At 40.4% G+C, this 60,948-nt stretch overlaps 1 protein-coding gene across 4 annotated transcripts; it reads left to right on the top strand.

Moving 5' to 3' along the window:
* The first annotated feature begins 228 nt into the window (after positions 1-228).
* On the top strand, positions 229-49,849 carry abcc3 (ATP-binding cassette, sub-family C (CFTR/MRP), member 3). 4 transcript variants are annotated; one of them, XM_053510980.1, is made up of 31 exons: positions 229-377; positions 19,024-19,200; positions 19,696-19,821; positions 21,349-21,486; positions 22,041-22,166; positions 22,270-22,331; positions 22,995-23,126; positions 24,742-24,975; positions 26,958-27,135; positions 28,994-29,155; positions 29,388-29,480; positions 29,820-30,023; positions 31,677-31,823; positions 32,098-32,185; positions 32,270-32,336; positions 34,615-34,741; positions 34,854-35,030; positions 35,225-35,392; positions 36,764-36,947; positions 37,152-37,260; positions 37,532-37,688; positions 37,872-38,079; positions 40,752-41,065; positions 42,472-42,671; positions 42,879-43,005; positions 43,589-43,690; positions 44,929-45,075; positions 45,206-45,364; positions 46,823-46,989; positions 47,097-47,291; positions 48,598-49,849. In XM_053510980.1, the coding sequence occupies exons 1-31, from the start codon at positions 342-344 to the stop codon at positions 48,704-48,706; spliced, it is 4,620 nt and encodes a 1,539-aa protein (XP_053366955.1). In that variant the 5' UTR covers positions 229-341; the 3' UTR covers positions 48,707-49,849. The 4 variants fall into 4 exon arrangements, with proteins under 4 accessions (XP_053366955.1, XP_053366956.1, XP_053366957.1 ...); XM_053510981.1 differs by lacking the exon at positions 40,752-41,065 and adding an exon at positions 39,488-39,798 and having other exon boundaries at positions 48,598-49,848; XM_053510982.1 differs by lacking the exons at positions 42,879-43,005; positions 43,589-43,690; positions 44,929-45,075; ... (2 more) ...; positions 47,097-47,291; positions 48,598-49,849 and having other exon boundaries at positions 42,472-42,675.
* The last annotated feature ends 11,099 nt before the right edge of the window (positions 49,850-60,948 follow it).

The following is a 60,948-nucleotide window of genomic DNA, read 5'->3' as shown; positions in this document are numbered from 1 at the left end:
CTCTTTGTTGTTTTCATGTTATTACAGTAAGTCAAGATCAGCAGTAGTAAGACAAACAAGTGTGCGTGTTTACACAAAGAGGCGGGGCAGTGGGCGGAGCCTTATGTGTCATGACAACCTCCGGATGACTTCCCCTCCGCCGGGGGGCCAAGACTTTCCCTCACCCTGGCCATCTCTCAGCCGGATTACACACTGCTGGTCACTCGCGCGCGTGCGAATGTATGTGAGAGTGTGTGAGTGTGTGTGTGTGAGTGTGTGAGTGATATATGTTTGACCAGAAGACGCTGATCAGACACGAAGTCGCGTCCGAGGAAGAGAGGAGTTGAGGAGCAGCAGCCCAGATGCAGCCTTTGTGCGGATCTCAACTTCCCTTCTGGGTGAGTAGAGTAGAGACACTTCTCATGACCAGGTAGTTAGTGCTCGTGGTCCTCACCGCTCCGTCACTACAGCAGGCTACAGCTTGTAACACGACTCCACTTTCCCATAACACGTCACGCAATCGCATTTGCTCTGAAAAGCCGAGCTGAGCTCCAGCAGTGCCGTGTTGCACTAATAACCCTCTGATGGATGTTGACCGGTGGGAATTAAGATGTTGTTACTACAACAGAAGGAAAAAAAAGATACAAATGTATCGCTATAGAAATATGTATACACAAAGTAGCAACATCAATGAAAACATTTTTAACTTTGAAGTTTACCAGAACGTGACATGGCTGTCTTTTTTTTTTTTTTTTTTTGCATTGACTTTAAACTGTATTTGTCAATGAGGTTATTCAAGCTTTATCTATCCCCATGAATGCCTTATTTATTTATCTCAGTAAGTTCAAGTCCTCATATATCGGCTTTCAATCCTCCAGGTTTGGTAGTAACTAAAAAACATGTAGTGGTAAGAGTAAGGAATGATGGATGGAATGGATTTACTGTATGTTGTATGGACCGTAATTAGTTTTTCAGATTAAAGCTTTAATTTTACACTACGTGATGCTTTCTAGGGAAAATATACTTCTACAAACCACATGTACTAAGGTGTCAAGTTGAGGGAACCACCTTGACACCTAATATGAAAATGTGGCTTAGTGGTTAGCAGGGTCACCTTACACCTACAGTAAAAGGGTGCAGGTTTGACTCCCACCTCTGGGTACATGCAGTTTGCTTGGTGAGTTTCCAGGTACTCCGGTTTCCTCCCACGGTGCAAAGACATGCAGATTAGGCTAACCGGAGTTCCCAAATTGCCTGTGTGCATGGTCACAAAATGACAATAAATATAATGGTAATCACTGTTGGCCTCCCCGGTCCCCAGTTGTACTACAGAAGTTCCTAGATCGATGGACGGCACACACCAAAACATATGTGTTAGATTTTTAAGCAAGTAAGTTTTAGTTATTAATACTTTGTTCTGCGATGGACTGTCCAGGGTGTACTCCGCATTATACCCAAAGTTTCTCCAGGATATATTCCTGGCTTCCTGTGACCTTGTACTGAACAAGAGGTATAGGAAATAAGTGAATGAGTGAGAAATACTTTGTTGACACTCCCTGAGTGGCTTTAAAATAAATGACTGACATAGGAATACAATGAGTTAGTTGTTCTTAACAGATCTCCGAACAGCACATATACTGTATATTTTTCAGAAGGCCTGTGTCCACCAGGTTGTGACAGGTCATAATGGTTGACCTTTGTTTTTTTTATTTAAAATTTTTTTTTATTCTTTTAATGAATTATATTTGTGTTAATGGTAGAAATTCCTAGCTGTTTGTCTCTGGGATATTGCACCCTCTGTTTAATCAACAATGCAGGGTCGTTTAAAGTAGTTATCATAATAATGCAACACATTTTGGTGCATACATGTCATAATACATGTCGTAATTTTTTGCATGTCTTTAAATGTACACATTCACTATATATTTGGCTTGCCTTGGAATTCCTTAACTTTCATTGCTGCAACCCCATTGTGTTTTTAAAGTAAAATGAATGTAAAGCCTTTTAATACCCAGAAAGCTGGAAATCATATCATTTATCTCATATAATCTTTGAGAATACAGTCTGTAGTTTAAAATGTGATCTTCAAATCAGTTAAACGTTAACATTCTTGACATTTCAATTAAACAGGCCTCTGCAAGGCCAAGTAGGTTGTGACCTGTTGGAAACTGGTTATTCTTAAAATCTGTTTTAAGTGTTTTTTACTTTTTCGATGTGACGGCTAACCTTCATCAGGATGTTAAAACCACATAATTTTTAAATATTGCTCATTAAGGGGAAATTCCTCGTATTTATGGCAATGTTGTACTTTTTTATAAGTTCTTACAGTAGTTCAGTTGAATTTTGTGGAACGTCTAGAGAAAAAAATAGGTAGTTCCTGTTTTAAGGATATACAGTCATCAGTCTGTCTTTATTAATAAGACAAAAATGCAGATTTTCTTATTCCTGAGAAAGTACTACACCAAACATCTTAAAAACTTTACCAATGTAAGAACAGTACAATTACAAAGCAATGTTTGTAGATACTGTACAGTATATGTATATGGATTGCATATGCTTATTTTATAGAAACATATTAAAATGATATTATGATTTGTCTTGTATCCAGAACTATAGATTTGTCCCATGAAACAGACAATGGGCACCATCTGAACTGGTTTGTTGTTTATATATACACTACATGGACCAAAAAAGTTAGCATTTTAGAGCGATCAAATTATAGGGCTCATCAAGCAATGAAAACAACTAAGAAGCTTTGAAATTCCTGGAACAGGGTTAAGAAGCATTCATTACTGGAGATCACTTTGTAAAGTTGCAAGGTTAAAAAAGAAACAACAAAAAAAAAAAAACAACAGCAACAGTAAAAACCAAAGCTATGATTAATAATGAAAAGAGGAGCATTTCCCTTCACACACAGTGTAATGAGAACTCACAGAATTAGGACTAAACAGCTGCGTGGCCATAAGAAAAACACTTGTTAGTGAAACTATTTAGAAAAAAGGAATCAGTTAGCTAGAGAGCAAAAAGATTGGACAATGGAAAAATTGAAAACAATTGAAAAAATTACAGAAATGGAAAAAGTTCATGTGATCAAATGAGCTCAGTTGGACTCTATTCCAGAGCCATGTGTGTGTCACATAAAGTGAAGCACATGAAACGATATCACCTATCATGCATAGTGGCCACTGTAGAAACCTCTGGAGACCTGAATGGACTGAATAACCAGAATATCACATCTATGGAGTGTTTCTTCAGTGAAGGTATGGCCATAAGGACTTAAATTGTTGAGAGCATGAGGAATCATTTTCACACATAAACTGGACACCACATTGTGTGCCGTAATTAAAGCTAAGGGTTATTACTTTTCTGGGCAGATGATGTTGTTGGAAGCGAGATCAATTAAAGTGAAATGTTAGTGTGTTGATGTGAAAGAAATGAATGAATGAATGAATAACTGTTGCACTAGTAACCCTTGTCCTCCAGAAATTGAATCAATCATCAAATCCATAGTTAGCATATTAGTCCTGGAACAAATTGATTTAGACTTAGCAAGAGCTCGCACATATTGCTATTGGATTTATTTATTGCATGCAACCACTTGTGTTTCCCCAGTAGTCTTAGCTAATCAGTGAAGATAAGACTTGTGAGTCATAAGATGCCAGTCTCAGTGTCAATGTCACTGCTCATACTGTATGAGGTCTGTTCAAGTTAAACCGGTATTTGTGATGCAATTTCTCGGGAATGAAGACGTACAAACTTCACTTCTTATAGATAATGGACTCATCAAAATTTTGGAAAGGTTTTAGCAAAGTCTGTGAGTCAGCATGCTCAAGGGTTTTTAATAACTTTGTAATTACTTCTTTACATATGATGGAAATTCATCCATTTTTGTGCTTTTGCTACTTTAAAACATTTTTAATCATTTGAATCAGTAGCTGGTATCCAATGGACTGCTCTTTGGTGATGCTATTTGAATAACAGCCATTATTCAATTAAAAATCTATGCATGTTCAGCAGCATCTGCACAGCTTATTTGTGGGGCCACACAGGTCTCGATACTAGGTCCAACTTTTTTTCCCCCAATTCTTAGAAAGTATGGTTTTTGTTTTGACTGCTGCATCTTCAAGGCTATCTCCCAATTACATTGGATAGTTTTTTTCTGTTCAAACCCTGCTGAAGGACTTTGTAGAAATCAAATCTTGGATGACTTCTAACTCTCTCCACTTAAATTAATACAGTATAAGACAGAAATGATCGTTTTTCTCTCTCTAGTTCTGCTGATGGTATAAATATTAAACTTGATTATATGAAAATGAATAATTTAGCTCCATAAATATAAAGTTAGTACAAAATGTGGATATTTTATTTGACAACAAGCTTACCTGTGATAAGCTATCAATACAATTATTAAGAATAGCTTTATTCAACTCAGAGCTCTTGCTAAATTTTGTAAGCCTTTTCTCTCCATGCTATATTTTGAACTGCAATAAATGCTATTGCAATTGGTACAACCAATTCAATGTTTATCCATGAGTGACGATTAATGGCCGAGGTGGGAACTGTACACGTACACTTACACGTTACAGAATCTCGGCAGGGAGTTATTACCACATCACCTGTACAGTCCTGACCTCAGCCCAAGCCATGTCAGAATGTTTGGGCTATTAGAGGATAGCCCAGGAGGCAAGCAGGAAGTCTGATCATGGCTCCAGCGGACTGAGAAACGTTTTACCTTGATGGTATCCGAGCGCTAGTGAAAGTGTATTAGTGTAGAATGGGATTATATTTGTTACTCGCATAGCTGTTTTGATTTATTCCGCACAAATCAAATTCCTGGATTGACTTGAATGCCCCTTGTATATTAAATCCATTTTCAGTAAGTGACAAGACGGTCCAAGAGTGGTGGACCATTAAGGATCTTGCTTAAGGCACAAAGCACAATCTCACAAAGGCTTAAGCTAGCATGTAACTTCTTTATATTGTCTGTGATTATTCTGGAATGTTGCATGTCCTTTGTTAGCTAACGGACAATGCTTTGTGTTGGGGGACAAGAAAAACTTGTCTGGTTTTCAGAGGCTGCTGTTCTTCTAGTTTTTATTTTATTTTACAGGGATAGCTGTAGATTTTAAATTCCTAGGTGTTAGATTTCTTCCCCACACTCTGCAAGCCAACATATGCAAACCTGAGTCCTATATCAACAGGCTGAATAAAAGAGAATGGAGGAGGGGAAGACAGATGTGCACTCAACAATGTGGTCGGTCCGGTTCACTGCGACTTCAGGGCGCTTCTAATCACATCAGCTGCATCCATGCAAGCTTGTGCTCGTGGAGAAAAGTGAGCTGTAAAACCAAAAGTATTTCTGTATCATAGGCAGGTTGCTTTGTCCTTTTTACAAACTTGTTTTGGGGTATGGAGATTCAAAGTTTAAGAGAGTTTGTCAAGAGCTCTCGAGTCATGCTCGGATCACACGTGAGAACTAGTCTTGTTGCGTTTTACCCCCAGGTCAAACTTTTTATCCTTCGTTTTTATCTGTTAAAACATGATTCTTTGAACGTTGTTTGTTTTTCCATTAGAGCAAAAGAAAAAAAATTGCTAAGTGAAACTAATCTCTGTAATGCACTGGATTGAGGTTTGCAGAAATGAATCAGCATTCTGAACTGATTGGTACTGATACTGCCATCAAACAGACCCTGCATGTGAAAGCTGCACACGTTATCTCACATCTGACAGCATCCCGGCCCACAAAACTCAGAAACAGAATGTTTGCATGGAGTTTACAGCTTTCTATAATATTTAGATTAGCTACATTTTCCAGATGTGTTTCTCTTAAGGGCAGCTGTAGTAACTATGACTGATTTGTCATCTCAGTACACGGTTTATTACTGATGTGTGTATGCTTTATGGTTTCAGTGCATGATGATTGATTTGATGATTTTCACTCCTGAATATTTTTTAGGTGGTTTAGCTATCCAAGTTACATTTAATCCGTGGTAGGTCACATGGCCATAGCAGGTATGTGGGCTATAGATAGATGTCAATAACCTACCTAAAACCCCCGGAAGAGTTGCTCGAACATTTCCATTTAAAGAGCATGTCAGTATGAAACGAGGTAAGGAAACGTCTTTTCTTCCTACTGTATTGCTGTATTACTACTGCATGAAGTGTTTAGTATAATGTAACACCCCTTTCTCACTTTATACCCTGCCTTTTCAAGAACCAGCCTGTTCATTTCACACCTCATCAAGCAGATTCATGCACTTCCGTTGGTTGTATCGAGTTAATACAGGGTACATTATGCTTAAAAGATTGCACCGAACACGAAACTTCATTTTAGAAATATGTACAAATCTGATACAAGCTATTAATGTAGAATTATTGGATTCAGTATTGTTTAGGCATTTGAGATATCTGCACAAATGGGTCATCTGCTCATATTTGGACTGGTGCCATACTTAGTCCAAGATGAACAGGCATAGAATTAGACATAGTGATGTGCTGCCCTAATTTTAAATGAGTGCAAGCAGATTTAGCCGCTTAACCTAGAAGAGATTAGACATTACGTCTTACGTATTGATCATCAGAGTACACACAACTGCAACGACTAATGCAAAGCGGAAAAAAAAATATGGACAATTAATATGTTGTAGTCCTTTGGCTGTGTTACGTTGCCACCTTTGCTGACATTCCTAGCATTCTCTGTGTTGCTAACTGATGATGCCATGTCAGTTAACAACAACACGATGCCATGATAATAATAATAAATGCTATAATAATAGGTTATTATACGTTGCATAGCATATCCTGCACAGCTTCTCTCTCAGAGGGCTGGATATACAATATCTGCTCATCTCATATTCTGAGACAGCCAGCGTGCACGTAAACAAAACCGAAAGCCAGTGAGAACTTGCCACAGCTTTATGCTTAGCAGCAAAAATACAACTAGTCATTTTCAAGCTAAGATTCAACTTTTACTGATTTCCAGAACTGTTGTCTAGTTCTAAACACGCTATTTGGTACATATTAACCTATTATAACTATTTGGTAATTTTTCAGTATCTATAGTGAAATATAATGTGGACGTATAGCTTGTTGGTCTTTTGGCTTGTGTCGGCAGGGGGACGTACAAGCTTGGCACGGGTTTTACACCGGATGCCCTTCCTGACACAACCCTCCCATTCTATCCGGGCTTGGGACCGGCACTGTATCCAGTGGCTGGGGTTCGGGCACTGGCTGGCAACCGAACCCAGGCCTTTCGCATGGCAGACAAAACACCTGCCACTGAGCCATCGATATCTGTGGGTGAATAGCCTGCAATATGGTAAATTACAACCCCAATTCCAAAAACGTTAGGACAGTATGGACATTGGCAATACAACCCAGAAGGAGTCATCGGTAAAGTCTGTTCACATTGCAGTACTGTATATTGATGTGTACTCTGTAGGTAATATGCACTTCTTTCGAATCTGGTGTCTGCAACATCCTCCAAAAAAAGTTGGGACAGTTAACTGTTCACCCACGTGCAACATCACCATTTCTTACTATATTTTGCACTTCATAATACACCACTTATTCTCAATTGGGGTAGGGAGGCCAGTCTACAAGCCATGCATGTGTAATCTGAACAGAACGTAGACAGTATTGACGCAGGCGTCCTTAAGCCTTCCTTAGCCGTTCCCAAGCCCACGTCATGGTTTCTACTGCAGAAGCATAACAGTGATATCTAAGGGATCGGAGATCACGCTCAATCAGAAGTGGTTATACGCATTGAGATTTGAATTGCTTAACGATATTGTGTACTAACATTTCGGAATGTTTTCCTAAAAGTATTGGATGATTTGCTGGTGCATCAGTTGGCAAATCGGCGAGTAATTTGGAGGATAGTGAAGCTACCAGAGTTGGAATTGGGGTTGTACTGTGTATTGAAATCACGACACATGATTTGGAATGAGAATGACCCATGCTTGACAGCGTTGATTATGGTATATGTCTTTATGTCTATCAACAGCGTTAACAGCACAGCTGGTTGATTACTATATCAAAATAGAAAATAATTGTAGTTGTTTAGAGACGGTTACATGAATACATCAAGCCAAGCAGATATACGTAAAGAGGTTCAATTAATGTTAACATCAGACTATGACTTTGCCCAAGGGTCCAGCCAGGCTGGAAGATTCTGCTATTTTAGAATCTGCTGATCTCCCGGGATTTTAATTCACAACAGGCTCTATAATTTACACACAATAGTGTGGGAAAAAAAAAAAACATTTAATGAGCAACAGCTCTTCAAGTGAAAATACTTTTTTAACGAGAAAGGCTTGAGACTCAAAAAAACTGCTCCTGAACACCACTATGGGCAGAGAAGCATCCCAGATACAGTATACAGTATAACACATGCAGGTAGGTTACAAACGTGCTCAAGTGAACAGTGCAAAAAAGAAATCTGTGAATAACGATGAATTCATCTATCACAGGAGACTTTGGGCCCAAGGTGGGGTACACCCCCTGGACAGCTGTACCCCACAACCCATGTACAATCCATCGCATGGCACACACATGCAATTTGGGAACGCAGATTGCCACCAAGCACATGGAGGACATGCAAAACTCTCACACACAGACACAAGGTGGAAATCGAACCCTCGACCCTGGAGGTGCAATGTGACAGTGTTAACCACTATATCAGCCTGTGAAGACAGGTGGCAAAGTGGCTTAGTGGTTAGTGGACTCGCTCCTCCAGGTACAAGGGTTTCCAGTAAATCTTGCTTCTGGTCTGTGTGCATGGGGTGTGCAGGTTCTCCCCATGCCTGGTGCATGTACTCTGTTTTTTTTCTTTTCGCTCACAGTCCAAAGATGTGCATTAAGGGCTGAGTTCTGTTATCGCACTGCTTGTGGTGTGTTACGTGTGTGTGAGCCTACGGACTGACAGAGGTTGGGGTCAACAGTATTGTAACTTCGCTACAACAATGGCTGTCGTATGTCATTGTGGCCAACCACAGATTAGCAACGTTGACCTGAACGGATGAATCGACATGTGTATTAAATGTATTATTATTATAATTGTATATAATATGTATGATAAAAACAAAATATATTATTATCCTTATTATATTATATAACTATATATTATAGTTTACTGGTACATGTTGTCATTAAACAGCTTTCTAACCCGTACACTATATGTTTTTTTACAGTGTAGATTTAATGTCCTATGTCTAGCTATTTCATCTTATATAAAAAGCATGATCCAGGGCCACATGAGTCTCAATATCGCAGCAAAATAATGCACGAAATACACTTGCCTCGTGGTTGGCTTTTATACACGAGAGTATGAGTTTCACTTCTTCATCTTGCTTCACTTATATGATTGTCAGTCTGATGAACAGAAGTAACAAGGAACCTGCGTAGAAAAGCAAACCTCACATATAATAATGCTTTAATATGACTAAATAGCTGTAGATTTATGTTAATGAAGGGTAATATAGAAGGGCCCTAACATATTCTAAAATCCACCTTGCTTAGTCACCAAATGACTTGCTTTGATATTGCATCATAGCTAGCAAAATGCAATATTACTTCCTTGTCTTGTGGACCGTCATTATTGTTTTATTGCTGCACACTCATGCTTGAACGGATTTATATTAAATGTCCCATGTTTTACTGTTTCTGTAATGAGTGTGTGTTAATGCTCCAGCCGAACCACTCTTCAGATAATGCATTTTTCATAGCTCATACTATACCGTTTGTTTCATTCCTTTGAGCCACAAGCCATGAGACTCCAAGTCTCCTTTATATGAGGTCACATTAGGGGGTAAATCCCACTCATCAGCTATAACGCTTAATCCTGTATTCAGGGTTGCGGGGGGCCTGGAGCCCATCCCAGGAGACTTACACCCTGGACACACACACTCATTCACACAATACAGGTAATTTGGGAACACCGATTAGCCTAACCTACATGGCTTTGGACTGTGGGAGGAAACCCACCAAGCACGGGGAGAACATACACACAAACACAGGGTTGGAAATCGAACCCGGACCCTGGAGGTGCAAGACCACAGTGCTAACCACTACACCACCCAGAGGGAAAAGCTTATTGGCTTATAGACTTTATATACAGTATGTCACAGCAAATAACAAATAGACAAAGAAAAAAAATTAAGAAACACTTTCTTGTCGTACATGAGACCCAAAATGACCAAAAAGTGATTTTTGCATAATAGGTGCCCTTTAAAGTAAGTTCTGAGTGTGTAGTGAAATAGAACTTCCACCCACAGTAGGAACTTGTGAGATATTTATTCATTCACATCTCACAACTGCATAAGCATTACATAAAAAAAAAAAAAAAAATCCCTAATTTTAGCCATAGCTATTTCCCACCTATTACTGTTAGTGCCCTCTCGCATCAAGACGACAATTAACAACCAGGCAGGGCGATGACCAACATGCGCTTCCTCCGAGACACACGACGCCAGCCAATCACATACAACACACTCGGAGTAAAGCGCTATCCGTCCCTTTACCCATTACATAAGCACACAGATGTAAGACTGCATGTATGCCCTCCCTCCTCCCAAGAGATCTTGGCCAATCCACTTCCTAGACCCCGGTCTGCGGATGGCCGCAGCATCACCCGGGAATTGAATTTGTGATCACTGGATGATAGTGGACGGGAATGAAATTTTTATCGCAATGAATCAATTAAGTGGACAATCGAATTGGCTATATCATGGTTAGTCTTACCAATTCGATCATAATTACATTTTCTCAGTGGCTCAGTGGAAACAATGTATGCTCTTGTTACAGGGATCAGACAGGAAATCCATATGAGAGCAGGCCTTTGTTTGTACAGTGTTATAGAGTGCAGTTTCTTTTTTTCTTTCTTGTGATTGCTGTGGAGCTTCTAGGAATTCAAACATACACAGTGAGGTCTGACGTTAGATTAGCTATAGCTTATATAAACATTAAGATTGTTTCTAAGGAGCTTACTGTACATATCAGTCCGTTGCTGGGATAAAAAAAAAAAAAACCTACCTAGAGGTGCAAATGCACTGGACCAGTGATGTACAGTATACTGTAGGTCACAGCATGTGAAATAACTGGGAAAAAGCTGGCAGGCAAATGCTGTGTCATGCGTCTACACATGCTGTATTCTCTGCCTCAGCCACCGGTTTAGCTATTACCTCGCCATCGCCCGGCTGTTCCGGCTGGATTAGATTACACAAGGGCACAGCAGTCTGTTTCCCTCCCACTCTCGTTCACTCAGCAGACATACACAAGCATGCACATGAACACAAAGCCTGCTGGGAGTTTGGATAGCATTGAGCTATCTCAGCAGGAGCGGTTTGTGATCATCGTCAGAAGCAGTTGCACACACACACACACACACACGCACACACTGCGTAGGTGGGCGTAAGGTTGATTGGGATGCGTGAGCCGTGATGACTCAGTGCTTGTGTGTACCTTGTAAAAAAAAAAAAAGCTGAATATTTACTTTGTGTATATTGTAGTCATCTCTGATGTTGCGTTTTAAAGTAAATTAGACGGAAATAAATGACTAAAGGATGATGTCATATAAACCGTGGGCTTGTTTCATTTTATTTCATCATCTCTGCATGATTTAACTCTTTCCTGATATCCTGTCCTATTATGTTGTATTATTCGACCTGCCAGGCTTTATACATTTCGCATAGGGGGAAAATCAGGGAATGCTAGAAGTGCAGTGTTTAGTTAATGTAGTTAAATCATTAAGGGATTCATCAATCATAATTTAATTAGCAAGCTGAAAGAGAACAAAGAGATGATTTTGAAATGAAGAGATAAAATATACCTCCGTCAACACGTCCGATCTAACGTTTTTCAAAGGATGTTAATGGTGATGATAAATCCAAAGGCCGTTCAAGTCAAACCGGGACTTTTAAAAAATATAAATTGCAACTATTATTTCTCTTTATAATCCCTTCAGTGTTTCTTAAGTGCTTGGAAACCATCTAGGTAGGAAGTTATCTCAGTCCACCCGACCCATGAACAGACCGCCTCCTTCACGTCCAAAACACTGGCCTCCCAGGAACTCCTTTAATGGCACAAAAAAATATGGAGATGGCATGAAGAGATGTCAGGACTTGAAGCGTGTTCCTGTTATGTGCATGTGGTGATTGTGATGATGATAATTGTGTGTATAGTTCCCACAGAACAGATGCATCTCTAATGTAGATCGGTGCCAAGTTATAAGTTATCGATTTTTCAAGAATGAGGTGAACTTCTCGGGAACAACTGCGGCTTGGATAGTCATCCAAGGATGTTTGGCCTTCTTTAAAATGTTGCACCATTCAAATGTTTTTATCACTTTACTGTGTTTGAAGTATTCTGTAAATGTCAGACAGATTTATGACTTCATTCACAATAAAAAATTTTCCCAAGTCATGGTTTGGCCTAAACAGCTCTTGTAGAAGATGATTAAATATGCTTTCTTTCCTCCTCTTTGCTCAGATCCATTTAGTTACTGTGATCTATTTGTAAAATGTCAGCCATGTAGACATCATACACCAGATTTGTAAATGGATTGTCCTAAAAATGTTAAACAAACGGCATGAACTTTCCACCAAACATCCAGTCTAAACGTGTTTGGCGTTCACACTTGATTTGCTAAGGGTGTTTTCACACTTGGTCCGCACCCAGGACTGATTCTGTGTTCATTTTTTGGGGAGTGGTTTGCATATACAAATAATTTCTTCTGACACTGAGACAATTGTGCAATTTCATACCTGACGCAATACCTCACCTGTCTTCCTGTCTTGTGAGTTTAGATTAGCAGGACACTCCTGGAGAGTGGTATTGTATGCAGGCAGGGTGTGAGGGACGGATGCACAGATGGAGAAGCTCAGAAGCTGCAAAACTCTCAGAGATATAAACCAGACCATAACAATAGTGCAGAAATGTTATTCACTTCATTGTTTTTTTTTACGTACAAAACTGTTTGATGTCACATTTCGCATTGAAAACGTGTAGCACTATAAATTTTTTCATTTCATCTTCTATAACAGTTAGACCTTTCCTCTGGCTTAACCTTTGGCTTCATATGTAAATGTTATGCCGTAAAATATTCCTGCTTTGAATGTCGAAATGCAAGTCACAGAGATGTTGAGATAGTATTCACTGCATGATGGAATGGAAACTTGATATATAACACTTTTACATCACGACTGCATCATTGGTTATTCGATTGCCATCTCTCATAGATATAAAAAAAGCATATAATGTATGCTTCTGTCTTTTCAGAATTATTTGCACTATTACATGGATTAGTTTATTGGCATTATGATGGAATGTGACGGCACGCTGGCTTAGTGGTTTAGCACCTCCAGGGTCGGGTTTGATTCCTGCCTCAAGGTCTGTAGGCTTGCTTATTCTCCCTGGGTACTAGAGTTTCCCCCCACAGTCCAAAGACATGCAGATTATGCTAAGTGTCGTTTCCAAATTGCCCGTAGTGCGTGGAAGCACGTGTGAATGTTAACCGGAGGTCCTACCACAGTGGTAAAATGTCAATCCAATGGTAATCACCACTGGCCTCCGCAGTCCCTAGTTAGACTTCAGAGATTCCTAGATGCATGGATTGATGGATGGATGATGGAATATGTAGCATGGGATTATGATGTAAGGAACTAAAACCATGCCTAAAGCTCCACATTCTCAAGTTCTCCCCATTTTCAACAGTTCCACAAACCCTCTTCCTGTCATTACATCAGGGTGTGGTCTGCATTTGCGAGCTGTCACTATGCAAAGCAATAACTGTGCTGTACTTCCTCAATCCGGCTTATAATATCATGATTTTATGTTGTCTGGTTAATGACTGACATGGGATGCATATGTTATATACCATACCATTTGCAAATCAGAAGATAACATGAGTGAATCCTTTACTGTATCCAGAGGAGATGTTAGCATATAGCGCTCCTATTTAAAGTACTAGTCAGAATTATTGGAACTCTTGATAGAAATGACATCATCTAGAGTAATTTGAACTTCCGTTGACGTTGTGTGTTTGCTCCGGGGCTGCTTTGTAGCTTTTGGTTCAGGGGTTTTCGTGAACGTTGCTGGCATCATAAATTTTATTGCACACTGGGATATTTCAGCCGTAAACCTGGTTGCTTCTGCCAGGGGGTTCCAACTTACCACAGCTAGTCCTTTTAACAAAGTGATGGAGCAAATAAACCTAAACACACACACAGTCAATGTTTTCCAATGAACATCTCAGTCTCTAAGTATGAATCCTACCGAAAGGGTACTGATCTTTTTTTTCTTCTTCTTTATGTAACCAAATGAATGCGTAAAACCGCCCACAGTGGTGCAGTAATTGCTCCTGTCCCTCATCACATCCAGCTTTGAAGACAGTTATTGGGTCATCTGGCTGCCTGATTAAAGATGCCTTGTTAAACAGATGTGGTGTACAGTAGCACATGGACCCATGAGACGTACTGTAGCGTAGTTGTCTTTAACCCTGGGATCCAAACATTGGCGCAGCAGCAGTCAGCCTCTTATTTACTCCAGGGTTTCTGCTTTGCAGATGGGAGAGGAAGATACAGCTTCATGCAGTCTAAACTGTCAGAGAAATCTTCTGTCTCCTATGTAAATGTTTACATGCTTGTCTAAATTGTTGCTTCTTTCGATGCGATGCATTTCTCCTGATTTCCTCCGTGCACTTAGAAGGACTCTTATCTCAGAAGGTCAGATGAATCGTACACTGAGTCACTGATGCAGGCCTGAAAACATCCAGGGAAAATTCAGGCGTTAATGAAATGTCATGCAGGTTAATAGGAGCGTTATGTGCTTACGCACATATGTTCACACTTAGTGCTGCACTGATGGACTGAGAGTAAGCCAGGCAGCTGTGTTTATCTTCCGACAGGAAGATGAAACTGCCTCTGTTTTATTCTTACGGGATTGCTTCATAACATTCTTGGGACCCATGGTGCCATGTCTCCAATATATCTTGCACAAACTGCAAAGAAAAACAATGTATGCGCGACTGGAAGTACCGATAACCGGATGTACAGTACAGTACGTGCAACCGGAAGTAGCGTGACTGGCTCGGTCGCTTGTATGCTGAAAATGTGAATTTTTTCAAACATCCTTTTTTTAAAATCCCGTTTTTCCTGATGGCCTATTTATTTCATAATGCGACTTTTTGGCAGAATGACTTTGTCTGTCAATCAAAAGTGAAAGGCCGGAGCCAGCTGTGTGATTGGTTGCTCCATTATTCAGACGTAAGTATTAGCGCATGATGGTTATCCTGGACAGCACTAAAGTCCTGAGTTCTGCAGCGGGGGTTTCAAGACATGGACAACCAACATTTGAAGACAGTTCTTCCTCGTTATTCCAAACAATCATGGTGCTGAATTGATCTTAAACCTTCGACAATGTTGTCGTCGATGCTAACATCTTAAAGAGCAATTATCATCCCAAGCATTTCAGTAACATCATCTAAATGACTCAGAGCAGTGTCAACTGGTAAATTAGCCCTCTCTATCTGAACTGCTAAAATGAGCAGAACTGATTAAAGTTCACACCAGTCTGCTATCTTCCGTAACTTTTGACCTAGCACGTTGTTGCTAGCTGTAGTTGTTGTTGCTAGCTGTCCGCGGAGCAGGTATCATGGGAAAATAATCGATGTTAAAGGATCAGCCAATAGGCACGCAGGTCCAACCCACTGGCGCTGATTGACAGAACGACTCATTCCGCTGAAAAGTCGCATTATGAAATAAATAGGCCATCGTGAAAAACGGGAGTTTTGAAAAAATGACATTTTGGAATAAAAACAGCTGGAATTAAATAAAATGCCTCTGCAATAATCTCTGTTATTGGGAAAAATAATGACCATGAAATATTATTTCATAATAATAAGTACATTTATATTATTATTTGACAATATCATTCTCATATTACATGTCTTATTTATTCATAGAGTGATTTATTTCATCATGTCCTATTTATTTATTTAATTTTGAACACTTTGAAGTTCCATAGGTTTATGCATTAAGTTAGATATTTTTTTATGCTTGAATGATTTATAAGTCACTGTGTGGCTTAACAAACAAAGCACTGTACTGTAGGTATGATTACTTTATTCCAAAAAGGTATTTTTATGCTTAAAATAGTGTCATATTTAAATAGAAAATGTAAATGAAAATTTTTGGATTGCCAGCCAGATGTTTGTAATTGTGACAGGTCAGCCATCACATCTTTTTAAGCAAGCAGTCATACTTCATTTGATTATACAAGGAAGAAATGAAGAGGCTTGCGAGAGAGTGATAATTAGACTGTTTACACCAACAGACAGATGCCTGGGATTGCACTAATCAACAAAAGAATGATGGGAACAAGGCTGTTCTTATGCACAAAGCATCGTCTGTTATGTTCTTCTACATTCCTGGCTGTTTAAGGATGTGGCTTGGTCTTAGTACAAGACTTAAAGTTTCTATGGTTATGTAAAATTCAACAAAAAGCATTATAGTTTCATGTACATTATTTTAATGGTAGCAATATTGGTCTTAATATAAAATTACAGATATTATACACATGCTTATTTCTTATCACTTAGGGTCGATCTGACCATTTTGATTCATACACATTTTTTCACATTTCATACACATATTCCCATAATTGCCTTCTGTAAAGGAGTGATAAAATTATCAGCGAGCCAAGAGAAAAAGAAACCAGCAAGAGAAAATGACAGAAATTGTCAGTAAAGGCTTATGTTATACCTGAGCTGTAGATTTTAAAACTTTCAGTTTTGGAAGTTAAGTTGCACAACGTTGTGTTTTTGTATAATTATTTATTTTCATGTCTGTGTTATGCGCTAAAATGCCCCTCTGCCACGGATTGCCCCCCCCCCCCCCCACACACACACAAACACACACATAATCTCTATCAAATATATTAGGACACCACAATCAAAAATTCATATTATAATTATCAATTATAATATTACTATTATAATTAACCCAAGGCACGTGACAAATTAATACAAAATTATTTATTAGAAAATTAGGACATGTAATAAGAATTCTCATATATTGTTTATTTTGTGGCATGTAATACAAAAATGTTTACACTAAATAAATAAATTAACTAAATTACATGAAAAGATTTTTCTTATAAAATAAGGAATATAAAAAAATGTATATGAAAAAAACATAATTTATATAATTTTTCCCTTTGTACAATTGTGTTACCACCCCCCGGTCAACATTCACACACTGCGCGCAATTTTTGGACCGCCAGTTAGCATAACCCGCATGTCTTTAGCCTGTTAGAGGAAACACACCAAGCAAACATGCCACCTCAGTGCGTACAGACCCCGAGCTGGGAATCACACCCGGACCCTGGAGGTGCAAGGTGACAGTGATAACCACTAACCCGCACCCGCACCCATGCTGCCTATATATAATATAATGTTGGTTAATACAGTAGATTTATGCCTAATCTAAAAGCAAATATAAAAGAAGAAGAAGACTTATCTTTCTTACTGACTTTAATAGGTTTCTTACTTGCAAAAAAAAAAGAGAAAAGTAGCAGTTAAAGATATTATACTCTTTAGGCAGCCATGCAGTGGTAGAAGTGAACTCTGCTCCTGGATTTGACTAGTAAATTCCTCGACAGCACTACACTCCAGGAATAACACAGAAAGCAGAGTAAAGCCTGACACCAAATATTTCTAAGATTTCGCAGAAATGCCACTGAGAAAAGCATGACTATAGGATCATACATGGTACTACAGTACATAGCAATAGCATCATCAACCTGTGATTTGCACTTTTATTTTCAGTTGTTCCTCTTAATGGCTGTCCAAAAGTACTTCCCCATTTTTCAATAAAGACAATGCAGTATTTGTATGTGCTAACTTGACCTGCATTCTCATTCCATTATACAACAGAATATGTGTTTTTCACATAGCATGGCAGGTTGGTATGGAAATCCATATCTTGCCTCAGGTTACGGACCTTCGATCTTTTGATCCAAGCCAAAAATATGTTGCTGTAAGCTTGGGAAAAATCCCTAAGCTGAAACCGAGAGGAATGAGGAACGGAGAAATACTCATGGTCTCCCTGTCTTCATTTTTAGACATGTATAATAAAACCATAAATACTGTAGTAAAATATTAAATTAAACTATCAAATGTTAATATTCCATTGCTTATGAAACACAAGAACGACTATGTGGGTTTATTACGAAAATCTCAGCTTAGACCTGTGTATACTGTAAGCTTGATTTTGAATTGTGGACACATTAACATCAAGACATGATGATATATGAAAAAGAATTGTAATTATAAAATACTGTGGCCTGTCCAGTATTGTCTTCAAATTAAACTCAAGACAAAATGTGACACATCTTAATTTATTATTATTTATTTTTTCATCGGAAATGGCGGTACGGTTGATTAGTGGTTAGTATTGTCACCCTTGCACCTCCAGGGTCTGGGTTCGATTCCCACCTCGGGTTTGTGTGCATGAAGTTGCATGTTCTCCCCGTGCTTGGTTGATTTCCTCCGGTACTCCGGTTTCCTCTCACAGTCTGAAGACATGCAGATTAGGTTCACTGGTATGCCCAAAATTGCTGGTAGTGTGTGAATGAGCATGTGTACGGTGCCCTTATGACTCCAGGCCTTATGGAGCACATGATAAAGTAGTATAGACAAGTGCGTGAGAGTGAGTGGTAATTTATTACTCTGAAAACCTGCAACAAAGAAAGTGAATTCAAGCACTTTTGTAACCAGACTTTCTGTGCATAAATATTGGCATACTGCTTTTTTTAAAATGAATTTTCAGCGTCCATGTGGAATAACTTGCCTAAAAACTCAGAGAATGACATAAGTGAGATTTAAATCAGGTCTAATCTATAATTTCCTTATATTGTACATATGCATTGATGTTTGCTCCAGAGTTCACTTACTCTGCTGTATATATGGTATGTACTGTATGCTTAAACAGTTATGACCCACAGTATGTAAGCTGTAACCAGGCTTTTTTTTTTTTTCCCATTTTGAAGGACCTGAACCTGACCCTATACCATGCCAACCCGGACCTCACAGAATGCTTTCAGCTTTCTGTGCTTGCATGGATCCCCTGCATCTACCTGTGGCTGGTTTTCCCTTTTTACTTCTTTTACCTCAAGTTGAACAACAGAGGCTACATTATGATGTCTGTATTAAACAGAATAAAAACGGTAAGGCTTGCTCGTGTCTGCAGGCTGCATACCAAGCGTAAGCCTTTAGCTCATGTCTCCCTCTCTCCTGCTATGTTCTGTACAGATCCCTTCTCTTCACCTATACCACCTTTAGCTGAACTTTTACTTCTTGATTTCTACCTACCTGTTTATGATTTTAGCTTTTAGCAGATCTATCAGCTGTGGAATTCACTCCCACAGCGTCTCTGTGACAGCTCAGCTTTTCAAACACCTTCTCAATCCAGTCTTTTGTATATACTATCGATCTCTGCTCTTTACTCCCCTTTTTTAAACTGCTGCTTTAATGGTTTTTACCAGTCCTGCTTTTCATCTTCTTCATCATCATGATTGTATGTTGTTGAGTGATTTTGTTGGCGACTTTTTTTTTTAGTTAAGAAATGTGTTTTTAATAATTACTTGCATAATCATAATGTAATTTTATTACTGCTTTTCTGATATTATTATGATATCTACACTTTTCCATTCTTTGTGCAGGTTTTTAGTGTTATTTTATGGATCGTATGCTGGACAGACCTTTTTGCCTCTTTCAGCGAAATGAAGCAGAACATTTTCAGACCTCCAATATACTTCGTAACTCCATTAATACTGGGCATGACAATGGTAATTATAGAAGCATTTAAATAATGATGACATTTCAAGTACAAAAAGTACAATACACAGACGTACAGTACATTCTGCACCCCATTAGCTACCCACATTGGGCAATCTGTTATTTATCAAGGGGTGCCTAAACTTTTACATAAGACTGTGTATATATCTTCCCATATTATAAGAAATTCACTGCACATTCTACTGTATATGCTTGTGTATGGGACATATTTGAATAATTATGCAGATACAGGTTACTATCCTTAGTTAATATTTACACCAAATATCAGAACATAGGAACATGAGAAAAAGCAACAGTATCTAGTGCAGCCTCAGCTTCCTGTTCTTGGCTGACGGGAGTGGAAACCCATGTGATCTTTTACTTATATCTTCTGCACAACTCGAGGTTTGGAATGTGTGGTTTCTGAGAAGCTCTCACCTCTGTCCTTAAGGTGGATGTTTACAGCAATCAGTTGTTTACTAAAAAATTTATGTTAGTTTAAACCCGTCTGGTCATTGTCTTCTTCCCCATGTTATTAACAGCTGATCATTACTCATAGTGCCAAAGCTCAGTGGATGTATATTAGGGGAATTCCACGAAAACGTAGGCTTAGGGTTTTTACTAAACCATACTGATACAGTAACAATACCAAACTATATAGGCTTATATTGACTAAACAATTACTTGTTAACTTAGAAGTAAAGTCCAAGGCTTGTGGCAAGAAACCACAAGGAGGAACAAAAATGTCTAAAGTGAAAAAGAGACGGGAAAAGAGAAAGGAAAGGACCAGAAAAAAAGAAATGCCAACAGTAAGTGCTGAGTTAGTGTTTCATAGTTACTTTTTCTAATGTTTCATGTTAAAATGCACTATTCCAGCATGCTTTTAATATAGTTAGTAGGATGGATTCAGACACGTCATATCCATAATGTGAAAACATCACATCCATAAGGCCAGTTTATCTGAAATAATTTATTCCATATCTTTATAATCTACACTTTTTGTATCATTGTATAGTACAAATACTGTATAACGCCTCCTCAAGGATACCAATTTAATCGGTCGTATGCCAAAAATACTTTGCATGCCGAGGTAAAATCTTAGCTCTTTATGCGGAAATTCTCAAGCTAACACTGAATACATTATTTTCAGGGTGTAGATGATTATATAAATTCTGCTGATTTATTTATTTTTAGCTAAAAAGGGGCTAAAATGAACTCAGTTAATCTTGTACAGTAGATGAGACCTTTTGTTTCCAGTATGAGCCTAAATGTCACATCCATAACGATGGAACTGTCCGTTACCATTTCCTGAAATGCTCCACTGAGATCACCTTCGCTGCCCGTTCTGCTGTTTGATGTGGACATTAACAGTAACCTGTATCTTATGTATCTTATCATAATTCTGTGAATATACAGTGAACTCTGTATTCTGCTCAATATAATATCAGTATACTGTGATAATGTACAACCCAGTTTGATACTGAACCCAGTGTTTAGTACACATCTGTCTGACCTCACTCTCCTTCTCGTCCTGACAGCTCTTAGCCACCTTTCTTATCCAGTATGAACGCCTCAAAGGGGTACAGTCTTCAGGAGTGCTTTTTATATTTTGGACGATCTCTGTACTGTGTGCCATCGTGCCTTTCCGATCGAAGATCCTCCAGGCCCGCCACAAGGTTCGAGGTTCTAGCTTTTCTGGAATGTACTGTAAAGTTTGGACAACTTGCATCTCTCAATGTAATTAAAGCCCCTGTCAACTAAATAGAACTATACTGTAGATTCTTATCCACGGTTCTCTTGTGGGTTATGAAAGAGCAATGTGGGTGTTTTTTTTTTTTTTTTTTTTTTCTTGATGTAATTTTGCATCTGGTAGCAGTTTCGAGATGTTTCTGTGACCCCTTTTTTGGAAGTAAAATTTTTTGTGGTGTGGAACAGGATTTAGTGGTTTATGTTCATTGCAATGCTCAACAGTCTCCGCTTAGTGCTAGAAAAGAACTAAACTGAACGTCCCTGAAAGAAACATGATGCCATTAGGACTATGTACAGTATACTGTACACCCTGCCCCTGCAACATTTTTGTCATTTTTTCTTTCTCTATTTTTTCACCCCTCCCTGCTGTCCTTCCCACAGTCATTAAAATCTCAGGGAGGGTGAAGAGCAGAAAAAGTAGATAAGTCCTTGTCTTTAATAAATGCGATGGTTAAATGAAAGCATGTTTCTTTTCATGCAGGATGAGGTTAATGACAAACTGCGTTTCACAACCTTCTACATGTATTTTGGCCTCACTGTGGCGGAGCTCATTCTGTCATGTTTCAATGAGAAACCTCCACTCTTCTCCAACGTAGTCACAGACCCCGTAAGTGTGGATGCTGGAAGGGGTTTGTATCATTATTAAAGTGGATCAAAGGATTTTAAGGTGGTATGTTCAGTAATGCTGATGTTTCCATACTCTTTTCTAGAATCCATGTCCTGAAGCATCTGCAGGCTTCCTCTCAAGAATGACTTTTTGGTGGTTTACAAGGTAGAAACCATGTTTGCACCGAATGTAGCGTGGAAACATACATTTTTATTACTGAGCCAAGGAGATTTTTTTTTCTCTGATGTTTTTTTTTTTCAAAAGTGTTCATGCATGACACTTTATTTAGATTGAGCGATAAGATAAAGTCGTCATTGTCAAGGTGAAGTGCAAATATTACTGACGTAGAGCATTTCTCTTGTGGCTTAGATAGAGAAATGATTTGCAAACATTACCATTTGTTGTTCCGGTGGCTAGGACTGGATATTAACCATTAACCACCTACTGTAGCCATGGACTCCAAATAATAAAATAATGCAGGTGGTACAGGTTAATGCATTGAAAACCTGTAGCCCCAAACAGTTTTTTTGTTTTTGCACACAATTAATGACATGAGTGTCTGTATAGTATCAGGTGAGTGACGAAAAGTGAATTTAATTCCAGGAAATCACATGCTTACATTTAATCTATTCTGTAAATGAACATCAGTGGGAAATCATTAATAATTTCGGTTCATCTGCCTGAATGCATCTTTAGGGGTTTGTTCAAGTATTGATATCTTCAGATATCTTCAGGGCATAATCTCCTTTGTTAATCTCAGCTCAATCCTTCATCTGACTTATTTAATAAAGTAAACGTGTGAGTCTAATATGCATTTCCATTTCCCAGCATGGCAATAAAAGGCTACAAATCTCCCCTGGAAAACAAAGACCTGTGGTCGTTGAACAAGGATGACAGCTCCAACGTGGTCGTACCCAAACTTCTCAAAGAATGGGAAGTGGAGAAGTCTAAAATAGAAAGGTACTGTATGCTGGTGCTCAGTGCGATGCCCTGTGCCTATTGGATGTGCTCTTCAGGGTCAGCACATTTTATAGTGATATAGTCTGGCACTGCAAAGCTTTTAACTTGGAGCACACTGTACTGTATGGTTTAATTGAGGAAAGAATCGGTATGGTGGAACGAATGCTACAACCACATGTAGATGAGGAGGGCCTTAGGTATAGAGTAGATGCGAACAAGAGGATAAGAATAACTCTAAAGGAGCTGGAGAGAGAGAGAAAGAGAGGAGGAGAGAGAGAGATCCACAGCTCTGATGCGTGAAGCAGTTCAGGCGATAACCACAGCCTAGATATTCTACAAAATTAAGTGTTAAGGGAGAAAGAAAAAAAGCCTACCATTAATAAGAAAAAAACTAAACAAAAAAAAAGCCGGCTAAAATCCTCAGCAACAAAAACTATAAAAACATTGATCAGGCATTCGGAGAATCATTTAAAAAATACTACAACTAATAATAATATTAAGAATAAGAATATCAATTTAAGAAATGATCAGCTCAAGATTTATAGCATTACTTTAAACTTTAATTTAATGCTTTGTTGGCTCGGTGGTAGGTTTCTTGCTTGTCATGTGGATGGTCTGGGTTCGATTCCCATCCAATCCCCAAACTTCAGTCACTAGACGCAGTGCCGGTCTCAAGCCCGGATAAAATGGAAGAGGCTTCATCAGGAAAGGCATTCGGCGTAAAACCTGTGCCAAGTCGTGTGTAGACCCCTCGACAGGATCAGCCGAAAAACGAATGACAACTTTAAACTTGGATTTAAGGGATATGTTCCATGTATAAATTATAGATACAGTGAATCTGTGTGTGTGTGTGTGCTCTTGTGCTACTTATTGATTTTTAATTATTAGGATAAACGGATAAACGTTCCATAAAAATGATGTAATTGCTTTCAAGATCAAGGTTGAAAGTAGAGTTGATGAATGGCTGTGGTACATTTCTTGTGGACTCACAATCAGGGTGAAAGCAGAAGCCTGAGAGAATGCTGTCTCACTCGAGAACTGAGGGACTTTTTCAGGTGCAGTGTCTTTAGCGCTGCCTAAGTAAAGACAATTGTAATTCTTTTTTAGGGCTTTCTTTTTCACCTCTTGACACATTGTTTTTTTTTTAATCCACTGTGGTAGGAAAAGTTTCTGCCTTACATGTATCCTTCCTTTTTTTGGTCACTATATAACCTATTGTGTAAACATTCCTTTGGTTTTAAAAGCTAAATTGGTGCATGACACTCCCGTCAACTTGGGCTCGAGTGACTATTTCAGTGTTCCTCTTTCTATTTCATGACCAACCTTTTCTGCTCTGTGCCAAACATTGTCAAGTTCTCCCTTTGCAAAACTTTTGCCATATTGACTTATCAGGTCACCAGTTTCTTAAAACATTTCGAATAGTGTATTTAGTGCACAACTTGTGTGTTATTTCTATCCTTACAGCTATTGAAACCGTTCCAAAGACAAATGCCTTCAAAGCTGACTTTATTACATGACATTTCCAATAAAAACTTTTAATAAGCACAAAAAACCCCACCATAATTACAAGCTAAGCAGTTTCCTCGAAAACATTTTTTTCATGACCTCTGTTCAGGTCTGCACAGGAAATGAACGGCCAGGCCGTGTTCTCTAAAGCCGAGGCAGAGGGCAACCACGTAGGTGCGAATCCCGAGGAGGTGGAGGTTCTGCTGGCCAAGAAGAAGAAGGCGTCGCAGCAACCCTCGTTCCTGCGTGCCCTGATCCGAGCCTTCGGGCCCTACTTTCTGATCGGCTCAGCCTTCAAGCTGCTGCAGGATATCATCGTCTTCATCAATCCTCAGCTGCTCAGGTAAAAAAAAAAAAAAAACAGGGAGGCTCAGTAATTTATGACCTTAAAGAGTGCTGTGTGTGAAGAGTTACTGCTACTTACTAAAAGGCAGAAGTAATAAATGGTGTTTGATCAGCCTTATCTTGGAGTTATATATCAGAGGCTGTCAGCAGCTCTGTGGTGTTGCCGGGTTTCCAGCAATGCTGCTATCAACTTAACTAGATATTAGAGCCGCATCAATGGGGACTAATGAAGTGGTACAAAAAGGATGGGACGGGACAGATGTTCGAGCCCTCTAAGGGTGCTTAAACATGATTGGCTGTTGTGTGGAGCATTATCGCTCGCATGATGTTACCTGTTGCGTGTATGCGACAAATTCATATACATAATTTATATGTAAATACAGGGCCGCAGATGCCGATTACATGACCAGTACGAGCACAATGCTGGCTTTGCTCTGCTGCCGTTTCTTGGGTTCTTGGGTCATTTGCAATGCAAAAGTCATACGGAAATGTTTTTTTTTTTTTTTTGCTCTGACTTCCCTGTGTACGTGCTAAAGCTATCTCCATTAAAGTAATTTTATGTATTAAGCAAGAAATAAAAGCTTGCTGATTCCCAAGAGGGCTAAGGACATAATCATAAGTATTGGTGTCTCAGTGGTCGGCTTCCTGCTTACCATGTGGAAGGCGCGGGTTCGACTCCCACCCAATGCTTAAACCCCAGCCGGTCTCAAGCCCGTATGACATGGGAGGGTTGTTTAAGGAAGGGTATCCGATAGCGTAAAAACCTATGCCAAGTTGTTGAGTGGATCGGATTGACCCCTCGACTGGAGCAGCCGAAAGACTAACATTCTCTTATAGAACACTTTAATTAAGGTTTTACTTAAAGGAATCTGAAAATTAAGCTTTAAATTAGTGTGAATTAGTGACCTTAAATCAGTACATAGGGGTAGGACATAAACACGCATAGTGAAGAAAGTATTACCAGATAAAAATAACAATCACAATGAAAATATTAATAATAATAATTGTGCAAGATTATGTTGATTTAAGGCTCCAAAATGTTGGTTTTAAAAATGTTTTTGATTATTTGCCCAGCCGTAATGTAATTTTATTTTTGCAAAGCTGGGAACACTTTTTTCAGAGGGACGACCCAGTCGAGCTAAACGCTGTAACCTTACAGATAATGGCACCTGGATAGCACAGTGAAAGCACAACTAACCAAACCTGATTTTATCTGCATTTCTCCATTGTCTGAAGCTTGGTTAAAATTTCCACGTTATTTTTAGCATGTTTCAAGGTGTACTTTTGAACACATGTTACACATTCACGGTCCATTTAATTTGGAGCACCTGTATACCTGCATAACCAAACCATGCCATTAAATCATCAGCCAATCCAATCATGAGCACAAGGCATGAAATCATGACATCAGATACAGGGCAAGAGCTTTGGATGAGGATATGTTCACATTATTTAAAATCAGGAAAAAATACAATCGTTTGGCTGTGGCATGAGTGTTTACATGGTCAGATTTCAGAAACTGATGATCTCCTGGGAACAATCCATAGTGCAAGAAACCCAGGTGTATTGGTGTGAGAGATGAGAGGCGATTGGCCAGGCTGGTTTTGAGGAAAACAATTTAAACACAAATAACTACTGAAGCACTATTTACTGTAGAACTACTTAAAAGCAGAAAAGTACCGTAGAATATTCAGTACATTGAGTATTGTGTTCCGCCTCGTCAGCCAAGAACAAGCCAAGTTCTTGGCACATGCTCAACAAAACTGGTTTAAAGAATGATGTGTGACATTTTTGTCTTTATCCCGATTATACACTTTTACTGACACCGTTAAACGACTCTTTTATCTTACGTCTTTGGTGATCTGTCTGTTGTGTTTTTTTAGAGAAGACATGGTTACTCTGGCGTAACGTTCTAGATGTGATTGATGCAGTAAATAGCGCTTAGATTAAACATGCCTTCATTATCTCTGTGATCATCAGGATGCTGATTAAGTTCACCAAAAAGAAGGACGTGCCGTCTTGGTGGGGCTTTGCTCTTGCCTTCTTCATGTTCGGCTGCGCCCTCCTACAAACACTCATCCTGCATCAGCAGTTTCAGTACTGCTTCGTTACAGGCATGAGACTGCGCACAGCTATCATCGGTGCCATCTACAGGAAGGTACATGTACACCCACATACGCAGCCCTCTATGTAAAATTCATTACAAACTCACAAAAAATCCTTGCTGATCCGAATCTGATTATTATTTTTTTTCCCACTTACTTCCTTTGTACCTGGCGCACATATTATGCTATGCACAAAGCGTTAGCATGAAGCCTCCCATTTAGCTAAGCTGAGCTTTAAGTGTTCTGAACCATCAGGTCGGACTGCATTCAAAAAATGACACATAGAATAAAGAGTCCGAGTGTTGAGTCATGACTTTAACGATTGCATGGGCTTTGACAAAAGAACCTGTCGTGGTAGGAGTGATGGGATTGGTGAGGATCTTTCACTCTGCCACAGTGCACTTTTACCCAGTTACTGTACGTAGGAGTTTGTGAGCATAGCCAAGGGTGCTATTCCTTTATTCATACACAATGCTTACTAGAGAATGATAAGATATCGCTTTTAAGAGTACAGTTTATGAGAATTAAATGATCTGATCTAATCTATGAATGTAAAACAGAAGGAAATCAGAATGGAATGAAGGTAGCTGCTTTTCATCATTACAACAATACGAAGTTGTAATGATGACTAATGTGTGGTTGCCTTCTTATTTAAAAAAGGTTGTAGAGCAGGAAGTTTTATTCTAATTATGGTACAGTATAATGAATGTTTATACACATTGATTTTCATACTTTATTTCAAATGCTCTGACATGTTGTGCTGTGACATGTGCACATAGTGGAAGCTGTGTGTGTGTGTCAGTTCGGGTGATTAGTCGTGGTCACTGGCTTGTCAGGTTTATTTTCTTTGTTTATTAGATTCTTTTAGATTACTGCTGCTCGGCCTTACTCATTGCCTCCCCTCCCCCCATACTATTATAGTCCCAGTAACACAGTTTTTGCCAATTGAACTGAAACAACAAGGCCAGTTGTATTGATTTGAATATGAATGCTTCACTTAGGGAATAAGACTTGGCCTGTATAGCAGTGCTGGACTAATATTAAATCTAATGACATAGTCGATTGGGCCCAAGCACCTGTGCCATCGCCGCTTGGGTGCACCACACAACCTGTATGCTGAATGCTAGAAAAAAAACCATCACGCTACTGTATGATGTGAGGTCACTCAATGTGATGCTACTCAAAGTGTTGATCATTTAGGAAGTCATTAGCCACTTTTTGCCATAAGTTTAAGGCATTTTAACGGGCTGAACTGCAATTTAGCATCCTCAAAGTCTTGAGATCATACTGGCCCGGTTTGGTGGCGATCGTATAAATCCCATAGGAGGAGTGTATAAGTATCCATTGAGTGCATTTTGTAAACAACCCAAAAGAACTGACTTCCTGTTGAGTAGAGCCCATGATATGCACAGAGAAAGTCATTCAGCTCAACCAGATCTAAATGTGTACCAGGTTTCACATGTATACATGCAAGTGTGTGCGAGTTATGCAGCATCATCTTGTACTGTATGAATGAGCTGCTCAGTTATCCTAATGGGTCCAACTTTTAGTGAATTTTTGAGCATGTTAAGACTACCCCAAAAAAAAAAAATGGGGACGCTGTGAAAAACGCTGGGATCTTTTGAAGAAAAACGCTATGTCACTATGATGTTTGTAAGTCATTAAGGAACCTAACAACTTATATAATATTATGTCTCCGGTTATCTGTAATCTGCTATATTTATATTCTTTCATAAAGTTTAACTACAAGGTGACAATGTTTTGTGCAAGCAAGAGCCTTATACAAGAACTATGTGTTTCCATACTGTATGCCTGCATGTTCCGTTTCCTAAAAAGCTCCTACTGTATATCAGTACAAAATCCCGCACTACATCCATTCCTATCACTGTGATGCTGATTCTGTTTGTGTAGTCACTGGTTATTACTAATGAAGCCAAGCGTTCTTCCACCGTCGGAGAGATCGTTAACTTGATGTCGGTGGATGCTCAGCGGTTCATGGACCTTACCACATTCCTGAACATGCTGTGGTCTGCACCGCTGCAGATCATACTGGCTCTCTCCTTCCTCTGGCAGGTCAGTGAGTCAGACCTCTTACCTTTTTGATTAAAATTGGGTTTAAAAAAAAAAAAACACAGAAAATCTACAGAGACTAGTGGTAGGAGTTTATCATGTGCATGCACATGTTGTAACACGGAAGTGTTTAGCTAAAATGTGGTTACTGCTACAAGTTAGATCTTTTTAGATAAGACATGCCAAAATCAACAGTTTTGAAAGTTGTTGTTTTTTTTCTCTCTTTACATTATAGACTCTGGGTCCGTCTGTCCTGGCAGGTGTGGCTGTTATGGTTCTCCTGATTCCATTTAATGCCGTGATCGCCATGAAAACCAGAGCGTACCAGGTGTCTTATCCCGTCTGTCTGCCTGCTAAGTGATGTAGAGATTAGGATTTGTTTGCTGAGTGCAAGCTCTGCCATGTTGTAATGTTGATGTGGTTTGTGGTCGGCTCTTTACCCTTCGATGTGCTGTAAAACTGTGTGTTTTTTTGGTTTTGTTTCTTTTTTTTTCCATCACAGAGCAAACATAGCAAAATCACTAAGGGGAATTCTTAACTAAAGCAAAATCAGCATTTTATATTTAGATTTTGGTTTTCGAGCTGCTCGACATTACAGTTAAGCTTGTTTAAAAGGTTCAGCTACATAGAGTAAGGGGTTCATTTTAGCTGTTTTATGGTCTTTCAGGTGGAGCAGATGCAGTACAAAGATGCTCGCATCAAGCTGATGAATGAAATCCTAAACGGGATGAAGGTGCTGAAGCTTTACGCCTGGGAGCCCTCTTTCAAAGAGAAGATCATACATATTCGACAGAAGGAGCTCAATGTGCTGCGCAAGTCTGGCTACCTTAGTGCGCTTTCTGTTATGGCCTGGACAAGTGCACCCTTTCTGGTGGGTGTTAAGATCCAGTTATAATATAGAGTCAGTCAAAAACATGTACACACACTTCGGCAAAATAAAAACTGGTATAAATATTTTAAAACTTAATTAATTGATATGCATTAGATTTTGATATACAGTATATATATAAAATATAATATTATGATAATAGTAATAATATATTAACAATATATATACTTTATATATATATATATATATATATATATATATATATATATATATATTTATTTATATACACAATATATTTCTTTTTTCTGAAGTGTGCATACATTTATTTGTCTGACTCTGTATATAGCATGCTTGCATAGAAAATTTATTCGATTGCAACTACTGTATTTGTCATAGTGCGGTAGTTGGGTAATAATGGTACAGTAGGTGCTGGTGAAATAACTAAAAGAAAATGACTGAAGGGAGTCAAATTCTTTTGAAGTATTTATAAGGATGTAAAAAAAAGTGTAATTATGTTCTATATAGGCAGGTACAGAAATGATATTTTATATGCCGTATATATAGCTAAATAGATATTATATGATGCCAGTGCCAGTGTTGCAGTTTGGAGAGCTTCTGTGTCAATGTGGAAATTTTATTAGATTGGTTGTAACGATTTTAGTTAAAGTCTAATTTTAGGGCTGTTATGAAGCAGAAAAGGAAATAATGTTGAATGTTAAAATATTCATAATAATGTTATTCGGTGGTAGAGGAGTTTAAAGAAAGGAGTGAAGGAGTGTAAATACTTCACTGCAAATATACACTGTAAAACATTTATACCAGTTAGAGTGAATATATACAGTATTTTTATATATCCAATTCTTAAATAAAATAAGTAAATATGAGAAATAATGAGATTTTAATTGTTTTCCCAACCAGGTAATCTTTATTGATAACACTTAGTAGACTTCGGCTTTGGGATTGGTTCTTTCTCATCAAGTTGATTGTAAAGATTGTGCCAGGAACAGTTTGAAAAAACTTCCTTCATAAAAAACACTTTTATACACTTTTAATGCACTTAAAATTAGTTTAACACTTGTTTTTGATCTATGCATAACTGCACATATACTGATCAGCCATAACATTAAGACCACTAAATTGAATAACACTGATTATCAATTATATATTGATAAACCCACGGAAAAGCCAATGTAGCACAAATTGGCAAACAAGTCAATGCTGGCCATGATAGAAAGGCACAGTGCACTCCAAACTCCTCAGCTCCCAATCCGATTGAGACTACATGAGATGTGCCAGACAGAAAGTTCCATCCCTAGAGGTACCAACCCATATAATTGGCCACTAATATCCAGGTACCAGACACCACAGGACAGCCCGAGAGCACAAGTCCTGAAGGGTCAGAGCTGCCCTGATGGCACAGGGGAAACCCAAAGCCTAGGTGGTTTTAAATGGTTTTACAGTTATGGCTAATCGATGTACAGTATGTTACTTCTTAGTGATAATGTCTTCCTTTTTGTTTTTTAAAAAGTATAAAATATTTTTTATTTAAATATTTATTTAAACCTCTGCCTTTGGTGTAGTATTCAATAAGCTTATACAGCATGCTTCCCTTCTAATACTCCCAATATGTCAGTGTTAAGGCTGTTGGAGAGAGACGAGAGTGGACTAACAGACTGTCCTACAATGTTTCCACAGGTTGCATTGACAACATTTGCCGTGTATGTGAGTGTGGACAAAACCAACGTCTTAGACGCAGAGAAGGCCTTTGTCTCACTTTCACTGTTCAACATTTTAAGATTTCCTCTGAACATGCTTCCACAGGTCATAAGCAGCGTCATGCAAGTAAGTACACACCAGCGTTCTTAGGTATTCTTGGCAGGTTTTAGTATAACCGTTTTTTTTTTCTCATGCAAACAAATCGTTCCGCTCTAAATAGAGACAAGAAAGAGAGAGAAGTTTTTGTTTAAGTGAAGCTGTATGTGATTAGTTGTAAAAGTCCCCAGATGGAACATGTCCTTAGTGAGAATTCGGAAAACATTTCCAGGGGCTTTCATCACTAGCTCTGTCATGAAGCGTCACATTGTTGTCTTTTCCTGTCCTCGCGCACGGCACACAGGCTAGCGTGTCTCTCAAGCGCATCCAGCAATTCCTGAGTCATGATGAGTTAGACCCAGACAGCGTGGATAAAAAGCCTGCGGCCTCGGGTAAGGTATAATCATGACACATAGGTTTCATTCTCCCTTTCATGCCGCATGAGTTATTACTCAGAATTTGACTCATACTTTCAGAATATGCCGTGACTGTTGTGAACGGGAAATTCTCATGGGCCAAGAAAGATCCGCCTGCTCTTCAAAAGTAAGGATGTTTATTTGTAGTGTGATAAATTATATGGTGCAATGTAACAATTCATTTGATGCACAGTTTACTTAATCGACAGCAGGAACATACTATACTGTAGGAGCAGTAGGTTTAGATTTACAGTAAGAATGTAATACGATAGTGAAGCTTTTGTGGGCAAAAAATTTTTTTGACTTTTACATGCCGTCTCAGATTGTTACCTAAATTAGAACTATTTAGATTTAGAAGTCGGACTGAATTTGGAATAAATTATTTTATTATAATAAAATAACTTTTTTATTATCCCTAATAATCTTGGTCATGGTTTTACATTATATGGCCGAAAGTAAACAAACACCTGTCCATCACATCCACATCCATGAACCATAAGCCGTCTTGTCTGGCATCAGTACTCGATCCCACTTTCGTGCCTACTGAAAAGCTATTGCACATGTGCTTTGCTGAACATTCCATTCCAAAACTACGAACACTGACCTCTCCTTTGCGCTTATAACAGCTTCCACTTCACTTAAACAAAAGCTTTTCAGTGGGCACGAAAGTGGGGTCGAGTACAGATGCCAGACAAGACAGCTTATGGTTCATTTGGGTTGAGAGCAGGGCTCATATACCAAGTTCCAGAATTAAAGCTACAGTATACAACAACAATATCTTCTTACTCACTCAGGCTTAGGGCACAAGGTGGGGTACACCCAATTCATCACAGGGCACACACACACTTATATACTAATTAATTTACACACTACGGGCCATTTGGGAACAGCAATTAGCCTAATCTGCATGTCTTTGGACTGTGGGAGGAAACCAGAGTACCTGGGGTACACCCACCAAGCACGGGGAGAACATGCAAACTCAGAGACAGGAATCAAGCCTGAAGTCCGAGATTTGAACCCAGTCCCTGGAGGTGCAAGGCGACAGTGCTAACCACTACACCACCATGACAACACACAAGACTAGTGATTAGTCCTAGTTATTTTTTTAAATGTAAATACTTAATCAGAAATATTTTATACCTAAATAGAAAATTTTAAATTACAAACAATTTAATTCTTTTGTATATGGATGGATGCTTTAATGATCCTGAAGCAAATTCAGTAACTCAAAGATCTCCCAGCCCACAGTCCTATGCCCCTGTAGAGAGGTGTTAATACACCGAATGGCTCTGGGGATAAAAAAAATTCTTTTCAATTTCACTTGTCCAATCTCCAACTTCAACACTGAACAATTAAACTATGATAAAAATACTTTGATACTTTGATAATCACTTATACTGTTTCAGCGCTGTTATTTCAGCAGTAAAAATATTAGCACATTTTTTTTTCTAATTAATATCTATTGGTGCAGGTGTTTGTTTAGATTGAGCAAGTAGCTTATTAAAAGCTTTCAGAAGTCGAACCATCTGAACCATGACCGCATCTTTTCGAACTGCGACCGCACAGCGCTATCCGCTCCTTCCTCTTGCGTGAGCTCACAGACGCCCCTGATTGGCTGTAGAGCCGTAATCAGTGTGAGAGCGCTAAGTGCCTCCCATCCCTCCCCTCTAAGAGTGCTCGGCCAATCAGCTCTCTCTAGAGCCCCAGGCTGCGGGAGGCTACAGGATCACCCGGGAATCGACTCAGTGATCTGTGGATGATAGAATGAGCAGAGGGCCGTTGAAATTTGATTTAATTCAATGGCACAGGTTTAACTTCAGGTGAATACCAAAGTACGTTTTTAGGTTTTATTAAATTCAGCCGTGTTTAAGACGTGTTTGAAACGTCAATGTATGAAACGTAAATATATCACTGAAAGGCGGGTTCTGACAGATGTACAGAAAACAAAAATCTTTATTATAATTTTTTATTTTATATAGATTGCTATAAAAGTTAATTAATTATACCTGGATAATTGGGTATCACCCACATGATGAACTTTTTCCTTTTGTATCTGGTTGCCATAATCACCTCTGGCTTTGTATAATGTATTCAAAATGTATATATTTCTATAAAGCTGCTTCATGACAGTGTTCCCTTCTAAAAGCATTTTAAAAATTGAATTGAATTGAATTTGTCGAGAATGGATTGTGGTATATATGGGTGTGAGGGTCAGATATCTACAATTGTTTGGCTCTGTAGTGTATTTTTTATATTGAGGTAATATGTGTAATATACAGATATACATTTCGTCATGCAATTAGGCCATGTTTATCCTTTTTAACTGGAAATTGACTTATTTTATTCGGATGTATATTTTTAATTATAATAATTTCTTAATTCCTTTATCGTCTCCTTTCTTCCAGCATTAATGTGATGGTGCCGCAGGGCTCAGTGTTAGCCGTGGTGGGTCATGTGGGATGTGGGAAAACATCTCTTGTGTCAGCTCTGCTAGGAGAGATGGAGAAGCAAGATGGACAGATCTCCATAAAAGTGAGTATAATGTTTTTTTTAAACTAATTTTACGATTAAGGTTTAAACCTAATGAGCAGTTTACTGTCCGATGGACAATTATACCCTGGAATAAACAACCCTCTCCTGTTAGGGTTCCGTGGCTTACGTGCCACAGCAGGCGTGGATACAGAACGCCACACTGAGAGAAAACATCCTATTCGGTAGACCCTATGTGGAGGAGAAGTACCGAAATGTGCTGGATGCCTGCGCCCTCACCCCTGATCTCGAAGTTCTTCCTGGAGGCGACCTAACAGAGATAGGAGAGAAGGTACGTACTGTAGGCTTTCTGTCCCACTTATAGAAAAGCTGGGCCTTGTAATTACACATATTTCTAAAATGAAATATCTGTTAAATAAGTGTGTCTATGACACGACTTGAGTCAGTGAGGGAGATTGTTGATACTGTATGTATTGAACAGAAGATTTTTAAGAAACTTGACGACAGGATGATGTGTTCATGCAGGGAATTAATCTTTCTGGAGGTCAGAGACAGAGAGTGAGTCTGGCCAGAGCTCTGTACAGCGAGGCAGATGTTTACCTCCTGGATGACCCGCTGTCTGCTGTGGATGCCCATGTCGCCAAACACATCTTTGACAAGGTCATCGGGCCAGAGGGAGCGCTACGTCAAAAGGTACGGTAGATACTGTATAAAGACAACTTTACAGCAAAGCCCCATTCAAGCCATGTTATACACATTCTACTAGGTTACTATAGTTACATGTTGTCTGATAGACAATTAAGAATGCTGGATAATTTTTACTGTGTCCCAGTCAAATTAGTTGCTCTTACTGTATGTGCTGATATCAAATCTGTCTCAGGAGCACATAGTTTACCTGTCCTCCATGGATAAGTATACAGTAATCCTGCACCTACAGTACCGTGCATATCTGATGAGGTATTTTGCAGCATATTTTTACAGTATATAATAATGTTTTATACTTACCTCTTTTTTTAACAGCATATTAGGTTTGATTATGAAAGGCATTTCATGTGTGATAATTATTCCTGAAGCTCCCAGAATCACTGTCTCACAATTTAAGCTCTGGAATATGCCTGTGCCATCAGGGAAGGAAAACTCCATAGATGTGATACCCTGGTCATTCAGTGCATTCAAGGCCGTCAGCTGACTTCATTTTATTGCTACATGACATTGCGTCTAGACCCAACCGACTGAAGCAACCCCAGATCACAACACTTCCTCCAAAAGCTTGTACAGTGGGCACTATGCCTCATGGGTGCATCGCTTCATGAGCTTCATTTCTCACCGAGACTAACTCATTACTCTGGTCAATCTGATGCTTCAACTTTAAGCAATTGGGAATTTACTTTAGGCCAGGCAGTTTGTGACTAAGGGCAACTTGAGGGTGCTGGGCTGTGATCCTCTCATGATCATCTGATCTGATCCAAATTCCAGTGTCTTATCCACTTTTATTTACCGCTTACCTGCTGACTTACCAGCTGGCTTACTCTAAAGTTGAAAAACTTTTGAAATTGGCATTTACTAACTTGGCATTTACTATTGCCATGCAGATCTAATGAGCTGATTAAGGTGAAACCTTGTAAAAAGAATCTGAGACTCTGGAACACAGTTTTTTTTATACAGTGCCATAATATTTTTTTATTTTTGTTCAATTTATGGCATAAGAAGTAACCATGTAAAATATTGTGCATTTTTCCATTTCCAAGCGACTGTGTTTCAATCAAAAAAATCACCAACATCTGTTATTTATCAAGGGGTGCCTAAACTTTTGCATACATTAAGACAGTAGCTTAAAGACTGTGCCAATTTGTGTGTGGATGGGATGGTCCGCTGTGGTGTCCCCTTGATGGTAATACTTCAGGCATTTGTTTTTAAGCAAGCAACAATCAGAAACGCCATCTAGAATCTCCAGGACTTTCATAGCAACACTAAAGAAGTGATCTGTACACTTTGTGCAAGTGTAATTCTGCTCACAATGATCTGAACAACTGAGATTTACTGTAATTGTGTTTCCTCATGCAGACACGAATCTTGGTGACCCACAGCATCAGCTTCCTGCCCCAGGTGGATAACATCATGGTGCTTGTGGAGGGCAGGGTATCAGAGATGGGATCTTACCAGGCCTTGCTTAGTGAGAACGGGACCTTCGCTGAGTTCCTGAGGAACTACTCTTTAGAGGACATCATGGAAGATGATGAAGTGACAGGTATACAAGACAAAGATCATGTTGAATGTGTATAGTTCTGGCTCTTGTTTTGGGGTTTTGTGAAACTGAAACATAATGGTAATTTTCATGCTCTTATCTGATTGGTTGGTTTTATTTCGAAGAAATAATGGATACAAATTTGTCCCTTTTGGAGGAGATAAGGAGTTGATTCCTCTCATTTGGACATGTGTTTGTGTGTTTCAGAGGTCTTGATTGATGAGGAGGAGTTATTCCCTGATGATGCTCTCAGTACCCACACTGACATGGTGGACAACGAACCGGTAGTCAATGAGGCACGAAGACAGTTTATGAGGTACCCTTTTAGCCGTTTTAGACCTTTAGATCTTCCTGTCTTTTTTTAAGCTTCCTAATTTGTGTCTGTCATCAGTCTACACAAAGGCTTGCATGCCATGTGGCAGTTTAGGAGCTGGATCATTACCGGCCATCTGTTCCTTCAGTGGGAAAACTTTCATGCTGTTTCGAACCAGATGCTAAATGTGGCAGATGCTTCCACAATCCGGTGCATGCGTACCAGACATGTGTGATACGGCTCTCAGTGGTGGTTGTTTGTCTCTTCTCACCAGGCAAATAAGCATTATGTCTAATGATCTGGAGAGCCCTAGGACGAAATCAGTGCGCAAACGGCGCGTCAGCGAGAGGAGGCATGGGGAGCCGCCACAGGAGAAGAAGGAACCTCGGGTAGAGAAGCTCATCCAAGCAGAGACTGCAGAGACAGGGCAGGTTGGTGCATTCTAATTCCTGAACATTTGATACTGCAGTTTTTCTCAAGCATGTGAAGTATTTAAACTGGAAATAAAGAGACTTTACAGTATTGCACTTTGCTTGGAGACAGGTCACCTCTTGATTGACTTGAAGCTCCAGGTCATTTACAATGTACATGAACCAACTGCTTCATTTTTTCAGGTGAAACTCAAGGTTTATTGGGAGTATGTGAAAGCTGTGGGGACTTTGTTGTCCATTATTATCTGCTTCCTGTACGCCGCTCAGAGCGCAGCAGCCATCGGAGCCAGCATTTGGCTCACCGTGTGGACCAATGACACCAAGGAGAACAATGGAGAAGAGAAAGTACCGATGAGAGTGGGGGTGTATGCAGCACTGGGCCTTACACAAGGTATATCACAAGTTACAGTATACATATCACCACAGAGCTTAATTTCATCTTGCAGGTGGGGTCCACATGAGGGCATCATGCTGAGAGAGCGGCACAACATGAAATGGCTTTGATTAATGATTGATATTGCACTTGATTTGTAAGTTTATTTATAAGCTTATGCTTAGTAGGATTTAAACTGAAAAAAGTGCAATTGTGATTATAAGTATAAAAATATGCACTGAAATAATTAAAATAATATTGTTTTTGTGATTTCTTTTCATGGTGTTAATAGAAAAGCACGGTGGTGCAGCAGGTACCGCTGATTATTATTATTTTATTTTTTTTTTTGCTCCATGTACGAGTCAGTTGCTTAAAAACCTCTAAAAACCATGCATGTAGATGGATGGCTGCACAAATTTGCCAGGATCGTCCACAACTCTGAACCAAACTAAACCAGTTACTGAAGATTATGTTGGAATGAATACATGACAACATTTATTTTATTATGATTATTATTATTATTAAACTATGTTAATAGGCAAATATACACTAACCAACCACTTTACTGGGAAAACTACACTACTTATACATCTGCTCATTCATGCAATTATCCCATGACCCAAGTGCACATACCGGATCATGTACATACATCAGCTAGTGTTCATATTAGACAGCAGAATAGGGAACAAATATTATCCGAGTGACTTAGTATTAGGATATCAGCTATCTCTAATGATATTCAGAGTGACCATGGCATGGTTGTTAGTTCCAGAAGGATATTTTGGAATTTCATCCGAGAGGTCAGAGACGAATGGCTAGACCGGTTCAAGCTCTGAGGCTACACTGGGCTCAGGAGACGTCCATCCATCTAGGAACCTCTGTAGTCCAACTAGGAACCATCCATGCACACAGACCCCGAGGCGAACATATCCAAGCATTACCCGAAACACTTAACCTGTATCTGAATGAAGTTTCAATATGCTGTAGCCACATGACTTGTTGATTGGATAAGTGCAAGAACAAGCAGGTTTACTAATAAAGTGGACAGTGAGCGTATTTCTCTAACCACTATTATAAGGCAGCAGACAAGTACAAGCTGATAAATATTGTGCAATACTTAAACACGCTCTTTGGTTTCCTTTAAGAGGAACAGAGTCTCATTTTCCCCCAGCAGTACAGTAGTACGTAGGCGTTCCACTCATACAGCACAAACACATGTTTTTTTTTTTTTTCTTTTCAGATGATGATTTTTCTGATTCTTTTTCAGATGTCTCTGTAATCTGTAACAACTCCAACTATCCAATCTCGCCACCCAAATTTCTAATCCTTTTATCCCGCCTCTCTGCCCATACATGCTCATTAACCTCCTTCCCCCTACAGGTCTGCATAGTTTAGTGACTCTCCCCACTTCCTCTCTCCGTGGCAGGCGTCCTGGTTATGCTCTCTTCCTTTACTCTGGCCCTGGGGAAAATCCAGGCGGCTCGCAAGCTGCACCAGGGTCTGCTGGACAACAAATTTCACACCCCGCAGTCTTTCTTTGATACCACACCCATAGGGCGCATCATCAACCGCTTCTCCAAAGATATTTACGTGATCGACGAGGCCCTGCCCTCGACTATCCTCATGTTCCTGGGCACCTTTTTTACCTCCATCTCCACCGTGATCGTTATCATTTCCAGCACCCCCATCTTTGCTGTGGTCATTGGCCCCTTGGCTATTATTTACTACTTTGTGCAGGTATTGTTTTTTTTTTTTCACCAAAGCCATTAGCCAAACTGGTGGAATCCTAAATATTGTTTTCATTTGTTTTAGTTTTTTTTTAACAATATGAGGGTTTGTGCTCTGGCATGCAGCAAAGCTGGCGGCAAAGAAGATTCTCGCTGTGATTTCCCTTTCCTTTTTCCGTACTCATCCTTTCAGTTCCATTACTCTCTCTCTCTCTCTCTCTCTGTCCTCTGTCTCTCCTCCCCTCGCTAACATACTGCTCATTTCCTTCTCCCCTAGCAGCTAGCCTGCCCACTTCCTGCCTTGTCTGTTTGCTTGCTTGATCACTCTCTCTCTCTTTCTCTCTCTCTCTCTCTCTCTCTCACACACATACACAAACATACTCAAGAATTGGCTTGTATTGCTCAATCCTCAGCCTCAGGAACTGGAAGTGCCCAGTCTAGTAGGATTTCTGATGTGTTACTGACCCCTGGTGGTCATAATCTGAATTAAACCTTTTTTCTTTTTTTCTTTTTTCTTTTTTACATACAGTCACTAGTTCGGAGTCATAGAGTTCATGTTTCATTTCAGATAACGGAACTGAGATCAGATGCGCAGAACGTAATACATAAGTCTCCATCCCACTGTACTCATTTTAACGGATCGTGTACCAACAAGACCATTTAGTTTTTTATTTCTGTTTATTTTTGTAACATTTTACACTACCTTTGTCTTTCTTCCAGATCCCTCGGGCATGTTATAGCCATCGACCTTAAACGCCCCGATAGTTTCATTACCAAATTTTGCACTGATACGATTTTTCTTTAGAGTTTTTCGGAGACCTGGACACAGGCTGTGATTCTTCCCATGTTCAGAGAACAAGCTCTCCATTGTCAAATGTCCATGTTTTGTAGTCTCCGGGAGTGAGCGAATGAGTGTGCGAGTCCATTGATCAGCTGATTAAATCTCCCCTCCCCTCCACACAGGTGTGCTGATTCTGGCCAACTCTTTTCTGAGCCGGGCCTACGGTATGCTGAAGGCTGCCCACTTCACCCACCTCCACATGCTCGGTGCCGTTCTGAGGGCGCCGCAGGCCTTTTTTGAGGCCAACCCGTCGGGGCGCTTGTTGAATCGCTTTGGCAAAGATGTGGACACAATAGACTGTCTCATTCCAGAAAATATTGATATCTGGATGCGCACTTTCTGGTACACAGTCACTGTGCTGGTCATATGCTCTGCCCTCACCCCTATGTTCTTCATAGTCATAGTGCCGTTAATGGTGTTCTATTGGTGGGTCCAGGTAAATAGGAACATTAACTCATTAATGCAGCATGTTAACATGTCGTTATGTTTACTGCTTTAGTACTGTATGTGTAGTCACGTCGGCTTTGTCGTAGTAGAATGCGGTGCAGGTTAGCCGCTTGGGTTAGCAACCTGGGAGTGCTTATCATCAGCTGTTCTTTATTCAACTACAATGGGAAGGAATTCCAAGTGATCCACACTAGTGCACCGATAAACCCCTCTTTAATCAATTAAATTCAAAGAGATCCATTAAATAAAAACATCTAAAGGTAGATATTTACTGTGCGATTGCATTCTACGTATGCATAAAGAACAGCTGCTTGGTGAAGTAGTCTGCTGTAAGAGTTGCGGTGTAGAAAATAAGTGATTTCTGGTTGGATGTGTCTAATACAGTATGTTGTATTTGTCGCTTGGTCTCAGATGACTAACTTCTTTATATTTAACGACAATCATACTAATTTTACATCATCCAGTCATTCAAATGAGCTTTTTAATATACTATATTAATTTTTCTTTTAAAAAGCAGCGAGACGATTGTGATCGATACTGTACGCACTCGTTTTACATCTGATACTTCTCATTCCAGGACACTAACATGGTAATAGATTTGATTCTACGTAAAGCTTCAATTATATAGTCATACTGAATCTTATCTAGACTCACCACCAATCCTAACTTCTTTAATGCTATACAGTACAAAGGGGCCGTCTGAGACAATGCAGGACATGGACAGTAGTAGGGGTGAACGCCCTTCTAATAAGGAGAATGTAGCGGTGTCCATATGTGCCTCTGTTGTACAGTATAAAAGTTTCAAACCTTGCAAAACCAACACTACATCAACATGACTTACTTCAGCCTCCTTTATGATTCTTTCCTTTTCAACATGTTGCTTTTGGTTTGGCCTAAGCCTTGCATGAGATTTCAATAATCCAGATTCAATGTTTATGGGTTTCTCCGGAAACGATTAACCTTTATTCGATCTCCTTATTATGTATCTTGTTAAAAAGCTAAACTTATTATTTAATAACATTACAATGATATATATTTATGATTGTATGGTTTAAGAATTATGACATATATTGGTGTGGATTCCAGAAAGCATCTGTACTAATAGTACTGTGTATTATTTAGCACAATGATTAAAACTTTGGCACTTTAACAAGAAAAAGCCTGATTTACATAAAAAAAAAATTAAAGCATAATGCATAAATAATTCACAATTTTTTGTGGAATTTGAACAAATTTTACAATGAAATAATGTTAACCATTCACTTTGTACAGTACGGACGATTTAATAGGGTGCATTTGGAATCCTCACTCCACTGTGAAATTCTCAATCGATAGTCATGACCATAGCCGTTTAACCTGCTGTCCATCTTTTTTTCCTCTCGATCTCCTTTGTAGAGGTTTTATGTAGCCACTTCGCGGCAGCTAAAGAGACTGGAGTCGGTCAGTAGATCCCCTATATACTCGCATTTTTCGGAGACCATCACTGGCACTAGCGTGATCCGTGCATATGGCCTCAACAATTCTTTTGTGCTCATGAGCGATATGAAAGTGGATGAGAACCAAAAGAGTTACTACCCTGGTATTGTTTCCAACAGGTAGGTCTGGCCTCACTCCCTGTGCATGCATGATTGTCTGCAGATGTTCAGCTTTAGGGTTTTGCCGAACTTTCTTTTTTTTTTTTTGTCTTTGGCAAGACCACCATTGATGCTTATTTAGCCCACCACTTATACAGCATGAAGGCTAATACTGAAAGCCATTGTGTCTTTATGTGTATTGACAGCGGTGTGTTTTGATGGGTTCAGGTGGTTGGGAGTACGGATTGAGTTTATTGGAAATTGCATTGTGCTGTTCGCTGCTCTGTTTGCCGTGATCGGGAAGGACCAGCTGAGCGAAGGATTGGTGGGGCTCTCCGTCACTTACGCCCTGCAGGTACCGTAGCAAAACAGTTTTATGAGGCAGCTTTATAGTAAGTAGAGCATGTAGTGAATGTGTTGAACTTACTGTGGACACATGAAGGGGAAAACGTACAGTGTGTAAATCTCTTTATAAGACCCATCACACTTCATAAGCCCTTCACAAGCCCTTCATATCCCTGTACATAAACCCCCATAGAGGCTTAATATCTGCGTTTGTCATTTATTGTAAATGGAAATACGGCAGAAACAAATATGTTAAACATTTTCTCCGATGTTGTTAAAGATATGAAAGACATTTCAGCTCGTCAACAGAAAGTATTTGTACCCTAACCCTGCTTTTATCCAGATATAATTTTAACACTTAACCAATATTACATGATCTCAAATTCTTCATGCATTAGTCACTGTCATCAGTTCTGCAACATTTCAAACTGGAGCCAATAAAAAGTTAGTCTTTAAGCCATTAGTGCTGCAGTGTTTTTACAGCTGTGAAACGCATCACCCTTCACATGAAAAAGAAATCTATTAATGTCAGATTTACATATCGTTTTACTTCCATTATATAACGACCAGTTTTTACTTTCCCTGTTCAACAGGTGACCATGTCCCTGAACTGGATGGTGAGAATGACCTCTGACCTTGAGAGCAACATCGTTGCAGTGGAGAGAGTGAAGGAGTACTCAGAGACGCCACCTGAGGTCAGACTAGATTTATTAACTTTTTGGACCAACTTGTCATATTTATTTGGGAAGAGAGCCTAGATCGTAGAGGTGATAATGAGCATACTTTACGAATATGCAATTTAGTCACTTTACAAATTTCTAGTGACCATTTGAACCTCGTCCAGATGCTCTTTTGAACCTTTCTGGCAAAAAATAAATAATGTTTGTAATTTAAAAAATACAATTTCGCCTCCAAGTGGCGCAGTGGTGAAGTGCCACTGAGCTACCCCTGCCCCTAGACTTATGTGCACTAAACTACTAAATAAAACTCTTCACTAGATGCTAAATCCGTGGATTAAACGGCTAAATTCAAATATATTACTAAAATGCACTAAACTACTGAATAGTATGCAGTACTTGGTGGTATATTTTGTGTGGTGATTTTAACAAATTATTATATTATTATATATCGTGATTTTATTATGTTATTATGTTGGAAATGCTGGACAGGTTCATAGTTACGATAGTCAGAAGATCTTAAGGCACATGTGCAAATGCATACATTATCTGGTCCACAAGAAAGTTTCCACTGCAAAATGTTGAGTTTTGTCCTCAAGAAAGAGTCATGTGTAATATCCATCCATCCATCCATCCATCCAAACGCTGTAGAAATTCTCACTTCACTAAGCGCTAGCTAACATTTTAGTTCCCACACATTGAAATGAACTATCTTACATCCATAGTTTGCAATTTAGTTTTTCAATTTTTCATTTTTTAAAATTGCGCCACAGTGTAGTATTTACCACTGTCACCTTGCACATTGAGGGTTCGATTCTCATGTTTACTTTGTGTGGAGTTTGCATGCTCTTAATAAATACAGTATTCATCATTGGGCTCCACTGTCCAGAGTTGGACTAGAGAGGTTCCTAGATGGATGGATGGACCAATATAAACCCTGTAGGGTGTTCCTGACAATTCATAGCAAATAAGAAATATCGTAGGTACTTTGTTGGTAGGTAAATCATGACAGTTCGTAGACAGAATCATAGGCGATCCTTTAGTACATCTAAACATTTTGTATTTGATCTGAGCATGTGATGTAACATGACCGTCAAATAACTAAGAACCATCAAGACATTCAGTTCGGGGATGTTGGAAATGCACCTTAGAATTTGATTGGATGGTGACTATTCAGGGATGATCCTGCTGTATGGACATACCCCACTGTTGTGGATTTTTGATGAAATAATTGCAAAATTGCTGCATTTGTGTAGGCACCGTGGGAGGTGGAGAGCAAAAAGCCTTCGCCTGACTGGCCTCCTGAGGGAAATGTGGAGTTTACTAACTACAGCGTGAGATACCGGGAGGGCCTTGACCTGGTGCTGAGGAAGATTTATCTCCGAGTGAAAGGAGGAGAAAAGGTCAGTGATGATTAAGTGATCAGGCAGTGCAGGTCTCCTAGACCTCATTTTGCTCTGCATTGTGAGAACTCACCAACAGAAAAAGATACATATACTGTATAATCAGTTGTTGTGGGTTTTTTGGTTGTAGATTGGCATTGTGGGTAGGACTGGAGCAGGCAAGTCGTCCATGACGCTGAGTCTGTTCCGTCTGCTGGAGGCGGCAGAAGGAGAAATTTCCATCGATGGTGTGAAGATTGCCGAGCTTGGGCTGCACGACCTAAGATCCAAACTCACCATCATTCCCCAGGTCGAACACTTTCTCTCATTCACCCGCCCCATGCAATCTGTTTTACTTTAAACCTAGCTTTGAACACGGTATTTATTGTGAAATGACTATTTCTCATGTTGGGTTTTGATGTGTCTGCAAAAAAAAAAAAAAAAAAAAAAAAAAAGAATTAGGCCTGTTTGCCAAAAAAATTCATGCTGGCAAAAATGTACAGCAGCTTTAGGCTCCCAAAACATCTTGAAATGTTTATCAGTGGCTAATTAGCATGCTTCAACACAACTGTAGCTAATTTGCTGTGAATTCATGTCCAGATTGTAAACATTTAGGGCCGCCTTTTTTTTTGTTTGTTTTCAGGAATTTTCTTTTCTTGTGACCCAAATTCACTTTAAACACTTTTATTCCTGCTAATTCACCTCCAAACCACAAGAACCACGTGTCCTCATTTGACCCTCATTGCCGATCTCAGATTTAGGTATTGAGAATTAAAACCTGCCACAATAGTTGTACTGTTAAATACAAATATACTACAGTTGTATGGCCCAGAGGATTGATTGCATTTGAATTGATTAATATTGTTAGACATTATGTTGTTGTTTCCTGTAGTCGTTTCATGTGGCATGCCCGGTGGGTTTCCACAGTCCATAGACATGCAGATTAAGCTAATAGGTGCTTTCAAATTTGTTTCCAAATGCCCTCATGCCCCGAGTCCCCTGGCATAGGCTCCAGTCCTTCCATGACCCAATAGATGATGATACATGAAAAACTGTTCCTGAAATGAGGAATATTATAGGTTGCGACTGAAGGTGTCAGTATTTCCTGCTTGTGGAATCAGCGCCAGCGGATCATCTAGTAGACATTCTATGAATGTTACTTGGCAAACACCTACGGGATCTTTATAGAAGAAAATAATAGAAAGATGACTTAAGAAAGAAAGGAAAGTATATCATAAGAGGGGCATTCGAGTCAACCTTGTGATGAAATCTCTCAGGAGTGAAGTGGTAAACCTGTTGGACATTTACAGAAGTCAAGCACAGTACAGTGATGAGACTCATTTTAAGAAAGGCCATACTGTACGTCCATGAAGGACGGTCCTGGCCGAAGTGCCTCGGAACACACCGTGACCGTTCCTTTGAACATTCAGGAAGTGGACCATCTAATCCTCAAAAATCGATAGATACCTTGTCGCCCAACTTGTGGATGAGATGCATATGAATATTAGGTTGTTTTAAAAAGTTTATATACATTTTTGTCAATTTTTTTGGACAAAATGATGCAAGGATGCTGTTGCCTCTAAAAACAATGTTGCAATTATGAATTGGACGCTACAAAATATCAACATTGATTTCACAAAATATGTGATTTAGCCAGGGGCGCCAAAACTTTTTTTATACAGCTGTTACACAACTACGGTATAAACACACAATATAAAAGGGAACTGTAAAGATTTAACATTGACCTCAATCATCTACCTTTTTATAGGAACCAGTTCTGTTCTCAGGGTCACTAAGGATGAACCTTGACCCTTTCGAAAAATATAGCGATGAGGAAATTTGGAACGCTCTCAAACTGTCTCACCTACACAAGTTTGTCAGCAACCAGCCAGCTAAACTCGACTTGGAGTGTTCGGAAGGAGGAGAGAATTTAAGGTACTTGAACAAGATATACAACCTCCAGTATAATCTCAGTTATCGTACAGGTTTCAGTGATTGGTTATTACAGTAGAGCTTACAGCCACTGTATTCTGTGTGTGCAGTGTGGGACAGAGGCAGCTCGTCTGTTTGGCTCGTGCTTTGCTAAGGAAGACCAGAATCCTCATCCTTGATGAAGCCACAGCTGCTGTTGACTTGGAGACGGATGATCTCATCCAGTCCACCATCCGCACACAGTTTGAGGACTGTACAGTCTTCACCATCGCTCACAGACTCAACACCATCATGGACTACACAAGGTATGATGGGATTGCTCTTTACTGGTGTGTCTGGTCCATTAATACCAAATGGTGATGAGGCGCAACCAATCAGATTTTGGATTGATTGGAATTTATATGCTTTACTACGCGTGTATTTAGATTCCTTTTTACCAGTGACCCAACCCTAATCTTTTGTGACTGGTTAGAGTAATCTAATAGATTTTACTAAATTTCTATGTAAAAAAAAATGATTGATTTTGTAAGCAATTTAAAAAATCACTGCAATTACACAAGGGCTCTCAAGAGAGCAGGGGAAATTGGCCTTCGGATGGGAGGGATCATATGCAGCACTAGCCAATCAGAAGCATTTGTGTGTTAATGTTTACATAAGATCCTAAATACAAACTTTTGTCAGAGTCTGTCATGATTAATTACAAACGAGGCAGCATTGCCTCATACCTCCAGGGTCAAGGGTTCGATTCTCACCTTCGGTCTGTGAAGTTTGCATGTTCTCCCAGTGCTTGGTGGGTTTCCTGCAATAGATTGCCACTCTGTCCATGGTGTACCCCGCCTTGTGCCCAAAGTGTCCTTGGATAAATAAATAAATTAATAATTATAAATGAGGTCAAAGCATTTTTTGTTTCTTCTAAATCAACGTATATAGTTTATTAATCAAAGATGGGGGGAAAGTATTCTAATCCAGCTGTTGACTGCGAAAGTATTATTACATAGATTATTAGACACAATTTTTTTTTTTTTAATGGTCTACACGCAATTTTAGAACACAAGTCTGTCTATTAAAGAAGGAATTTTAATTGTTTAGCAGTCTACTCCTCAGATGTACATTAAGCAGGATTTCTCAGATTTTAATTCAATTAAACTATATGTCCCAGTATCGCATCAGATCATTTTTGTTTGTACAATAACATTCTGCACCACCTGACGTACAGCACTGAAGAGTCACCTGACGCGTAGTAAACTTGTGGAAGGACTCCATGCTAGCATGTCAGCGCATGCCCCGTTTACCCATGATGCCTCTCTCTGCATTGCAATGCAAACATGCAAAGACAGATTAATGCAGAAATGTAAATTGGTCTTTACACTAACATCTGCCCTTGGAAACCGTTGCTTAGAGGAAGCTTGTGTTTCCTTAGTTCATAGTCGTCATGTGATGAGAAAGCTTTTGCTAGTAGGTAAGAATTGGCAAGATCAGTCGGGAGAAAATGGGTTGAAGGAGGATTTCTAGTATCTATTTTGGGGCTTGTTGATTTTATTTGTAATTTTGTAGACCTAATGTATTTGTAATACTTAAGTCATCTTGTTTTTAATCTTTTTTTGTTCGCAGAGTCCTGGTGTTGGACAAAGGACAGATAGCAGAGTTTGACACACCAGCGAACCTTATTGCACAGAAAGGAATATTCCATGGCATGGCGAAAGACGCAGGGTTGGCATGAGCCTTCGATGCTGTAAACACAACAGTGCCTTCATCCACACAGAGACAGTGAATGTATCTTTATTTTGTTACTCAGCTGGACCTGCAACTTTTTTTTTTTTTTTTGCATTATTGTTTTTTTTTTATATGAAATGTGGTCTTACTGTTACTTTAGCCACAGATTTTTTTTTATGATGAACCAGTTTATTTTTGTACCGTGTTATTTAATTTACTTTTGAGGCTTTGCAATGAGGCAACATGCTGTTGTAATAAAGGTGCCATTTCGTTTTGTATAGCACACATAGTACATAGTTTATTCCCAGCAAAGAATTATGTCTAAAGCATTACTGCATTTTTTTCTTTGTCATTAGTAAGCTCCAAAGTTGATTTTGTGTAAAATGTGTAAAATTGCGTGACAATCAGTTTCAGGATGCCATACAAGTTGTTTGAAGTATATCCAGACTGGATCCATGTTTTATATTGATTAGACTTCAGCACAGAAGCACTGATTTCGTGGCCTTCTTAATTTGAATGTTTTCAGTTAAAGGGATCATAATTACAAGGTGTCCCAAATGTTTTCCATACATAGGGGAAAATGAACACTTTTTTGAAAAATGTACCTTGGTTTATAAAACATCCTTTACATATCATCACCATTCAATCGCACAAGATCTCACCTACTGTACTCATGATAAACTGGTGTCATGCACATAATTGCACTTCAAATGCCTTTCCTTAAATTATCGACTTATCCAACTGATCCAGCCATCCTTTACTGTATGTATGGAAACTTTTGGTATGCCCTGCATTTCTTCCTTCAGCGGATACAAGTTTACACCTCATACGAACCAGTCTTGCACTGTTTGCTCCAGGACCATTCATTCAGACATAAAGAATAGCTTTTACTGAAGAAATTGATTAGATTCCAAGCAACTGTACACTGTGAGTAAGCGATATGTTGTGATCATGTGAAAGCACTAGGTCTTTTTTTTCCTAAATAATGATAATAAAAATTTTCATCTATAAACACATATATGATTATATCTAAAACTATAAGAAAAACACTATGTGAAATTTTAATAAACTTGAGAAACATAAATATTGTGTGAATGATCCAAATGTTTTAAACTTTATGATGTAATTCACTTTGAATATGAATTAAATTATGGATTAAATCATCATAACTTTGCTTATACTGTGTCTATTTTTTTGTGCAAGTTTCCCCAAATAGCACTGATCATCCATAACATTACAGTGCTAAGACATTAAGCTCAGTATTGTGTAGATTTCCCCTTGTGCCGCCTGCGCAGCTCTGGCACGTGAAGGCATTATTCCATAAAAGCTTTGAGGTTGTTCTGTGGTTGGTGACTTTAGGCTCTTTGATGGATTGGCCCCATGTGCAGCAGACTGTTGTACTTTGTGTCCTGGTACGGTTCTATAGTGAGCAGCACTGACTTTCTCAATGATATGTGTTACATTGGCTTTTCTGTGGGATCGGATTGAATGGCCTAGCTTTCGGTCCCAGCAGCCATGAGATTTGGGTGTCCATGATCCTGTCACCAGTTTACTGGTATATAATTGATAATCAGTCCTAATGTGTTAATATTATATAGGGTGAATAGTGGTAAAGTGGGACAATTAAGCTTAATAATTTATATCTTTGCATGGATATGTTTTTATTACTAAAAATATTACTAAAAATCAACAATGAGTTCATCATTAGCAAGTATGTGATAAAAAAAAAATCTGTGGCTATGACATCACTTCCGGGGTGTGGCACATCATATGCATAATATACATTTTCAGAAAGTGTCCCACTTTACCAACATTCACTATAATGTTAACATGATGACTGATCAGTGTATGTTGGCACAACTTTTGAATGATTTTTTTTCACAATTTATTTGTGAATTACTGTGTCAAATAAGTATTTGATTACTTGCTTATCAGTCAGATTTCTGACCCTCAAAGACCTGTTACTTTGCTTTTAAATAGTCTAGCTACAACCTGCTCATGATTCTAAATTAGTAGCGCCTGTTTGAGGTCGTTAGCCCTCATAAAGACACCTGTGCACCTCACCATCAGCCAAAGTTTAAGTAGATACATGGGGTATCAATGATGCTAAGAATGGTGAAAAATCAGCCCAGAACTCCACAGGAGAAGCTGGTCAATGCCGTGAAGAGAGCTGGGACCATCGTTTTCAAGGCTACTATCAGTAATACACTAAGACGCCATGGTTTAAAATTTTGCATCGCCTGGAAGGTTCCCCTGCTTAAGTCAGCCCATGTCCAGGGCCGTCTAAAGTTTGCCAGGGACCATCTGGATAATCCAGAGGAGTTATGGGAGAAAGTCCTGTGGTCAAATGAGACCAAAGTAGAACTTTTTGGTCTTAACTCCATTCACCATGTTTTGAGAAAGAAGAATGATAAGTACAATATCATCCCAATAATACCATACCTACAGTGAAGCATGGGGCTGGAAGCATCATGCTCTGGGGGTGTTTTTCTGCACAGGAGCCAGGACGGCTCCACTGTATTAAAACAAAAATGTGTGTTTTCACGATCTGTTACAGGTCACCCAACATGATGCAATTTTATAACAAGGTGCTGTCATCACGTAAAGCTGGTGAATCTTGTAAAGGAAAACTGAACAAATACCACTGCAGTTTGAAAAACCTTTTTGTGCGGTGGCTTTGAAGCATTTTGAAAAATAAGACAAAAATCACACTGATATAACCTAAAAAAAATTGTCATAATATTTAGACATTTGTGTTTTTTAAAGTGTTAGGGGTGATAAAGATGGGTGATCAGTTTGCATTACTTCTTGTATGTTCTGCAAAACACCCGTATGGACATGTTTACCCTTCAGTTGCTCAGATGTACAATAAGATGAATATAAGATGATCCAGATAATGTTGTATACCACATGCCATAAATATCTATGTTATGTGAATGTCGGATTATGGGAGCCACAGGGAATGTGCTGTTTTGGGGTGTAGTCTAGCTGGTAATATGTTTTACCATCAGCTGATGTGTGGGCTATCTGGGATACAATTCACATTCTGCCACTGATTTCAAGGCCAACTTTTTTTGCATCCATGAATCAAGATATAAAAGGAAAGCTATGAATAGTATGGAGACAGATAAAAGAGGTCTAACAGTAATCATTTTCAGACAGGGATGCGCCACTCTCTAGTATTGGGGTCTCTACTAGGTTCAAGCGATGGATCATTATAAAGTAGGATTTTACATAATTTCCTACTCAAAAAAGAATTTTTAATGACTTTAAAATCTTTCTATTGAATAAATTAAACTATTAGCTGATATTCAGAAATAAAATGCTATTATATTGCACCTTTAATTTTAACAGATGCAGCTATTTTACATGACCTTTAATCACTTTAAATGCCTTATAGGGTCTAATATAAAACTGAAATTGTCGTAATTCACTGATAAGCCTATAGAATCATAACATGGTGTGTTGTGATGACGTTAATGGCTTTAGGTGTTCCTGCTAAATAAACTGAAGGTATACATGACAAAGCACAACCATGAAGAAAGAGAAAGCGTTTATTTCGTCTGTCAAATGTTAAATTAAATTTAATTAATTGGCTACGTGAATGGCATGCACCGCAAAAATCCTTACAGGTACATTATTTGCTATTTTTTACCTCTTAAATCAGGCTAAGTCATGTAACAGCTCTGAATGATATTTCAGCACAATGCCATGTAATTATAATTATTATGGGTCCCAAACATTGGCAATGCTACAAGCATAAACTAGAACACTCTAGACAAGACACCTCATGTTCTGTGGTTTGGAGTCGGGAGAATTTAAGTTAGCTTGTTTCTCTTTTTTTCCTTCAATTTATAAAGCAGTTTCATCCCATCATATCTTTGACAGATGATGGACACAAAAGGATCAACAGCCCAAATTGGCAGGATGTAAGGGGCCAAACCACATGAAACACAGATGGGTTTGGCTACTGCTTTGGTCCCACACATATCACTGCAAGCATCTGGCAGTGTCAAGAGAACAGGGGGGAAAGGTATTAAGAGGTTGTGACAAAGCAAGATTTCTCAGAACGAAACAAAGCAGACGTTTGTTATCTGAACAGCATTCCTATGTCTATGCAAACAAGAGCCGCTGGACTTTTCAGAACAGGTTTGAATGAAGCCTGGCGTGTGATAGTGTTTTTTTCGTGCACCCAAACTTTCTAAAACATGAAAGTGCCTGGGGCTGTCCGTGTAGCTGTGAATGATGAAATCATGCTGAGAAAGTCTACGTGCTATAAACATGCTACATGCTCCGTCCATCGGACTCCTGGTGCAATAGCATTTGATATAGAAAGAAAGTTTTATTTGGTATTACGCAAGGTTCTGTTTTTGGACCCCACACACAATGCTGAGAAAGCAGAATACAAATATCCTGACTGTCTTTTAAATCTAGTCACTCATCTATTGCTCTCCCAAAGGAATTCTGACCAACTTTGTCACAACCTCTTAATACTTTTCCCCCATGTTCTTCTGACACTGCCAGATGCTTGCAGTGTGACTAAAAGCAGTAGCCAAACCCATCTGTGTTTCTGATTTGAGTCTATATTTAGAGCATCTTGAAAAATTTTAATATCATAAAAAGTTTTTTTTTTTAAATACATTTATTTAAGAAGTGAAACTCGCATGTTTTCTTGATTCACATATAAAGTTCATTTCATGTCTTTATTTCAATCATTATGGCTTTGCAGCTCACAAAGTTTCCAGTATCTCATAATATTATAATACAGGGTGTCCCAAAAAAATTGACATCATATGAATATTTGACTAACTACATGTCCTAGACAAATTAAACTAAATAGGCATTAAGCCTAAAGTTGAAAAAAAGATTTATTTATCAAAATTTCAACAACATACAACAGATGTAGATTTTATAACCGATTTCACAAAGCTTTTTTTTTTACAAGTGTTTAATATGCGCACCACCTGTGACACAACACACGTCAAGTCGGTAGTCCAGCTCCTGCCAAACACGCTGTAACATATCTTGCGTAACATACTCCAGCGCCTCGATGATTCTCTGCTTGAGTTCCTCTAGGCTTGTAGGAAGAAGGGGGATAAAGACCAGTTCTTTCACATAGTCCCATAGAAAAAAATAAAAAAGTAAAAAAAAGTAATGCATTAAACTTAATTTTTACACTTTAAAATTTGCGCGAGAATTGGTTATGTTGTTAGACTATTTTTGGGACACCCTGTTATTATGGTATTACTGGACCATGATTTCTCTGTCTAGTTCAGTGAATGCAACCACAATCATGGAAAAGTCTGCTGACTTGACAGTTGTCCATGTCAGGGATCGGTAGGGGGCGTGGAGGATCTAAACGCAGAAGAGACAGTTCACTTCAGATAGCAAATGGAATTTGGGTGCTTGTGACTTGGTCGACAACATTATATTTTAATGCCTTGACGTTAATTCCGCGTAGAGCTGTGATTTGGAATAAACCCGCTGGAATGCCGAAGCGCGGAGTGCCAGCACGAGCGGGTCGAGGAGGGAGGCAGTGTGTATGATGCTTGGCTCATAGGAACGCGGAAGCGCAAGCTTTATGCCGGTATGAAAAACCTGAGCCTTGCGGGGAGGCAGGAGCGAGCAGAGCCGGCAAGAAACGGCAGCGTAAACCCGGTGAGGAGAGGAGATAAATCGGGGTCGTGAAGTGGGCGAGGGTCGAAGCCAGAGAAAAGAGAAGAGGTCCGTGATCCAAATTTGTGGTCAGTGGCAGGTAAGCAGTCGGTAACAGAAAATCTCCAAATGTGTCTAATCCAAAACAAAAACGCAAAGTCGTAGTCAAAAGGGCAAAGCGAGGTCGATTGGTCGACAGGTAAATTGAGGCTGAGAAGGCACACAATAAACTGGCGATGTGGTGGTGTCAGCGCATGGCTTAAATAAGCATGAGAGGTGATTGCTGATAGGAGACAGGTGTGTGAAGAGCGGAAGGTAAGGTGGTGAGTTGGAAGAAGTTGTTGGGAGAAAGGAACGGGAATGCTTCAGTAATCTTGGCGAGACTGTGGCTTGACTTGGCATGACAGTACCCTCCCCCTTACGAACGCCACCTTCTACCAGGTGCCTCGGGGTAGAGCCTGTGAAAATCAGTGATCAAAGAGCGGTCTAGGATAAATCTTGCGGGTACCCAGCTTCTCTCTTCAGGACCGTAACCCTCCCAGTCCACTAAGTACTGGAGACCACGCCCACAGCGGCGAGACTTGAGAAGTCTGTGGACAGTGAAGGCTTCACCCCCGTCTATAAGTCGGGGGGGTGGAGGGGGTTGGGAGGGTGTAGACAGTGGGCAAGAGGCCAGGCAACGAATCTGGGAGATGTGGAAAGTGGGGTTAATTCGGCGCATGGTGAGAGGTAGCGATAGCCGGACAGAGCATGGATTGATAATGCGGTTAATAGTGAAGGGACCACCGAACCTTGGAGAGAGCTTCTTCGAGGTGGTCTTGTGGGGAAGGTCCCGTGTAGATAGCATGACCCTTTGGCTGACATGATACCTGGGGGCTGATGATCGATGACGGTTAGCATGACGCTGGAAGGTACTCACTGTGTGCAAAAGTTGCTTGCGGGCCTGCTGCCATGTCCTTTTGCAGCGACGGACAAAGGTTAGCGCTGAGGGAACCGCCACCTTCTTTTCTTGGGCAGGAAAGAGGGGTGGTTGATAACCCAGGCAGCAGTGAAAGGGGGACATGCCTGTGGAGGAAGTTGGGAGCAAGTTGTGGGCATACTCGACCCAGGGTATGAATCGGCTCCAAGAGGATGGGTCTCGAGAAGCCATGCACCTTAGGGCCTCAAGCTCCTGGTTCATTCGTTCAGTTTGTCTGTTAGTCTGTGGGTGAAATCCAGATGAGAGGCTGGGGGTGGCGCCGACAAGGTTGCAAAATGCCTTCCAGAACTGGGCCGAGAACTGGGGACCCCTGTCCGAGACGATGTCGACAGTGAGCCCGTGAAGTCGGAAGACATGATTGACCAGGAGCTTAGCTGTTTGTTTTTCCAAGATGGCGCCGGTGAGGTCGGCTGCCGTCACGACTGCTCCGACCAGATTTTCTTTGTTTTTGTTATTTAAGCTAGTTTTTACCGTTTTAAAACCAGTCAAATTACCACCATGGAGTACATTAGTTATGATAGAGACACTCTTGTTTCTATTGGTATACAATGTACTCACAATTCGACGTTTTTAACTCCGGATCCGAGCTGGCCGAGTGAGATCCTGAGGGACAACAAAGGACGCGACGCGAAGCGGCGGCCCCGAGGGAAACGAGCCGGCGTCAGGAACAGGCTGAGAGCCCGTGCACACCGCACACCTCTGCCTAGCATCCTGCTCGCCAACGTCCAGTCACTGGAGAACAAGCTCGATGACCTCAGGGCCAGGATAAAGTTCCAGAGAGACATTCAGGACTGCAATCTCCTCTGCTTCACCGAGACATGGCTGAACCCAGCGGTGCCGGACCACGCCATCCAGCCGGCCGAGTTCTTCTCGGTTCACCGCATGGACAGGACGCGGGACTCGGGGAAGTCAAGGGGAGGCGGCGTGTGTTTAATGGTGAACAGCAGCTGGTGCAACAGCGCAAGCGTTGTTCCTCTCACACGCTCCTGCACACCAAGTCTGGAACTACTGTCCATCATGTGTCGTCCTTTTTACCTTCCTCGGGAGTTCACATCGGTCATAATCAGCGCCGTTTATATTCCACCACAAGCGGACACGGACACTGCCTTATGCGAGCTGCATGAGGCACTCACACAGCAACAAACACAACACCGGGACGCTGCGCTTATTGTGGCGGGGGACTTTAACAGTGCCAACCTCAAACGTGCAGCGCCAAACTTTTATCAGCACATCACCTGCCCCACCAGGGGCGAAAGGACACTGGATCATTGCTACACCACAGTCAAGGACGGTTACAAGGCACAATCTCGCCCTCCGTTTGGCAAATCCGACCACGCCGCCATCTTCCTCATGCCAAAATACAAACAAAGGCTGAAACAGGAAGTTCCGGTTCAGAGGGAGGTCGCGCGCTGGACGGACCAATCGGTGGCCGCGTTACAGGACGCACTCGATGACGCAGACTGGGACATGTTCAGAAACAGCTCCGATGGTGACGTCAGCGTGTTTACGGAAGCGGTTGTGGGATTCATCGGGAAACTAGCGGACGATACCGTGGAGAAAAAGACTATTAAAACGTTTCCCAACCAGAAGCCGTGGGTGGATAAAACCATCCGCGACGCTCTGAGATCTCGCACCGCTGCCTACAACACGGGACTCGCGTCGGGGGACATGGAACCATACAAGGCTGCGTCATACAGAGTCCGGAAGGCGGTGAAAGAGGCGAAGCAGCGCTACGGGAGGAAACTAGAGTCACAACTCCAACAGAGTGACTCTAGGAGCCTGTGGCAGGGATTAAGGACAATAACGGATTATAAAGCACCAACATCCGGTATGATAAACGCAGACGTGTCTCTGGCAGATGAGCTGAACACTTTTTATGCTCGCTTCGAGGCTGCAGCTAAAGACGCTAGCGATGCTAATGCTAGCGATGCTAATGCTAGCGGCGCTAATGGCTGCAGACAGGAAGTCATTGCCAGCACCGGAAGCGCGTTCATCATCACCGAGCATGACGTGAGGAGAGCCTTCAAGAGAGTGAACACCAGGAAAGCAGCAGGACCAGACGGCATCTCAGGCCGCATTCTCAGAGCCTGCGCAGACCAGCTAGCACCTGTGTTCACTGAGATATTCAACATCTCTTTATCTCAGTCGGTGATCCCCACATGCTTCAAAGAGTCCATTATTGTTCCAGTCCCAAAGAAACCTCATCCTGCTTCCCTCAATGATTATCGCCCTGTAGCCCTCACCTCAGTAGTGATGAAGTGCTTTGAACGCCTGGTCAGAGACTTCATCATTTCTTCACTACCAGACACACTGGACCCACTACAGTTTGCATACCGTCCAAACCGTTCCACGGACGATGCAATCTCACATCTCCTCCACACATCTCTCACTCACCTGGACACTCGGAGGGGGAATTATGTGAAAATGCTCTTCATCGACTACAGCTCTGCATTTAATACCATAATTCCCTCCACACTCACCACCAAGCTGGAGCACCTGGGACTCAGCTCATCCATGTGTCAGTGGATCTCCAATTTTCTGACTGGCAGACCACAGGCAGTAAGGATGGGCGGCCATGTCTCAGCCTCCATCACTCTCAGTACTGGAGCCCCCCAGGGTTGTGTTCTGAGCCCCCTGCTGTACTCTCTTTACACCTCTGACTGCGTGGCCACTACCAACTCCACCACCGTCATCAAGTTTGCTGACGACACTGTCGTGGTGGGCCTGATCACCAACAACGATGAGACGGCCTACCTGGAGGAGGTTGGAAATCTGGAGAACTGGTGCCAGAGAAACAATCTCCTCCTGAACGTCAGCAAGACAAAGGAGCTGATAGTGGACTTCAGTACAAAGCAGGAGAGGAACTACCAGACCCCCGTCATCAACAGGAGCCCAGTGGAGAGAGTGGACAGCTTCAGATACCTCGGTGTTCACATCACGCAGGACCTGACATGGTCCTGTCACATCAACACCGTGGTAAAAAAGGCCCGGCAGCGTCTGTACCACCTCAGACGCTTGAGAGACTTTAGACTGCCCTCCAAGGTGCTCAGGAATTTCTACTCCTGCACCATAGAGAGCATCCTGACGGGAAACATCACGACCTGGTTCGGGAACAGTACCATGCAGGACAGACGAGCTCTACAGAGGGTGGTGCGATCAGCTGAGCGCATCATCCGCATCGAGCTCCCTGACCTGCACTCAATCTACAGCAAGCGGTGCTGGACCAAGGCCAGGAAGGTCGTGAAGGACCTCAGCCATCCCAACAATGGACTGTTTACTCTGTTGCGGTCTGGGAAGCGATTCCGCTCCCTGAGGGCCAACACAGAGAGACTGAGGAGGAGCTTCTTCCCGCAGGCGATAAGGTCTCTCAACCACACCACTAGGCATAACTAACACAATATTTTCACAATTCTCAAAATCAACCAATCAATCTTTATACATCAATGGACAATATGGACAACTCCACGCACATCACATCTACACTACATGTTCACGTTTACATTCTGGACCATTACACAAAGTCACTTTAATAACTATTGCACAGAGTCACTTTTTCTATGCATACTTGCACAAAATTATAGTTCTATGCATACAATATATTTCTATTTTCATGTTCTATTTTTTTCTAGTTAAATTTTTATTTAAATTTAAATTTTTTATCATATTTCGTCTATTGATATTTATTACTTATAAGTTTTAATTCTCTTTTTAAGGTCACTGGCGGTCGTGTAAGCATTTCACTACATTTCGTACTGTGTATGACTGTGTATGTGACAAATAAAATTTGAATTTGAATTTGAATTTTTTCCTTGGCAGACAGGAGCTTGGGTAGTGGGATAAAGTGGGCTGATTTAGAGAAACGGTCCACAATGGTCAGGATGCAGGTGTTATTCTGTGACGGTGGTAGGCCAGTGACAAAGTTGTGATATGTGAGACCAGGGGCGATGAGGGACAGGGAGTTAGTGTTCTTGTTTCTGGAACAGATATCGCAGGAAGCCACAAAGTTCTTTACATCCTCTTTGATGGTGGGCCACCAGAAGCGTTGGTGCAGGAGGAAAAGAGTGCGTGCTGCTCCTGGATGGCACGCCAATCTGGAACCGTGGGCCCAGTCCAATACCTGAGGGCGCACGGAGGCTGGAACAAAGAGTTTATTTGTGGGAACGATACTTGGGCCTGGTTCTTGTTCCAGGGTCTGTTGAACCAGGTGCTCTACGTCCAGTTGGGTGATTGCAACAAGGCAGTGAGGGGGTAGGATTGTCTCTGGCGTGGATGTGTTTTGAGGGGTAAAGAACTGTCGGGAGAGAGCATCAGGTTTTACATTCTTGGTCCCAGGACGTTAACCAACGTAAACTGGAAACAAACAGTGACCAGCATGCCTGGCGTGAGTTTAGTCTTTTAGCTGTTTTTAGATATTCAAGGTTTCGGTGATCCGTCCATACGAGAAAGGGACGTTTCGCCCCATCCAACCAATGTCTCCATTCCGCGAGTGCCAGCTTGACTGCCAGAAGCTCATGATCCCCGATGCCATAATTTCGTTAAGGGGGTGTTAGTCAGCGAGAGAAGAAAGAACAGGGGTGGACTTTATTATCCTTGGGAGACCTCTGTGACAGGGGTCACATCTCCCAGTTTCTGATTCCTCTACCTCCAGAACAAACTGGAGGGCGGGGTCAGGAAAAATGAGGATGGGTGCTGTGGTGAAGCGGTGCTTGAGTTCCCTGAAAGCTTCCTTAGCCCGTGAGTTCCATCGGAATGGCGTTTTGGAAAAGGTTAGTGCCGTAAGCAGGGCTGCCACCGTGCTATAACTTCGGATGAAGCGACGATAAAAGTTGGCGAACCCCAGGAACCGCTGAAGTTCACGTCGCGAGGAGGGTGCTGGCCAGTCGGTGACTGCCTTGACCTTTGCGGGGTCAATCTGGATGCCTACCGGGGAGATGGAGTGGCCTAAAAAGGAAGTGGAGGTGCAGTGGAACTCAAATTTTTCTTAACGTAGAGCTTGTTTTCCAATAGCCGTTGCAAGACCTGGCAGACATGATGTTTGTTTTCCCTTACAGAGTGTAAAAAGATTTCAAAAGGATATCATCCAAATAAGCAAAGACGAAATATTGAGGAAGTCCCTAAGAACGTCATTTATGCGGGCCTGGAACACAGCCGGTGCATTGGTTAGACCGAATGGGACTACAGGATATTCGTAATGGCCCGTGGGAGTGTTGAAGGCAGTCTTCCACTCATCGCCTTCCCATATCCTGACAAGGTGGTAGGCATTTCTTAAGTCAAGCTTGGTAAATACATGGGCATCCTGAAGAAGTTCGGAGGCAGACGTCATCAGCGGGAGGGGGTAACGGTTCTTTACTGTGATCTCGTTTAAGTCTCTGTAATCAATACAAGGTCTGAGGGACTTGTCCTTTTTTTCAACAAAGAAAAACCTAGCTCCCGCCGGAGAAGACGACGGACGGATAATGCCTGCTGCGAGTGACTTGTTAATGTAATGGTTCATGGCCACTTTCTCTCCGGGCGAGAAAGTGAGTAGAGCCGCCCCTTGGGTGGGAAGGTGCCGGGAAGCAGGTCAATAACGCAGTCATAGGGGCGGTGAGGTGGTAAGGGGATCGCCCGTGACT

The sequence above is a fragment of the Clarias gariepinus genome, chromosome 14, assembly GCF_024256425.1.
Source record: "Clarias gariepinus isolate MV-2021 ecotype Netherlands chromosome 14, CGAR_prim_01v2, whole genome shotgun sequence".
NCBI classification, from domain to species: Eukaryota; Metazoa; Chordata; class Actinopteri; order Siluriformes; family Clariidae; genus Clarias; species Clarias gariepinus.
The sequence above is the reverse complement of the archived record's forward strand: the minus strand, read 5'-3'. Positions and strand labels throughout refer to the sequence as shown.

What these genes read in the sequence shown, in the direction of transcription:
- abcc3 (XM_053510980.1), top strand. Translation starts at nt 342, where the DNA reads ATGCAGCCTTTGTGCGGATCTCAACTTCCCTTCTGG. An exon ending in ATCAATCCTCAGCTGCTCAG is followed by an intron (nt 24,976 to 26,957) that starts GTAAAAAAAAAA and finishes TGTGATCATCAG; the next exon opens with GATGCTGATTAAGTTCACCA. An exon ending in TCATAAGCAGCGTCATGCAA is followed by an intron (nt 31,824 to 32,097) that starts GTAAGTACACAC and finishes CACGGCACACAG; the next exon opens with GCTAGCGTGTCTCTCAAGCG.